Here is a 72,089-nt window from a genome sequence, read left to right as displayed (position 1 = left end):
AGTTTTTCCCAGTCTATCGTGCCAAGCACAGGTCTAGAGTTTCTCTCATTCTATCGTGCTACACGCAACTATATGGTTTCTCTCATGCTTTCGTGCCACGCACAACTGTAGGGCTTCTCTGATACATTCGTGCTAGGTACAACTATATAGTTTCTCTCATGCTTTCGTTCCACGCACAACTATAGAGTTTCTCTCATTCTTTTGTACGACGCACAACTATGGAGTTTACCCTCATTTTATTGTGCCACGCACAAGTATAGAGTTTCTCTCATTCTATCCTGGTACACGTAACTATGGAGTTTCTCTCACTCTTTCGTGCCAAACGCAACTATAGAGTTTCTCTCATTCTTCCGTGCCACGCACAACTGTAGATTTTCTCGCCTTAAATCGTGCTACACGCAACTCTACAGTTTCTCTAATTCTTTCGTTCCAAACACAACTATAGAGTTTCTCTCATTCTTTCGCGCCACGCACAACTATAGAGTTTCTCTTATTCTTTCGTGATATGCACAACTGTAGAGTTCCTCTCATTCTTTTGTGCCACGCGCAACAATAGAGTTTCTCTCATGCTTTCGTTCCACGCACAACTATAGAGTTTCTCTTATACTTTCGTTATATGCACAACTATAGAGTTTCTCTCATTCTTTCGTGCCACGCAGAACTATGGAGTTTCTCTCATTCTTTCGTGCCCCGCACAACTATAGAGTTTCTCTCATTCTTTTGTACGACGCACAACTATGGAGTTTACACCATTTATTGTGCCACGCAGAAGTATAGAGTTTCTCTCAGTCTATCGTGGTACACGTAACTATGGAGTTTCTCTCACTCTTTCGTACCAAAGCAACTATAGAGTTTCTCTCATTCTTCCGTGCCACGCACAACTATAGATATTCTCGCATTAAATCGTGCTACACGAAATATAAGGTTTCTCTCATTTTTTCGTGCCAAGCACAACTATAAAGTTTCCCTCATTCTTTCGCGCCACGCACAACTATAGAGTTTCTCTTATTCTTTCGTGATGTGCACAACTATAGAGTTTCTCTCATTCATTCGTGCCACGCGCAACAATAGAGTTTCTCTCATGCTTTCGTGCCTCGCACAACTATAGAGTTTCTCTCATACTTTCGTTCCACGCACAACTATAGAGTTTCTCTCATACTTTTGTACGACGCACAACTATGGAGTTTTTCCCATTCTATCGTGCCACGCACAAGTACAGAGTTCCTCTCATTCTATCGTGCTACACGCAACTATAGTTTCTCTCATGGTTTCGTGCCACGTACAACTGTAGGGTATCTCTCATTCGTTCGTGCCAGGCACAACTATAGAGTTTCTCTCATGCTCTCGTGCTATGCACAACTATAGAGCTTCGCTCATTCCTTCGTGCCACGTACAACTATAAAGTTTCTCTCATGTTTTCGTTCCAAGCACCACTATTGAGTTTCTCTCATTCTTTTGTACGATGCACAACTGTGGAGTTTACCCCATTTTATTGTGCCACGCACAAGTATAGAGTTTCTCTCATTCTATCGTGGTACACGTAGCTATGGAGTTTCTCTCACTCTTTCGTGCCAAACGCAACTATAGAGTTTCTCTCATTCTTCCGTGCCACGCACAACTATAGATATTCTAGCATTAAATCGTGCTACACGCAACTATAAAGTTTCTCTCATTCTTTCATGCCATACACAAATATAGAGTTTCTCTCATTCTTTCACGCCATGGACAACTATAAAGTTTCTCTTATTCTTTCGTGATATAAACAACTATAGAGTTTCTCTCATTCATTCGTGCCACGCACGACTATAGAGTTTTTCTCATTCTTTCGTGCCACGCGCAACAATAGAGTTTCTCTCATGCTTTCGTGCCTCGCACAACTATAGAGTTTCTCTCATACTTTTGTACGATGCACAACTATGGAGTTTTTCCCATTCTATCGTGCCACGCACAAGTATAGAGTTTCTCTCATTCTATCGTGCTACACGCAACTATAGAGTTTCTCTCATGCTTTCGCGCCACGCACAACTGTAGGGCATCTCTCATACATTCGTGCTTGGCACAACTATAGAGTTTCTATCATGCGCTCGCGCCACGCACAACTTTAGAACTTCGCTCATTCCTTCGTGCCGCGTACAACTATATAGTTTCACTGATGCTTTTGTTCCATGCACAACTATAGAGTTTCTCTCATTCTTTTGTACGACGCACTACTATGGAGTTTACCCCATTTTATTGTTCCACGCACAAGTATAGAGGTTATCTCATTCTATCGCGGTACACGTAACTATAGAGTTTCTCTCACTGTTTCATGCCAAACGCAACTATAGAGTTTCTCTCATTCTGCCATACCACGCACAACTAAAGAGTTTCTCATTAAATCGTGCAACAGGCAACATAGAGATTCTCTCATTCTTTCGTGCCAAGCACAGTTATTGAGTTTCTCTCATTCTTTCGTGCCACGCACAACTATTGAGTATTTCTTATTCTTTCGTGATATGCACAACTATAGAGTTTCTCTCATTCTTTCGTGCCACGAAGAACTATGGAGTTTCTCTCATTCTTTCGTGCCACGCGCAACTATAAAGTTTCTCTCAGGCTTTCGTGCCTCGCAGAGCTATAGAGTTTCGTTCCTTCATTCGTGCCACGCACAACTATAGAGTTTCTCTCATGCTTTCGTACCACGCACAACTATAGAGCTTCTCTCATGATTGCGTGCCCCGCACAACTATAGAGTTTCTCTCATTCATTCGTGCCACGCAGAACTATAGAGTTTCCCTCATTCTTTCGTGCCACACGCAATAATAGAGTTTCTCTCATGCTTTCGTGCCTCGCACAACTATAGAGTTTCTTTCATGCTTTCGTTCCATGCACAACTATACAGTTTCTCTCATTCTTTTGTACGACGCACAACTATGGAGTTTCTCTCATTCTATCGTGGTACACGTAGCTATGGAGTTTCTCTCAATCTTTCGTACCAAATGCAACTATAGAGTTTCTCTCATTCTTCCGTGCCACGCACTATAGATATTCTCGCATTAAATCGTGCTACACGCAACTATAAAGTTTCTCTCATTCTTTCATTCCGCGCACAACTATAGAGTTTCTCTTATTCTTTCGTGATATGCACAACTATAGTTTCTCTCATTCATTCGTGCCACGCACAACTATAGAGTTTCTCTCATTCTTTCGTCCCACGCGCAACAATAGAGTTTCTCTCATGCTTTCGTGCCTCGCACAACTATAGAGTTTCTCTCATATATTCGTTCCACGCACAACTATAGAGTTTCTCTCATTCTTTTGTACGATGCACAACTATGGAGTTTTTTCCATTCTATGGTACCACGCACAAGTATAGAGTTTCTCTCATTCTATCGTGCTACACGCCACTATAGAGTTTCTCTCAAGCTTATGTGCCACGCACAACTGTAGGGTGTCTCTCATTCCTTCGTTCCAGGCACAACTACAGAGTTTTTCTCATGCTCTCGTGCCACGCACAACTATAGAGCTTCGCTCATTCATTCGTGCCACGTACAACTATAGAGTTTTTTTTCATGCTTTCGTTCCACGCACAACTATAGAGTTTCCCTCATTCTTTGGTACGACGCACAACAATGGAGTTTACCCCATTTTATTGTGCCACGCACAAGTATAGAGTTTCTCTCATTCTATCGTGCTACACGTAACTATGGGGTTTCTCTCACTCTTTCGTGCCAAACGCAACTATAGAGTTTCTCTGATACTTTCGTTCCACGCATAACTGTAGAGTTTCTCTTATTCTTTCGTGATATGCACAACTATAGAGTTTTTCTCATTCTTTTGTACCACGCGCAACAATAGAGTTTCTCTCATGATTTCGTTCCACGCACAACTATAAAGTATCTCTCATTCTTTTGTACGACGCACAACTATAGAGTTTTTCCCATTCTATCGTGCCACGCACAAGCATAGAGTTTTTCTCATTCTATCGTTCTACACGCCACTATAGAATTTCTCTCATGCTTTCGTGCCACGCAAAACTGTAGGGTATCTCTCATTCTTTCATGCCATGCACAACTATAGAGCTTCGCTCATTCCTACGTGCCACGTACAACTATATAGTTTCTCTCATGCTTTTGTTCCAAGCACCACTATAGAGTTTCTCTCATTCTTTTGTACGATGCACAACTGTGGAGTTTACCCCATTTTATTGTGCCACGCACAAGTATAGACTTTCTCTCATTCTATCGTGGTACACGCAGCTATGGAGTTTCTCTCTATCTTTCGTACCAAACGCAACTATAGAGTTTCTCTCATTCCGTGCCACGCACAACTACAGATATTCTCGCATTAAATCGTGCTACACGCAACTATAAAGTTTCTCTCATTCTTTCATGCCAAGCACAACTATAGAGTTTCCCTCATTCTTTCGCGCCACGCACAACTATAGAGTTTCTCTAATTCTTTCGTGATAAGCACAACTATAGAGTTTCTCTCATGTTTCGTGCCTCGCACAACTATAGAGTTTGTCTCATGCTTTCGTTCCACGCACAACTATAGAGTGTCTCTCATTCTTTTGTACGACGCACAACTATAGATTTTTTCCCATTTTAACGTGCCACGCACAAGCATAGAGTTTCTCTCATTCTATCGTGCTACACGCCACTATAGAGTTTCTCTCATGCTTTCGTGCCACGCACAACTGTAGGGTATCTCTCATTCTTTCGTGCCAGGCGCATCTATAGCGTTTCTCTCATGCTCTTGTGCCACGCACAACTATAGAGCTTCGCTCATTCTTTAGTACAACGCACAACTATGGAGTTTACCCAATCTATTGGGCCATGCACAAGTATAGAGTTTCTCTCATTGTATCGTGCTACACGCCACTATAGAGTTTCTCTCATGCTTTTGTGCCACGCACAACTGTAGGGTATCTGTCATACTTTCGTGGCAGGCACAACTATTGTGTTTCTCTCATGCTCTCGTGCCACGCACAACTATAGAGCTTCGCTCATTCATTCGTGCCACGTACTATAGAGTTTCTCTCATGCTTTCGTTCCACGCACAACTATAGAGTTCCTCTCATTCTTTTGTACGACGCACAACTACGGAGTTTACCCTCAATTTATTGTGCCACGCACAAGTATAGAGTTTCTCTCATTCTATCGTGGTACACGAAACTATGGAGTTTCTCTCACTCTTTCGTGCCACGCACAACTATAGAGTTTCTCTTATTCTTTCGTGATATGCACAACTATAGAGTTTCTCTCATTCATTCGTGCCACGCTCAACTATCGAGTTTCTCTCATACTTTCGTGCCACGCACAACTATAGTTTCTCTCATACTTTCGTTCCACGCACAACTATAGAGTTTCTCCCATTCTTTTGTACGACGCACAACTATGGACTTTTTCCCATTCTATCGTGCCGCGCACAAGTATAGAGTTTCTCTCATTCTATCGTTCTACACGCCACTATAGAATTTCTCTCATGCTTTCGTGGCACGCACGACTGTAGGGTAACTCTCATTCTTTCGTGCCAGGCACAACTATAGAGTTTCTCTCGTGCTCTCGTGCCACGCACAACTATAGAGCTTCGCTCATTCATTCGTGCCACGTACAACTATAGAGTTTCTCTCATGCTTTAGTTCCACGTACAACTATATAGTTTCTATCATTCTTTAGTACGACGCACAACTATGGAGTTTACCCCATTTTATTGTAAGTATAGAGTTTCTCTCATTCTATCCTGGTACACGTAACTATGGAGTTTCTCTCACTCTTTCGTGCCAAACGCAACTATAGAGTTTCTCTCATTCTTTCGTGGCATGCACAATTATAGATATTCTCGCATTAAATCGTGCTACACGCAACTATAAAGTTTCTCTCATTCTTTCGCGCCACGCACAACTATAAAATTTCTCTCATTCTTCCGTGCCACGCAGAACTATAGATATTCTCGCACTAAATCGTGCTACACGCAACTATAAAGTTTCTCTCATTCTTTCATGCCAAGCACAACTATAGAGTTTCCCTCATTCTTTCACGCCACGCACAACTGTAGAGTTTCTCTTATTCTTTCGTGATATGCACAACTATAGAGTTTTTCTCATTCTTTTGTTCCACGCGCAACAATAGAGTTTCTCTCATGATTTCGTTCCACGCACAACTCTAAAGTATCTCTCATTCTTTTGTACGACGCACAACTATAGAGTTTTTCCCATTCTATCGTGCCACGCACAAGCATAGAGTTTCTCTCATTCTATCGTGCTACACGCCACTATAGATATTCTCTCATGCTTTCGTGCCACACACAACTGTAGGGGATCTCATTCTTTTGTGCCAGGCACAACTATAGAGTTTCTCTCATGCTCTCGTGCCACGCACAACTATAGAGCTTGACTCATTCTTTTGTACAACGCACAACTATGGTGTTTACCCAATTTATTGCGCCACACACAAGTATAGAGTTTCTCTCATTCTATCGTGCTACACGCCACTATAGAGTTTCTCTCATGCTTTCGTGCCACGCACAACTGTAGGGTATCTCTCATTCTTTCATGCCAGGCACAACTATAGAGTTTCTCTCATTCTTTTGTACGATGCACAACTATGGAGTTTACCCCATTTTATTGTGCCACGCACAAGTATAGAGTTTCTCTCATTCTATCCTGGTACACGTAACTATGGAGTTTCTCTCACTCTTTCGTGCCAAACGCAACTATAGAGTTTCTCTCATTCTTCCGTGCCACGCACAACTATCGATATTCTCACATTAAATCGTGCTACACGCAACTTTACAGTTTCTCTCATTCTTTCGTTCCAAGCGCAACTATAGAGTTTCTCTCATTCATTCGTGCCACGCAGAACTATAGAGTTTCTCTCATTCTTTCGTGCCAGGCGCAACAATAGAGTTTCTCTCACGCTTTCGTGCCTCGCACAACTATAGAGTTTCTCTGATACTTTCGTTCCACGCATAACTGTAGAGTTTCTCTTATTCTTTCGTGATATGCACAACTATAGAGTTTTTCTCATTCTTTTGTACCACGCGCAACAATAGAGTTTCTCTCATGATTTCGTTCCACGCACAACTATAAAGTATCTCTCATTCTTTTGTACGACGCACAACTATAGAGTTTTTCCCATTCTATCGTGCCACGCACAAGCATAGAGTTTCTCTCATTCTATCGTTCTACACGCCACTATAGAATTTCTCTCATGCTTTCGTGCCACGCAAAACTGTAGGGTATCTCTCATTCTTTCATGCCATGCACAACTATAGAGCTTCGCTCATTCCTACGTGCCACGTACAACTATATAGTTTCTCTCATGCTTTTGTTCCAAGCACCACTATAGAGTTTGTCTCATTCTTTTGTACGATGCACAACTGTGGAGTTTACCCCATTTTATTGTGCCACGCACAAGTATAGACTATCTCTCATTCTATCGTGGTACACGAAGCTATGGAGTTTCTCTCAATCTTTCGTACCAAACGCAACTATAGAGTTTCTCTCATTCCGTGCCACGCACAACTATAGATATTCTCGCATTAAATCGTGCTACACGCAACTATAAAGTTTCTCTCATTCTTTCATGCCAAGCACAACTATAGACTTTCCCTCATTCTTTCGCGCCACGCACAACTATAGAGTTTCTCTTATTCTTTCGTGATAAGCACAACTATAGAGTTTCTCTCATGCTTTCGTGCCTCGCACAACTATAGAGTTTGTCTCATGCTTTCGTTCCACGCACAACTATACAGTGTCTCTCATTCTTTTGTACGACGCACAACTATAGAGTTTTTCCCATTTTAACGTGCCACGCACAAGCATTGAGTTTCTCTCATTCTATCGTGCTACACGCCACTATAGAGTTTCTCTCATGCTTTCGTGCCACACACAACTGTAGGGGATCTCATTCTTTTGTGCCAGGCACAACTATAGAGTTTCTCTCATGCTCTCGTGCCACGCACAACTATAGAGCTTGACTCATTCTTTTGTACAACGCACAACTATGGTGTTTACCCAATTTATTGCGCCACACACAAGTATAGAGTTTCTCTCATTCTATCGTGCTACACGCCACTATAGAGTTTCTCTCATGCTTTCGTGCCACGCACAACTGTAGGGTATCTCTCATTCTTTCATGCCAGGCACAACTATAGAGTTTCTCTCATTCTTTTGTACGATGCACAACTATGGAGTTTACCCCATTTTATTGTGCCACGCACAAGTATAGAGTTTCTCTCATTCTATCCTGGCACACGTAACTATGGAGTTTCTCTCACTCTTTCGTGCCAAACGCAACTATAGAGTTTCTCTCATTCTTCCGTGCCACGAACAACTATCGATATTCTCGCATTAAATCGTGCTACACGCAACTTTACAGTTTCTCTCATTCTTTCGTTCCAAGCGCAACTATAGAGTTTCTCTCATTCATTCATGCCACGCAGAACTATAGAGTTTCTCTCATTCTTTCGTGCCAGGCGCAACAATAGAGTTTCTCTCACGCTTTCGTGCCTCGCACAACTATAGAGTTTCTCAGATACTTTCGTTCCACGCATAACTGTAGAGTTTCTCTTATTCTTTCGTGATATGCACAACTATAGAGTTTTTCTCATTCTTTTGTACCACGCGCAACAATAGAGTTTCTCTCATGATTTCGTTCCACGCACAACTATAAAGTATCTCTCATTCTTTTGTACGACGCACAACTATAGAGTTTTTCCCATTCTATCGTGCCACGCACAAGCATAGAGTTTCTCTCATTCTATCGTTCTACACGTCACTATAGAATTTCTCTCATGCTTTCGTGCCACGCAAAACTGTAGGGTATCTCTCATTCTTTCATGCCATGCACAACTATAGAGCTTCGCTCATTCCTACGTGCCACGTACAACTATATAGTTTCTCTCATGCTTTTGTTCCAAGCACCACTATAGAGTTTCTCTCATTCTTTTGTACGATGCACAACTGTGGAGTTTACCCCATTTTATTGTGCCACGCACAAGTATAGACTTTCTCTCATTCTATCGTGGTACACGTAGCTATGGAGTTTCTCTCAATCTTTCGTACCAAACGCAACTATAGAGTTTCTCTCATTCCGTGCCACGCACAACTATAGATATTCTCGCATTAAATCGTGCTACACGCAACTATAAAGTTTCTCTCATTCTTTCATGCCAAGCACAACTATAGAGTTTCCCTCATTCTTTCGCGCCACGCACAACTATAGAGTTTCTCTTATTCTTTCGTGATAAGCACAACTATAGAGTTTCTCTCATGCTTTCGTGCCTCGCACAACTATAGAGTTTGTCTCATGCTTTCGTTCCACGCACAACTATAGAGTGTCTCTCATTCTTTTGTACGACGCACAACTATAGAGTTTTTCCCATTTTAACGTGCCACGCACAAGCATTGAGTTTCTCTCATTCTATCGTGCTACACGCCACTATAGAGTTTCTCTCATGCTTTCGTGCGACGCACAACTGTAGGGTATCTCTCATTCTTTCGTGCCAGGCGCATCTATAGCGTTTCTCTCATGCTCTCGTGCCACGCACAACTATAGAGCTTCGCTCATTCATTCGTGCCACGTACTATAGAGTTTCTCTCATGCTTTCGTTCCACGCACAACTATAGAGTTCCTCTCATTCTTTTGTACGACGCACAACTATGGAGTTTACCCTCAATTTATTGTGCCACGCACAAGTATAGAGTTTCTCTCATTCTATCGTGGTACACGTAACTATGAAGTTTCTCTCACTCTTTCGTGCCACGCACAACTATAGAGTTTCTCTTATTCTTTCGTGATATGCACAACTATAGAGTTTCTCTCATTCATTCGTGCCACGCTCAACTATAGAGTTTCTCTCATACTTTCGTGCCACGTGCAACTATAGAGCTTCCCTCATGTTTGCGTGCCCCGCACAACTATAGAATTTCTCTCATGCTTTCGTTCCACGCACAACTATAGAGTTTCGCTAATTCTTTTGTACGACCCACAACTATGTAGTTTACCCCATTCTATCGTGCCACGCACAAGTATAGAGTTTCTCTCATTCTATCGTGCTACACGCAACTATAAAGTTTCTCTCATTCTTTCATGCCAAGCACAACTATACAGTTTCCCTCATTCTTTCGCGCCACGCACAACTGTAGAGTTTCTCTTATTCTTTCGTGATATGCACAACTATAGAGTTTTTCTCATTCTTTTGTACCACGCGCAACAATAGAGTTTCTCTCATGATTTCGTTCCACGCACAACTATAAAGTATCTCTCATTCTTTTGTACGACGCACAACTATAGAGTTTTTCCCATTCTATCGTGCCACGCACAAGCATAGAGTTTCTCTCATTCTATCGTGCTACACGCCACTATAGATATTCTCTCATGCTTTCGTGCCACGCACAACTGTAGGGGATCTCATTCTTTCGTGCCAGGCACAACTATAGAGTTTCTCTCATGCTCTCGTGCCACGCACAACTATAGAGCTTGACTCATTCTTTTGTACACCGCACAACTATGGTGTTTACCCAATTTATTGCGCCACACACAAGTATAGAGTTTCTCTCATGCTATCGTGCTACACGCCACTATAGAGTTTCTCTCATGCTTTCGTGTCACGCACAACTGTAGGGTATCTCTCATTCTTTCATGCCAGGCACAACTATAGAGTTTCTCTCAAGCTCTCGTGCCACGCGCAACTATAGAGCTTCGCTCATTCATTCGTGCCATGTACAACTATAGAGTTTCTCTCATGCTTTCGTTCCACGCACAACTATAGAGTTTCTCTAATTCTTTTGTACGATGCACAACTATGGAGTTTACCCCATTTTATTGTGCCACGCACAAGTATAGAGTTTCTCTCATTCTATGCTGGCACACGTAACTATGGAGTTTCTCTCACTCTTTCGTGCCAAACGCAACTATAGAGTTTCTCTCATTCTTCCGTGCCACGAACAACTATCGATATTCTCGCATTAAATCGTGCTACACGCAACTTTACAGTTTCTCTCATTCTTTCGTTCCAAGCGCAACTATAGAGTTTCTCTCATTCATTCGTGCCACGCAGAACTATAGAGTTTCTCTCATTCTTTCGTGCCAGGCGCAACAATAGAGTTTCTCTCACGCTTTCGTGCCTCGCACAACTATAGAGTTTCTCTGATACTTTCGTTCCACGCATAACTGTAGAGTTTCTCTTATTCTTTCGTGATATGCACAACTATAGAGTTTTTCTCATTCTTTTGTACCACGCGCAACAATAGAGTTTCTCTCATGATTTCGTTCCACGCACAACTATAAAGTATCTCTCATTCTTTTGTACGACGCACAACTATAGAGTTTTTCCCATTCTATCGTGCCACGCACAAGCATAGAGTTTCTCTCATTCTATCGTTCTACACGTCACTATAGAATTTCTCTCATGCTTTCGTGCCACGCAAAACTGTAGGGTATCTCTCATTCTTTCATGCCATGCACAACTATAGAGCTTCGCTCATTCCTACGTGCCACGTACAACTATATAGTTTCTCTCATGCTTTTGTTCCAAGCACCACTATAGAGTTTCTCTCATTCTTTTGTACGATGCACAACTGTGGAGTTTACCCCATTTTATTCTGCCACGCACAAGTATAGACTTTCTCTCATTCTATCGTGGTACACGTAGCTATGGAGTTTCTCTCAATCTTTCGTACCAAACGCAACTATAGAGTTTCTCTCATTCCGTGCCACGCACAACTATAGATATTCTCGCATTAAATCGTGCTACACGCAACTATAAAGTTTCTCTCATTCTTTCATGCCAAGCACAACTATAGAGTTTCCCTCATTCTTTCGCGCCACGCACAACTATAGAGTTTCTCTTATTCTTTTGTGATAAGCACAACTATAGAGTTTCTCTCATGCTTTCGTGCCTCGCACAACTATAGAGTTTGTCTCATGCTTTCGTTCCACGCAAAACTATAGAGTGTCTCTCATTCTTTTGTACGACGCACAACTATAGAGTTTTTCCCATTTTAACGTGCCACGCACAAGCGTAGAGTTTCTCTCATTCTATCGTGCCACACGCCACTATAGTTTCTCTCATGCTTTCGTGCCACGCACAACTGTAGGGTATCTCTCATTCTTTCGTGCCAGGCGCATCTATAGCGTTTCTCTCATGCTCTTGTGCCACGCACAACTATAGAGCTTCGCTCATTCTTTAGTACAACGCACAACTATGGAGTTTACCCAATTTATTGCGCCACGCACAAGTATAGAGTTTCTCTCATTGTATCGTGCTACACGCCACTATAGAGTTTCTCTCATGCTTTTGTGCCACGCACAACTGTAGGGTATCTGTCATACTTTCGTGGCAGGCACAACTATTGTGTTTCTCTCATGCTCTCGTGCCACGCACAACTATAGAGCTTCGCTCATTCATTCGTGCCACGTACTATAGAGTTTCTCTCATGCTTTCGTTCCACGCACAACTATAGAGTTCCTCTCATTCTTTTGTACGACGCACAACTATGGAGTTTACCCTCAATTTATTGTGCCACGCACAAGTATAGAGTTTCTCTCATTCTATCGTGGTACACGTAACTATGGAGTTTCTCTCACTCTTTCGTGCCACGCACAACTATAGAGTTTCTCTTATTCTTTCGTGATATGCACAACTATAGAGTTTCTCTCATTCATTCGTGCCACGCTCAACTATAGAGTTTCTCTCATACTTTCGTGCCACGTGCAACTATAGAGCTTCCCTCATGTTTGCGTGCCCCGCACAACTATAGAGTTTCTCTCATGCTTTCGTTCCACGCACAACTATAGAGTTTCGCTAATTCTTTTGTACGACCCACAACTATGTAGTTTACCCCATTCTATCGTGCCACGCACAAGTATAGAGTTTCTCTCATTCTATCGTGCTACACGCAACTATAAAGTTTCTCTCATTCTTTCATGCCAAGCACAACTATACAGTTTCCCTCATTCTTTCGCGCCACGCACAACTGTAGAGTTTCTCTTATTCTTTCGTGATATGCACAACTATAGAGTTTTTCTCATTCTTTTGTACCACGCGCAACAATAGAGTTTCTCTCATGATTTCGTTCCACGCACAACTATAAAGTATCTCTCATTCTTTTGTACGACGCACAACTATAGAGTTTTTCCCATTCTATCGTGCCACACACAAGCATAGAGTTTCTCTCATTCTATCGTGCTACACGCCACTATAGATATTCTCTCATGCTTTCGTGCCACGCACAACTGTAGGGGATCTCATTCTTTCGTGCCAGGCACAACTATAGAGTTTCTCTCATGCTCTCGTGCCACGCACAACTATAGAGCTTGACTCATTCTTTTGTACAACGCACAACTATAGTGTTTACCCAATTTATTGCGCCACACACAAGTATAGAGTTTCTCTCATGCTATCGTGCTACACGCCACTATAGAGTTTCTCTCATGCTTTCGTGCCACGCACAACTGTAGGGTATCTCTCATTCTTTCATGCCAGGAACTACTATAGAGTTTCTCTCAAGCTCTCGTGCCACGCGCAACTATAGAGCTTCGCTCATTCATTCGTGCCATGTACAACTATAGAGTTTCTCTCATGCTTTCGTTCCACGCACAACTATAGAGTTTCTCTAATTCTTTTGTACGATGCACAACTATGGAGTTTACCCCATTTTATTGTGCCACGCACAAGTATAGAGTTTCTCTCATTCTATCCTGGCACACGTAACTATGGAGTTTCTCTCACTCTTTCGTGCCAAACGCAACTATAGAGTTTCTCTCATTCTTCCGTGCCACGAACAACTATCGATATTCTCGCATTAAATCGTGCTACACGCAACTTTACAGTTTCTCTCATTCTTTCGTTCCAAGCGCAACTATAGAGTTTCTCTCATTCATTCGTGCCACGCAGAACTATAGAGTTTCTCTCATTCTTTCGTGCCAGGCGCAACAATAGAGTTTCTCTCACGCTTTCGTGCCTCGCACAACTATAGAGTTTCTCTGATACTTTCGTTCCCCGCATAACTGTAGAGTTTCTCTTATTCTTTCGTGATATGCACAACTATAGAGTTTTTCTCATTCTTTTGTACCACGCGCAACAATAGAGTTTCTCTCATGATTTCGTTCCACGCACAACTATAAAGTATCTCTCATTCTTTTGTACGACGCACAACTATAGAGTTTTTCCCATTCTATCGTGCCACGCACAAGCATAGAGTTTCTCTCATTCTATCGTTCTACACGTCACTATAGAATTTCTCTCATGCTTTCGTGCCACGCAAAACTGTAGGGTATCTCTCATTCTTTCATGCCATGCACAACTATAGAGCTTCGCTCATTCCTACGTGCCACGTACAACTATATAGTTTCTCTCATGCTTTTGTTCCAAGCACCACTATAGAGTTTCTCTCATTCTTTTGTACGATGCACAACTGTGGAGTTTACCCCATTTTATTGTGCCACGCACAAGTATAGACTTTCTCTCATTCTATCGTGGTACACGTAGCTATGGAGTTTCTCTCAATCTTTCGTACCAAACGCAACTATAGAGTTTCTCTCATTCCGTGCCACGCACAACTATAGATATTCTCGCATTAAATCGTGCTACACGCAACTATAAAGTTTCTCTCATTCTTTCATGCCAAGCACAACTATAGAGTTTCCCTCATTCTTTCGCGCCACGCACAACTATAGAGTTTCTCTTATTCTTTCGTGATAAGCACAACTATAGAGTTTCTCTCATGCTTTCGTGCCTCGCACAACTATAGAGTTTGTCTCATGCTTTCGTTCCACGCACAACTATAGAGTGTCTCTCATTCTTTTGTACGACGCACAACTATAGAGTTTTTCCCATTTTAACGTGCCACGCACAAGCATTGAGTTTCTCTCATTCTATCGTGCTACACGCCACTATAGAGTTTCTCTCATGCTTTCGTGCCACGCACAACTGTAGGGTATCTCTCATTCTTTCGTGCCAGGCGCATCTATAGCGTTTCTCTCATGCTCTTGTGCCACGCACAACTATAGAGCTTCGCTCATTCTTTAGTACAACGCACAACTATGGAGTTTACCCAATTTATTGCGCCACGCACAAGTATAGAGTTTCTCTCATTGTATCGTGCTACACGCCACTATAGAGTTTCCCTCATGCTTTTGTGCCACGCACAACTGTAGGGTATCTGTCATACTTTCGTGGCAGGCACAACTATTGTGTTTCTCTCATGCTCTCGTGCCACGCACAACTATAGAGCTTCGCTCATTCATTCGTGCCACGTACTATAGAGTTTCTCTCATGCTTTCGTTGCACGCACAACTATAGAGTTCCTCTCATTCTTTTGTACGACGCACAACTATGGAGTTTACCCTCAATTTATTGTGCCACGCACAAGTATAGAGTTTCTCTCATTCTATCGTGGTACACGTAACTATGGAGTTTCTCTCACTCTTTCGTGCCACGCACAACTATAGAGTTTCTCTTATTCTTTCGTGATATGCACAACTATAGAGTTTCTCTCATTCATTCGTGCCACGCTCAACTATAGAGTTTCTCTCATACTTTCGTGCCACGTGCAACTATAGAGCTTCCCTCATGTTTGCGTGCCCCGCACAACTATAGAATTTCTCTCATGCTTTCGTTCCACGCACAACTATAGAGTTTCGCTAATTCTTTTGTACGACCCACAACTATGTAGTTTACCCCATTCTATCGTGCCACGCACAAGTATAGAGTTTCTCTCATTCTATCGTGCTACACGCAACTATAAAGTTTCTCTCATTCTTTCATGCCAAGCACAACTATACAGTTTCCCTCATTCTTTCGCGCCACGCACAACTGTAGAGTTTCTCTTATTCTTTCGTGATATGCACAACTATAGAGTTTTTCTCATTCTTTTGTACCACGCGCAACAATAGAGTTTCTCTCATGATTTCGTTCCACGCACAACTATAAAGTATCTCTCATTCTTTTGTACGACGCACAACTATAGAGTTTTTCCCATTCTATCGTGCCACGCACAAGCATAGAGTTTCTCTCATTCTATCGTGCTACACGCCACTATAGATATTCTCTCATGCTTTCGTGCCACGCACAACTGTAGGGGATCTCATTCTTTCGTGCCAGGCACAACTATAGAGTTTCTCTCATGCTCTCGTGCCACGCACAACTATAGAGCTTGACTCATTCTTTTGTACAACGCACAACTATGGTGTTTACCCAATTTATTGCGCCACACACAAGTATAGAGTTTCTCTCATTCTATCGTGCTACACGCCACTATAGAGTTTCTCTCATGCTTTCGTGCCACGCACAACTGTAGGGTATCTCTCATTCTTTCGTGCCAGGCGCATCTATAGCGTTTCTCTTATGCTCTTGTGCCACGCACAACTATAGAGCTTCGCTCATTCTTTAGTACAACGCACAACTATGGAGTTTACCCAATTTATTGCGCCACGCACAAGTATAGAGTTTCTCTCATTGTATCGTGCTACACGCCACTATAGAGTTTCCCTCATGCTTTTGTGCCACGCACAACTGTAGGGTATCTGTCATACTTTCGTGGCAGGCACAACTATTGTGTTTCTCTCATGCTCTCGTGCCACGCACAACTATAGAGCTTCGCTCATTCATTCGTGCCACGTACTATAGAGTTTCTCTCATGCTTTCGTTCCACGCACAACTATAGAGTTCCTCTCATTCTTTTGTACGACGCACAACTATGGAGTTTACCCTCAATTTATTGTGCCACGCACAAGTATAGAGTTTCTCTCATTCTATCGTGGTACACGTAACTATGGAGTTTCTCTCACTCTTTCGTGCCACGCACAACTATAGAGTTTCTCTTATTCTTTCGTGATATGCACAACTATAGAGTTTCTCTCATTCATTCGTGCCACGCTCAACTATAGAGTTTCTCTCATACTTTCGTGCCACGTGCAACTATAGAGCTTCCCTCATGTTTGCGTGCCCCGCACAACTATAGAGTTTCTCTCATGCTTTCGTTCCACGCACAACTATAGAGTTTCGCTAATTCTTTTGTACGACCCACAACTATGTAGTTTACCCCATTCTATCGTGCCACGCACAAGTATAGAGTTTCTCTCATTCTATCGTGCTACACGCAACTATAAAGTTTCTCTCATTCTTTCATGCCAAGCACAACTATACAGTTTCCCTCATTCTTTCGCGCCACGCACAACTGTAGAGTTTCTCTTATTCTTTCGTGATATGCACAACTATAGAGTTTTTCTCATTCTTTTGTACCACGCGCAACAATAGAGTTTCTCTCATGATTTCGTTCCACGCACAACTATAAAGTATCTCTCATTCTTTTGTACGACGCACAACTATACAGTTTTTCCCATTCTATCGTGCCACGCACAAGCATAGAGTTTCTCTTATTCTATCGTGCTACACGCCACTATAGATATTCTCTCATGCTTTCGTGCCACGCACAACTGTAGGGGATCTCATTCTTTCGTGCCAGGCACAACTATAGAGTTTCTCTCATGCTTTCGTGCCACGCACAACTGTAGGGTATCTCTCATTCTTTCATGCCAGGAACTACTATAGAGTTTCTCTCAAGCTCTCGTGCCACGCGCAACTATAGAGCTTCGCTCATTCATTCGTGCCATGTACAACTATAGAGTTTCTCTCATGCTTTCGTTCCACGCACAACTATAGAGTTTCTCTAATTCTTTTGTACGATGCACAACTATGGAGTTTACCCCATTTTATTGTGCCACGCACAAGTATAGAGTTTCTCTCATTCTATCCTGGCACACGTAACTATGGAGTTTCTCTCACTCTTTCGTGCCAAACGCAACTATAGAGTTTCTCTCATTCTTCCGTGCCACGAACAACTATCGATATTCTCGCATTAAATCGTGCTACACGCAACTTTACAGTTTCTCTCATTCTTTCGTTCCAAGCGCAACTATAGAGTTTCCCTCATTCATTCGTGCCACGCAGAACTATAGAGTTTCTCTCATTCTTTCGTGCCAGGCGCAACAATAGAGTTTCTCTCACGCTTTCGTGCCTCGCACAACTATAGAGTTTCTCTGATACTTTCGTTCCACGCATAACTGTAGAGTTTCTCTTATTCTTTCGTGATATGCACAACTATAGAGTTTTTCTCATTCTTTTGTACCACGCGCAACAATAGAGTTTCTCTCATGATTTCGTTCCACGCACAACTATAAAGTATCTCTCATTCTTTTGTACGACGCACAACTATAGAGTTTTTCCCATTCTATCGTGCCACGCACAAGCATAGAGTTTCTCTCATTCTATCGTTCTACACGTCACTATAGAATTTCTCTCATGCTTTCGTGCCACGCAAAACTGTAGGGTATCTCTCATTCTTTCATGCCATGCACAACTATAGAGCTTCGCTCATTCCTACGTGCCACGTACAACTATATAGTTTCTCTCATGCTTTTGTTCCAAGCACCACTATAGAGTTTCTCTCATTCTTTTGTACGATGCACAACTGTGGAGTTTACCCCATTTTATTGTGCCACGCACAAGTATAGACTTTCTCTCATTCTATCGTGGTACACGTAGCTATGGAGTTTCTCTCAATCTTTCGTACCAAACGCAACTATAGAGTTTCTCTCATTCCGTGCCACGCACAACTATAGATATTCTCGCATTAAATCGTGCTACACGCAACTATAAAGTTTCTCTCATTCTTTCATGCCAAGCACAACTATAGAGTTTCCCTCATTCTTTCGCGCCACGCACAACTATAGAGTTTCTCTTATTCTTTCGTGATAAGCACAACTATAGAGTTTCTCTCATGCTTTCGTGCCTCGCACAACTATAGAGTTTGTCTCATGCTTTCGTTCCACGCACAACTATAGAGTGTCTCTCATTCTTTTGTACGACGCACAACTATAGAGTTTTTCCCATTTTAACGTGCCACGCACAAGCATTGAGTTTCTCTCATTCTATCGTGCTACACGCCACTATAGAGTTTCTCTCATGCTTTCGTGCCACGCACAACTGTAGGGTATCTCTCATTCTTTCGTGCCAGGCGCATCTATAGCGTTTCTCTCATGCTCTTGTGCCACGCACAACTATAGAGCTTCGCTCATTCTTTAGTACAACGCACAACTATGGAGTTTACCCAATTTATTGCGCCACGCACAAGTATAGAGTTTCTCTCATTGTATCGTGCTACACGCCACTATAGAGTTTCCCTCATGCTTTTGTGCCACGCACAACTGTAGGGTATCTGTCATACTTTCGTGGCAGGCACAACTATTGTGTTTCTCTCATGCTCTCGTGCCACGCACAACTATAGAGCTTCGCTCATTCATTCGTGCCACGTACTATAGAGTTTCTCTCATGCTTTCGTTCCACGCACAACTATAGAGTTCCTCTCATTCTTTTGTACGACGCACAACTATGGAGTTTACCCTCAATTTATTGTGCCACGCACAAGTATAGAGTTTCTCTCATTCTATCGTGGTACACGTAACTATGGAGTTTCTCTCACTCTTTCGTGCCACGCACAACTATAGAGTTTCTCTTATTCTTTCGTGATATGCACAACTATAGAGTTTCTCTCATTCATTCGTGCCACGCTCAACTATAGAGTTTCTCTCATACTTTCGTGCCACGTGCAACTATAGAGCTTCCCTCATGTTTGCGTGCCCCGCACAACTATAGAATTTCTCTCATGCTTTCGTTCCACGCACAACTATAGAGTTTCGCTAATTCTTTTGTACGACCCACAACTATGTAGTTTACCCCATTCTATCGTGCCACGCACAAGTATAGAGTTTCTCTCATTCTATCGTGCTACACGCAACTATAAAGTTTCTCTCATTCTTTCATGCCAAGCACAACTATACAGTTTCCCTCATTCTTTCGCGCCACGCACAACTGTAGAGTTTCTCTTATTCTTTCGTGATATGCACAACTATAGAGTTTTTCTCATTCTTTTGTACCACGCGCAACAATAGAGTTTCTCTCATGATTTCGTTCCACGCACAACTATAAAGTATCTCTCTTTCTTTTGTACGACGCACAACTATAGAGTTTTTCCCATTCTATCGTGCCACGCACAAGCATAGAGTTTCTCTCATTCTATCGTGCTACACGCCACTATAGATATTCTCTCATGCTTTCGTGCCACGCACAACTGTAGGGGATCTCATTCTTTCGTGCCAGGCACAACTATAGAGTTTCTCTCATGCTCTCGTGCCACGCACAACGATAGAGCTTGACTCATTCTTTTGTACAACGCACAACTATGGTGTTTACCCAATTTATTGCGCCACACACAAGTATAGAGTTTCTCTCATTCTATCGTGCTACACGCCACTATAGAGTTTCTCTCATGCTTTCGTGCCACGCACAACTGTAGGGTATCTCTCATTCTTTCGTGCCAGGCGCATCTATAGCGTTTCTCTTATGCTCTTGTGCCACGCACAACTATAGAGCTTCGCTCATTCTTTAGTACAACGCACAACTATGGAGTTTACCCAATTTATTGCGCCACGCACAAGTATAGAGTTTCTCTCATTGTATCGTGCTACACGCCACTATAGAGTTTCCCTCATGCTTTTGTGCCACGCACAACTGTAGGGTATCTGTCATACTTTCGTGGCAGGCACAACTATTGTGTTTCTCTCATGCTCTCGTGCCACGCACAACTATAGAGCTTCGCTCATTCATTCGTGCCACGTACTATAGAGTTTCTCTCATGCTTTCGTTCCACGCACAACTATAGAGTTCCTCTCATTCTTTTGTACGACGCACAACTATGGAGTTTACCCTCAATTTATTGTGCCACGCACAAGTATAGAGTTTCTCTCATTCTATCGTGGTACACGTAACTATGGAGTTTCTCTCACTCTTTCGTGCCACGCACAACTATGGAGTTTCTCTTATTCTTTCGTGATATGCACAACTATAGAGTTTCTCTCATTCATTCGTGCCACGCTCAACTATAGAGTTTCTCTCATACTTTCGTGCCACGTGCAACTATAGAGCTTCCCTCATGTTTGCGTGCCCCGCACAACTATAGAGTTTCTCTCATGCTTTCGTTCCACGCACAACTATAGAGTTTCGCTAATTCTTTTGTACGACCCACAACTATGTAGTTTACCCCATTCTATCGTGCCACGCACAAGTATAGAGTTTCTCTCATTCTATCGTGCTACACGCAACTATAAAGTTTCTCTCATTCTTTCATGCCAAGCACAACTATACAGTTTCCCTCATTCTTTCGCGCCACGCACAACTGTAGAGTTTCTCTTATTCTTTCGTGATATGCACAACTATAGAGTTTTTCTCATTCTTTTGTACCACGCGCAACAATAGAGTTTCTCTCATGATTTCGTTCCACGCACAACTATAAAGTATCTCTCATTCTTTTGTACGACGCACAACTATACAGTTTTTCCCATTCTATCGTGCCACGCACAAGCATAGAGTTTCTCTTATTCTATCGTGCTACACGCCACTATAGATATTCTCTCATGCTTTCGTGTCACGCACAACTGTAGGGTATCTCTCATTCTTTCATGCCAGGCACAACTATAGAGTTTCTCTCAAGCTCTCGTGCCACGCGCAACTATAGAGCTTCGCTCATTCATTCGTGCCATGTACAACTATAGAGTTTCTCTCATGCTTTCGTTCCACGCACAACTATAGAGTTTCTCTAATTCTTTTGTACGATGCACAACTATGGAGTTTACCCCATTTTATTGTGCCACGCACAAGTATAGAGTTTCTCTCATTCTATGCTGGCACACGTAACTATGGAGTTTCTCTCACTCTTTCGTGCCAAACGCAACTATAGAGTTTCTCTCATTCTTCCGTGCCACGAACAACTATCGATATTCTCGCATTAAATCGTGCTACACGCAACTTTACAGTTTCTCTCATTCTTTCGTTCCAAGCGCAACTATAGAGTTTCTCTCATTCATTCGTGCCACGCAGAACTATAGAGTTTCTCTCATTCTTTCGTGCCAGGCGCAACAATAGAGTTTCTCTCACGCTTTCGTGCCTCGCACAACTATAGAGTTTCTCTGATACTTTCGTTCCACGCATAACTGTAGAGTTTCTCTTATTCTTTCGTGATATGCACAACTATAGAGTTTTTCTCATTCTTTTGTACCACGCGCAACAATAGAGTTTCTCTCATGATTTCGTTCCACGCACAACTATAAAGTATCTCTCATTCTTTTGTACGACGCACACTATAGAGTTTTTCCCATTCTATCGTGCCACGCACAAGCATAGAGTTTCTCTCATTCTATCGTTCTACACGTCACTATAGAATTTCTCTCATGCTTTCGTGCCACGCAAAACTGTAGGGTATCTCTCATTCTTTCATGCCATGCACAACTATAGAGCTTCGCTCATTCCTACGTGCCACGTACAACTATATAGTTTCTCTCATGCTTTTGTTCCAAGCACCACTATAGAGTTTCTCTCATTCTTTTGTACGATGCACAACTGTGGAGTTTACCCCATTTTATTCTGCCACGCACAAGTATAGACTTTCTCTCATTCTATCGTGGTACACGTAGCTATGGAGTTTCTCTCAATCTTTCGTACCAAACGCAACTATAGAGTTTCTCTCATTCCGTGCCACGCACAACTATAGATATTCTCGCATTAAATCGTGCTACACGCAACTATAAAGTTTCTCTCATTCTTTCATGCCAAGCACAACTATAGAGTTTCCCTCATTCTTTCGCGCCACGCACAACTATAGAGTTTCTCTTATTCTTTTGTGATAAGCACAACTATAGAGTTTCTCTCATGCTTTCGTGCCTCGCACAACTATAGAGTTTGTCTCATGCTTTCGTTCCACGCAAAACTATAGAGTGTCTCTCATTCTTTTGTACGACGCACAACTATAGAGTTTTTCCCATTTTAACGTGCCACGCACAAGCGTAGAGTTTCTCTCATTCTATCGTGCCACACGCCACTATAGTTTCTCTCATGCTTTCGTGCCACGCACAACTGTAGGGTATCTCTCATTCTTTCGTGCCAGGCGCATCTATAGCGTTTCTCTCATGCTCTTGTGCCACGCACAACTATAGAGCTTCGCTCATTCTTTAGTACAACGCACAACTATGGAGTTTACCCAATTTATTGCGCCACGCACAAGTATAGAGTTTCTCTCACTGTATCGTGCTACACGCCACTATAGAGTTTCTCTCATGCTTTTGTGCCACGCACAACTGTAGGGTATCTGTCATACTTTCGTGGTAGGCACAACTATAGTGTTTCTCTCATGCTCTCGTGCCACGCACAACTATAGAGCTTCGCTCATTCATTCGTGCCACGTACTATAGAGTTTCTCTCATGCTTTCGTTCCACGCACAACTATAGAGTTCCTCTCATTCTTTTGTACGACGCACAACTATGGAGTTTACCCTCAATTTATTGTGCCACGCACAAGTATAGAGTTTCTCTCATTCTATCGTGGTACACGTAACTATGGAGTTTCTCTCACTCTTTCGTGCCACGCACAACTATAGAGTTTCTCTTATTCTTTCGTGATATGCACAACTATAGAGTTTCTCTCATTCATTCGTGCCACGCTCAACTATAGAGTTTCTCTCATACTTTCGTGCCATGTGCAACTATAGAGCTTCCCTCATGTTTGCGTGCCCCGCACAACTATAGAGTTTCTCTCATGCTTTCGTTCCACGCACAACTATAGAGTTTCGCTAATTCTTTTGTACGACCCACAACTATGTAGTTTACCCCATTCTATCGTGCCACGCACAAGTATAGAGTTTCTCTCATTCTATCGTGCTACACGCAACTATAAAGTTTCTCTCATTCTTTCATGCCAAGCACAACTATACAGTTTCCCTCATTCTTTCGCGCCACGCACAACTGTAGAGTTTCTCTTATTCTTTCGTGATATGCACAACTATAGAGTTTTTCTCATTCTTTTGTACCACGCGCAACAATAGAGTTTCTCTCATGATTTCGTTCCACGCACAACTATAAAGTATCTCTCATTCTTTTGTACGACGCACAACTATAGAGTTTTTCCCATTCTATCGTGCCATGCACAAGCATAGAGTTTCTCTCATTCTATCGTGCTACACGCCACTATAGATATTCTCTCATGCTTTCGTGCCACGCACAACTGTAGGGGATCTCATTCTTTCGTGCCAGGCACAACTATAGAGTTTCTCTCATGCTCTCGTGCCACGCACAACTATAGAGCTTGACTCATTCTTTTGTACAACGCACAACTATGGTGTTTACCCAATTTATTGCGCCACACACAAGTATAGAGTTTCTCTCATGCTATCGTGCTACACGCCACTATAGAGTTTCTCTCATGCTTTCGTGCCACGCACAACTGTAGGGTATCTCTCATTCTTTCATGCCAGGCACAACTATAGAGTTTCTCTCAAGCTCTCGTGCCACGCGCAACTATAGAGCATCGCTCATTCATTCGTGCCATGTACAACTATACAGTTTCTCTCATGCTTTCGTTCCACGCACAACTATAGAGTTTCTCTAATTCTTTTGTACGATGCACAACTATGGAGTTTACCCCATTTTATTGTGCCACGCACAAGTATAGAGTTTCTCTCATTCTATCCTGGCACACGTAACTATGGAGTTTCTCTCACTCTTTCGTGCCAAACGCAACTATAGAGTTTCTCTCATTCTTCCGTGCCACGAACAACTATCGATATTCTCGCATTAAATCGTGCTACACGCAACTTTACAGTTTCTCTCATTCTTTCGTTCCAAGCGCAACTATAGAGTTTCTCTCATTCATTCGTGCCACGCAGAACTATAGTGTTTCTCTCATTCTTTCGTGCCAGGCGCAACAATAGAGTTTCTCTCACGCTTTCGTGCCTCGCACAACTATAGAGTTTCTCTGATACTTTCGTTCCACGTATAACTGTAGAGTTTCTCTTATTCTTTCGTGATATGCACAACTATAGAGTTTTTCTCATTCTTTTGTACCACGCGCAACAATAGAGTTTCTCTCATGATTTCGTTCCACGCACAACTATAAAGTATCTCTCATCCTTTTGTACGACGCACAACTATAGAGTTTTTCCCATTCTATCGTGCCACGCACAAGCATAGAGTTTCTCTCATTCTATCGTTCTACACGCCACTATAGAATTTCTCTCATGCTTTCGTGCCACGCAAAACTGTAGGGTATCTCTCATTCTTTCATGCCATACACAACTATAGAGCTTCGCTCATTCCTACGTGCCACGTACAACTATATAGTTTCTCTCATGCTTTTGTTCCAAGCACCACTATAGAGTTTCTCTCATTCTTTTGTACGATGCACAACTGTGGAGTTTACCCCATTTTATTGTGCCACGCACAAGTATAGACTTTCTCTCATTCTATCGTGGTACACGTAGCTATGGAGTTTCTCTCAATCTTTCGTACCAAACGCAACTATAGAGTTTCTCTCATTCCGTGCCACGCACAACTATAGATATTCTCGCATTAAATCGTGCTACACGCAACTATAAAGTTTCTCTCATTCTTTCATGCCAAGCACAACTATAGAGTTTTTCCCATTTTAACGTGCCACGCACAAGCATAGAGTTTCTCTCATTCTATCGTGCTACACGCCACTATAGTTTCTCTCATGCTTTCGTGCCACGCACAACTGTAGGGTATCTCTCATTCTTTCGTGCCAGGCGCATCTATAGCGTTTCTCTCATGCTCTTGTGCCACGCACAACTATAGAGCTTCGCTCATTCTTTAGTACAACGCACAACTATGGAGTTTACCCAATTTATTGCGCCACGCACAAGTATAGAGTTTCTCTCATTGTATCGTGCTACACGCCACTATAGAGTTTCTCTCATGCTTTTGTGCCACGCACAATTGTAGGGTATCTGTCATACTTTCGTGGCAGGCACAACTATAGTGTTTCTCTCATGCTCTCGTGCCACGCACAACTATAGAGCTTCGCTCATTCATTCGTGCCACGTACTATAGAGTTTCTCTCATGCTTTCGTTCCACGCACAACTATAGAGTTCCTCTCATTCTTTTGTACGACGCACAACTATGGAGTTTACCCTCAATTTATTGTGCCACGCACAAGTATAGAGTTTCTCTCATTCTATCGTGGTACACGTAACTATGGAGTTTCTCTCACTCTTTCGTGCCACGCACAACTATAGAGTTTCTCTTATTCTTTCGTGATATGCACAACTATAGAGTTTCTCTCATTCATTCGTGCCACGCTCAACTATAGAGTTTCTCTCATACTTTCGTGCCACGTGCAACTATAGAGCTGCCCTCATGTTTGCGTGCCCCGCACAACTATAGAGTTTCTCTCATGCTTTCGTTCCACGCACAACTATAGAGTTTCGCTAATTCTTTTGTACGACCCACAACTATGTAGTTTACCCCATTCTATCGTGCCACGCACAAGTATAGAGTTTCTCTCATTCTATCGTGCTACACGCAACTATAAAGTTTCTCTCATTCTTTCATGCCAAGCACAACTATACAGTTTCCCTCATTCTTTCGCGCCACGCACAACTGTAGAGTTTCTCTTATTCTTTCGTGATATGCACAACTATAGAGTTTTTCTCATTCTTTTGTACCACGCGCAACAATAGAGTTTCTCTCATGATTTCGTTCCACGCACAACTATAAAGTATCTCTCATTCTTTTGTACGACGCACAACTATAGAGTTTTTCCCATTCTATCGTGCCACGCACAAGCATAGAGTTTCTCTCATTCTATCGTGCTACACGCCACTATAGATATTCTCTCATGCTTTCGTGCCACGCACAACTGTAGGGGATCTCATTCTTTCGTGCCAGGCACAACTATAGAGTTTCTCTCATGCTCTCGTGCCACGCACAACTATAGAGCTTGACTCATTCTTTTGTACAACGCACGACTATGGTGTTTGCCCAATTTATTGCGCCACACACAAGTATAGAGTTTCTCTCATGCTATCGTGCTACACGCCACTATAGAGTTTCTCTCATGCTTTCGTGCCACGCACAACTGTAGGGTATCTCTCATTCTTTCATGCCAGGCACAACTATAGAGTTTCTCTCAAGCTCTCGTGCCACGCGCAACTATAGAGCATCGCTCATTCATTCGTGCCATGTACAACTATAGAGTTTCTCTCATGCTTTCGTTCCATGCACAACTATAGAGTTTCTCTAATTCTTTTGTACGATGCACAACTATGGAGTTTACCCCATTTTATTGTGCCACGCACAAGTATAGAGTTTCTCTCATTCTATCCTGGCACACGTAACTATGGAGTTTCTCTCACTCTTTCGTGCCAAACGCAACTATAGAGTTTCTCTCATTCTTCCGTGCCACGAACAACTATCGATATTCTCGCATTAAATCGTGCTACACGCAACTTTACAGTTTCTCTCATTCTTTCGTTCCAAGCGCAACTATAGAGTTTCTCTCATTCATTCGTGCCACGCAGAACTATAGTGTTTCTCTCATTCTTTCGTGCCAGGCGCAACAATAGAGTTTCTCTCACGCTTTCGTGCCTCGCACAACTATAGAGTTTCTCTGATACTTTCGTTCCACGCATAACTGTAGAGTTTCTCTTATTCTTTCGTGATATGCACAACTATAGAGTTTTTCTCATTCTTTTGTACCACGCGCAACAATAGAGTTTCTCTCATGATTTCGTTCCACGCACAACTATAAAGTATCTCTCATTCTTTTGTACGACGCACAACTATAGAGTTTTTCCCATTCTATCGTGCCACGCACAAGCATAGAGTTTCTCTCATTCTATCGTTCTACACGCCACTATAGAATTTCTCTCATGCTTTCGTGCCACGCACAACTATAGAGTTTCTCTTATTCTTTCGTGATAAGCACAACTATAGAGTTTCTCTCATGCTTTCGTGCCTCGCACAACTATAGAGTTTGTCTCATGCTTTCGTTCCACGCAAAACTATAGAGTGTCTCTCATTCTTTTGTACGACGCACAACTATAGAGTTTTTCCCATTTTAACGTGCCACGCACAAGCATAGAGTTTCTCTCATTCTATCGTGCTACACGCCACTATAGTTTCTCTCATGCTTTCGTGCCACGCACAACTGTAGGGTATCTCTCATTCTTTCGTGCCAGGCGCATCTATAGCGTTTCTCTCATGCTCTTGTGCCACGCACAACTATAGAGCTTCGCTCATTCTTTAGTACAACGCACAACTATGGAGTTTACCCAATTTATTGCGCCACGCACAAGTATAGAGTTTCTCTCATTGTATCGTGCTACACGCCACTATAGAGTTTCTCTCATGTTTTTGTGCCACGCACAACTGTAGGGTATCTGTCATACTTTCGTGGCAGGTACAACTATAGTGTTTCTCTCATGCTCTCGTGCCACGCACAACTATAGAGCTTCGCTCATTCATTCGTGCCACGTACTATAGAGTTTCTCTCATGCTTTCGTTCCACGCACAACTATAGAGTTCCTCTCATTCTTTTGTACGACGCACAACTATGGAGTTTACCCTCAATTTATTGTGCCACGCACAAGTATAGAGTTTCTCTCATTCTATCGTGGTACACGTAACTATGGAGTTTCTCTCACTCTTTCGTGCCACGCACAACTATAGAGTTTCTCTTATTCTTTCGTGATATGCACAACTATAGAGTTTCTCTCATTCATTCGTGCCACGCTCAACTATAGAGTTTCTCTCATACTTTCGTGCCACGTGCAACTATAGAGCTTCCCTCATGTTTGTGTGCCCCGCACAACTATAGAGTTTCTCTCATGCTTTCGTTCCACGCACAACTATAGAGTTTCGCTAATTCTTTTGTACGACCCACAACTATGTAGTTTACCCCATTCTATCGTGCCACGCACAAGTATAGAGTTTCTCTCATTCTATCGTGCTACACGCAACTATAAAGTTTCTCTCATTCTTTCATGCCAAGCACAACTATACAGTTTCCCTCATTCTTTCGCGCCACGCACAACTGTAGAGTTTCTCTTATTCTTTCGTGATATGCACAACTATAGAGTTTTTCTCATTCTTTTGTACCACGCGCAACAATAGAGTTTCTCTCATGATTTCGTTCCACGCACAACTATAAAGTATCTCTCATTCTTTTGTACGACGCACAACTATAGAGTTTTTCCCATTCTATCGTGCCACGCACAGGCATAGAGTTTCTCTCATTCTATCGTGCTACACGCCACTATAGAGTTTCTCTCATGCTTTCGTGCCACGCACAACTGTAGGGTATCTCTCATTCTTTCATGCCAGGCACAACTATAGAGTTTCTCTCAAGCTCTCGTGCCACGCGCAACTATAGAGCATCGCTCATTCATTCGTGCCATGTACAACTATAGAGTTTCTCTCATGCTTTCGTTCCACGCACAACTATAGAGTTTCTCTAATTCTTTTGTACGATGCACAACTATGGAGTTTACCCCATTTTATTGTGCCACGCACAAGTATAGAGTTTCTCTCATTCTATCCTGGCACACGTAACTATGGAGTTTCTCTCACTCTTTCGTGCCAAACGCAACTATAGAGTTTCTCTCATTCTTCCGTGCCACGAACAACTATCGATATTCTCGCATTAAATCGTGCTACACGCAACTTTACAGTTTCTCTCATTGTTTCGTTCCAAGCGCAACTATAGAGTTTCTCTCATTCATTCGTGCCATGCAGAACTATAGTGTTTCTCTCATTCTTTCGTGCCAGGCGCAACAATAGAGTTTCTCTCACGCTTTCGTGCCTCGCACAACTATAGAGTTTCTCTGATACTTTCGTTCCACGCATAACTGTAGAGTTTCTCTTATTCTTTCGTGATATGCACAACTATAGAGTTTTTCTCATTCTTTTGTACCACGCGCAACAATAGAGTTTCTCTCATGATTTCGTTCCACGCACAACTATAAAGTATCTCTCATTCTTTTGTACGACGCACAACTATAGAGTTTTTCCCATTCTATCGTGCCACGCACAAGCATAGAGTTTCTCTCATTCTATCGTTCTACACGCCACTATAGAATTTCTCTCATGCTTTCGTGCCACGCAAAACTGTAGGGTATCTCTCATTCTTTCATGCCATGCACAACTATAGAGCTTCGCTCATTCCTACGTGCCACGTACAACTATATAGTTTCTCTCATGCTTTTGTTCCAAGCACCACTATAGAGTTTCTCTCATTCTTTTGTACGATGCACAACTGTGGAGTTTACCCCATTTTATTGTGCCACGCACAAGTATAGACTTTCTCTCATTCTATCGTGGTACACGTAGCTATGGAGTTTCTCTCAATCTTTCGTACCAAACGCAACTATAGAGTTTCTCTCATTCCGTGCCACGCACAACTATAGATATTCTCGCATTAAATCGTGCTACACGCAACTATAAAGTTTCTCTCATTCTTTCATGCCAAGCACAACTATAGAGTTTCCCTCATTCTTTCGCGCCACGCACAACTATAGAGTTTCTCTTATTCTTTCGTGATAAGCACAACTATAGAGTTTCTCTCATGCTTTCGTGCCTCGCACAACTATAGAGTTTGTCTCATGCTTTCGTTCCACGCACAACTATAGAGTGTCTCTCATTCTTTTGTACGACGCACAACTATAGAGTTTTTCCCATTTTAACGTGCCACGCACAAGCATAGAGTTTCTCTCATTCTATCGTGCTACACGCCACTATAGTGTTTCTCTCATGCTTTCGTGCCACGCACAACTGTAGGGTATCTCTCATTCTTTCGTGCCAGGCGCATCTATAGCGTTTCTCTCATGCTCTTGTGCCACGCACAACTATAGAGCTTCGCTCATTCTTTAGTACAACGCACAACTATGGAGTTTACTCAATTTATTGCGCCACGCACAAGTATAGAGTTTCTCTCATTGTATCGTGCTACACGCCACTATAGAGTTTCTCTCATGCTTTTGTGCCACGCACAACTGTAGGGTATCTGTCATACTTTCGTGGCAGGCACAACTATAGTGTTTCTCTCATGCTCTCGTGCCACGCACAACTATAGAGCTTCGCTCATTCATTCGTGCCACGTACTATAGAGTTTCTCTGATGCTTTCGTTCCACGCACAACTATAGGGTTCCTCTCATTCTTTTGTACGACGCACAACTATGGAGTTTACCCTCAATTTATTGTGCCACGCACAAGTATAGAGTTTCTCTCATTCTATCGTGGTACACGTAACTATGGAGTTTCTCTCACTCTTTCGTGCCACGCACAACTATAGAGTTTCTCTTATTCTTTCGTGATATGCACAACTATAGAGTTTCTCTCATTCATTCGTGCCACGCTCAACTATAGAGTTTCTCTCATACTTTCGTGCCACGTGTAACTATGGAGCTTCCCTCATGTTTGCGTGCCCCGCACAACTATAGAGTTTCTCTCATGCTTTCGTTCCACGCACAACTATAGAGTTTCGCTAATTCTTTTGTACGACCCACAACTATGTAGTTTACCCCATTCTATCGTGCCACGCACAAGTATAGAGTTTCTCTCATTCTATCGTGCTACACGCAACTATAAAGTTTCTCTCATTCTTTCATGCCAAGCACAACTATACAGTTTCCCTCATTCTTTCGCGCCACGCACAACTGTAGAGTTTCTCTTATTCTTTCGTGATATGCACAAATATAGAGTTTTTCTCATTCTTTTGTACCACGTGCAACAATAGAGTTTGTCTCATGCTTTCGTTCCACACACAACTATAGAGTGTCTCTCATTCTTTTGTACGACGCACAACTATAGAGTTTTTTCCATTTTAACGTGCCACGCACAAGCATAGAGTTTCTCTAATTCTATCGTGCTACACGCCACTATAGAGTTTCTCTCATGCTTTCGTGCCACGCACAACTGTAGGGTATCTCTCATTCTTTCGTGCCAGGCGAATCTATAGCGTTTCTCTCATGCTCTTGTGCCACGCACAACTATAGAGCTTCGCTCATTCTTTAGTACAACGCACAACTATGGAGTTTACCCAATTTATTGCGCCAAGCACAAGTATAGAGTTTCTCTCATTGTATCGTGCTACACGCCACTATAGAGTTTCTCTCATGCTTTTGTGCCACGCACAACTGTAGGGTATCTGTCATACTTTCGTGGCAGGCACAACTATAGTGTTTCTCTCATGCTCTCGTGCCACGCACAACTATAGAGCTTCGCTCATTCATTCGTGCCACGTACTATAGAGTTTCTCTCATGCTTTCGTTCCACGCACAACTATAGAGTTCCTCTCATTCTTTTGTACGACGCACAACTATGGAGTTTACCCTCAATTTATTGTGCCACGCACAAGTATAGAGTTTCTCTCATTCTATCGCGGTACACGTAACTATGGAGTTTCTCTCACTCTTTCGTGCCACGCACAACTATAGAGTTTCTCTTATTCTTTCGTGATATGCACAACTATAGAGTTTCTCTCATTCATTCGTGCCACGCTCAACTATAGAGTTTCTCTCATACTTTCGTGCCACGTGCAACTATAGAGCTTCTCTCATGTTTGCGTGCCCCGCACAACTATAGAGTTTCTCTCATGCTTTCGTTCCACGCACAACTATAGAGTTTCGCTAATTCTTTTGTACGACCCACAACTATGTAGTTTACCCCATTCTATCGTGCCACGCACAAGTATAGAGTTTCTCTCATTCTATCGTGCTAAACGCAACTATAGAGTTTCTCTCATGCTTTCGTACCATGCACAACTGTAGGGTATCTCTCATACTTTCGTGGCAGGCACAACTATTGTGTTTCTCTCATGCTCTCGTGCCACGCACAACTATAGAACTTCGCTGATTCATTCGTGCCATGTACTATAGAGTTTCTCTCATGCTTTCGTTCCACGCACAACTATAGAGTTCCTCTCATTCTTTTGTACGACGCACAACTATGGAGTTTTTCCCATTCTATCGTGCCACGCACAAGCATAGAGTTTCTCTCATTCTATCGTTCTACACGCCACTATAGAATTTCTCTCATGCTTTCGTGCCACGCACAACTATAGAGTTTCTCTTATTCTTTCGTGATAAGCACAACTATAGAGTTTCTCTCATGCTTTCGTGCCTCGCACAACTATAGAGTTTGTCTCATGCTTTCGTTCCACGCAAAACTATAGAGTGTCTCTCATTCTTTTGTACGACGCACAACTATAGAGTTTTTCCCATTTTAACGTGCCACGCACAAGCATAGAGTTTCTCTCATTCTATCGTGCTACACGCCACTATAGTTTCTCTCATGCTTTCGTGCCACGCACAACTGTAGGGTATCTCTCATTCTTTCGTGCCAGGCGCATCTATAGCGTTTCTCTCATGCTCTTGTGCCACGCACAACTATAGAGCTTCGCTCATTCTTTAGTACAACGCACAACTATGGAGTTTACCCAATTTATTGCGCCACGCACAAGTATAGAGTTTCTCTCATTGTATCGTGCTACACGCCACTATAGAGTTTCTCTCATGTTTTTGTGCCACGCACAACTGTAGGGTATCTGTCATACTTTCGTGGCAGGTACAACTATAGTGTTTCTCTCATGCTCTCGTGCCACGCACAACTATAGAGCTTCGCTCATTCATTCGTGCCACGTACTATAGAGTTTCTCTCATGCTTTCGTTCCACGCACAACTATAGAGTTCCTCTCATTCTTTTGTACGACGCACAACTATGGAGTTTACCCTCAATTTATTGTGCCACGCACAAGTATAGAGTTTCTCTCATTCTATCGTGGTACACGTAACTATGGAGTTTCTCTCACTCTTTCGTGCCACGCACAACTATAGAGTTTCTCTTATTCTTTCGTGATATGCACAACTATAGAGTTTCTCTCATTCATTCGTGCCACGCTCAACTATAGAGTTTCTCTCATACTTTCGTGCCACGTGCAACTATAGAGCTTCCCTCATGTTTGTGTGCCCCGCACAACTATAGAGTTTCTCTCATGCTTTCGTTCCACGCACAACTATAGAGTTTCGCTAATTCTTTTGTACGACCCACAACTATGTAGTTTACCCCATTCTATCGTGCCACGCACAAGTATAGAGTTTCTCTCATTCTATCGTGCTACACGCAACTATAAAGTTTCTCTCATTCTTTCATGCCAAGCACAACTATACAGTTTCCCTCATTCTTTCGCGCCACGCACAACTGTAGAGTTTCTCTTATTCTTTCGTGATATGCACAACTATAGAGTTTTTCTCATTCTTTTGTACCACGCGCAACAATAGAGTTTCTCTCATGATTTCGTTCCACGCACAACTATAAAGTATCTCTCATTCTTTTGTACGACGCACAACTATAGAGTTTTTCCCATTCTATCGTGCCACGCACAGGCATAGAGTTTCTCTCATTCTATCGTGCTACACGCCACTATAGAGTTTCTCTCATGCTTTCGTGCCACGCACAACTGTAGGGTATCTCTCATTCTTTCATGCCAGGCACAACTATAGAGTTTCTCTCAAGCTCTCGTGCCACGCGCAACTATAGAGCATCGCTCATTCATTCGTGCCATGTACAACTATAGAGTTTCTCTCATGCTTTCGTTCCACGCACAACTATAGAGTTTCTCTAATTCTTTTGTACGATGCACAACTATGGAGTTTACCCCATTTTATTGTGCCACGCACAAGTATAGAGTTTCTCTCATTCTATCCTGGCACACGTAACTATGGAGTTTCTCTCACTCTTTCGTGCCAAACGCAACTATAGAGTTTCTCTCATTCTTCCGTGCCACGAACAACTATCGATATTCTCGCATTAAATCGTGCTACACGCAACTTTACAGTTTCTCTCATTGTTTCGTTCCAAGCGCAACTATAGAGTTTCTCTCATTCATTCGTGCCATGCAGAACTATAGTGTTTCTCTCATTCTTTCGTGCCAGGCGCAACAATAGAGTTTCTCTCACGCTTTCGTGCCTCGCACAACTATAGAGTTTCTCTGATACTTTCGTTCCACGCATAACTGTAGAGTTTCTCTTATTCTTTCGTGATATGCACAACTATAGAGTTTTTCTCATTCTTTTGTACCACGCGCAACAATAGAGTTTCTCTCATGATTTCGTTCCACGCACAACTATAAAGTATCTCTCATTCTTTTGTACGACGCACAACTATAGAGTTTTTCCCATTCTATCGTGCCACGCACAAGCATAGAGTTTCTCTCATTCTATCGTTCTACACGCCACTATAGAATTTCTCTCATGCTTTCGTGCCACGCAAAACTGTAGGGTATCTCTCATTCTTTCATGCCATGCACAACTATAGAGCTTCGCTCATTCCTACGTGCCACGTACAACTATATAGTTTCTCTCATGCTTTTGTTCCAAGCACCACTATAGAGTTTCTCTCATTCTTTTGTACGATGCACAACTGTGGAGTTTACCCCATTTTATTGTGCCACGCACAAGTATAGACTTTCTCTCATTCTATCGTGGTACACGTAGCTATGGAGTTTCTCTCAATCTTTCGTACCAAACGCAACTATAGAGTTTCTCTCATTCCGTGCCACGCACAACTATAGATATTCTCGCATTAAATCGTGCTACACGCAACTATAAAGTTTCTCTCATTCTTTCATGCCAAGCACAACTATAGAGTTTCCCTCATTCTTTCGCGCCACGCACAACTATAGAGTTTCTCTTATTCTTTCGTGATAAGCACAACTATAGAGTTTCTCTCATGCTTTCGTGCCTCGCACAACTATAGAGTTTGTCTCATGCTTTCGTTCCACGCACAACTATAGAGTGTCTCTCATTCTTTTGTACGACGCACAACTATAGAGTTTTTCCCATTTTAACGTGCCACGCACAAGCATAGAGTTTCTCTCATTCTATCGTGCTACACGCCACTATAGTGTTTCTCTCATGCTTTCGTGCCACGCACAACTGTAGGGTATCTCTCATTCTTTCGTGCCAGGCGCATCTATAGCGTTTCTCTCATGCTCTTGTGCCACGCACAACTATAGAGCTTCGCTCATTCTTTAGTACAACGCACAACTATGGAGTTTACTCAATTTATTGCGCCACGCACAAGTATAGAGTTTCTCTCATTGTATCGTGCTACACGCCACTATAGAGTTTCTCTCATGCTTTTGTGCCACGCACAACTGTAGGGTATCTGTCATACTTTCGTGGCAGGCACAACTATAGTGTTTCTCTCATGCTCTCGTGCCACGCACAACTATAGAGCTTCGCTCATTCATTCGTGCCACGTACTATAGAGTTTCTCTGATGCTTTCGTTCCACGCACAACTATAGGGTTCCTCTCATTCTTTTGTACGACGCACAACTATGGAGTTTACCCTCAATTTATTGTGCCACGCACAAGTATAGAGTTTCTCTCATTCTATCGTGGTACACGTAACTATGGAGTTTCTCTCACTCTTTCGTGCCACGCACAACTATAGAGTTTCTCTTATTCTTTCGTGATATGCACAACTATAGAGTTTCTCTCATTCATTCGTGCCACGCTCAACTATAGAGTTTCTCTCATACTTTCGTGCCACGTGTAACTATGGAGCTTCCCTCATGTTTGCGTGCCCCGCACAACTATAGAGTTTCTCTCATGCTTTCGTTCCACGCACAACTATAGAGTTTCGCTAATTCTTTTGTACGACCCACAACTATGTAGTTTACCCCATTCTATCGTGCCACGCACAAGTATAGAGTTTCTCTCATTCTATCGTGCTACACGCAACTATAAAGTTTCTCTCATTCTTTCATGCCAAGCACAACTATACAGTTTCCCTCATTCTTTCGCGCCACGCACAACTGTAGAGTTTCTCTTATTCTTTCGTGATATGCACAAATATAGAGTTTTTCTCATTCTTTTGTACCACGTGCAACAATAGAGTTTGTCTCATGCTTTCGTTCCACACACAACTATAGAGTGTCTCTCATTCTTTTGTACGACGCACAACTATAGAGTTTTTTCCATTTTAACGTGCCACGCACAAGCATAGAGTTTCTCTAATTCTATCGTGCTACACGCCACTATAGAGTTTCTCTCATGCTTTCGTGCCACGCACAACTGTAGGGTATCTCTCATTCTTTCGTGCCAGGCGAATCTATAGCGTTTCTCTCATGCTCTTGTGCCACGCACAACTATAGAGCTTCGCTCATTCTTTAGTACAACGCACAACTATGGAGTTTACCCAATTTATTGCGCCAAGCACAAGTATAGAGTTTCTCTCATTGTATCGTGCTACACGCCACTATAGAGTTTCTCTCATGCTTTTGTGCCACGCACAACTGTAGGGTATCTGTCATACTTTCGTGGCAGGCACAACTATAGTGTTTCTCTCATGCTCTCGTGCCACGCACAACTATAGAGCTTCGCTCATTCATTCGTGCCACGTACTATAGAGTTTCTCTCATGCTTTCGTTCCACGCACAACTATAGAGTTCCTCTCATTCTTTTGTACGACGCACAACTATGGAGTTTACCCTCAATTTATTGTGCCACGCACAAGTATAGAGTTTCTCTCATTCTATCGCGGTACACGTAACTATGGAGTTTCTCTCACTCTTTCGTGCCACGCACAACTATAGAGTTTCTCTTATTCTTTCGTGATATGCACAACTATAGAGTTTCTCTCATTCATTCGTGCCACGCTCAACTATAGAGTTTCTCTCATACTTTCGTGCCACGTGCAACTATAGAGCTTCTCTCATGTTTGCGTGCCCCGCACAACTATAGAGTTTCTCTCATGCTTTCGTTCCACGCACAACTATAGAGTTTCGCTAATTCTTTTGTACGACCCACAACTATGTAGTTTACCCCATTCTATCGTGCCACGCACAAGTATAGAGTTTCTCTCATTCTATCGTGCTAAACGCAACTATAGAGTTTCTCTCATGCTTTCGTACCATGCACAACTGTAGGGTATCTCTCATACTTTCGTGGCAGGCACAACTATTGTGTTTCTCTCATGCTCTCGTGCCACGCACAACTATAGAACTTCGCTGATTCATTCGTGCCATGTACTATAGAGTTTCTCTCATGCTTTCGTTCCACGCACAACTATAGAGTTCCTCTCATTCTTTTGTACGACGCACAACTATGGAGTTTACCCTCAATTTATTGTGCCACGCACAAGTATAGAGTTTCTCTCATTCTATCGTGGTACACGTAACTATGGAGTTTCTCTCACTCTTTCATGCCACGCACAACTATAGAGTTTCTCTTATTCTTTCGTGATATGCACAACTATAGAGTTTCTCTCATTCATTCGTGACACGCTCAACTATAGAGTTTCTCTCATACTTTCGTGCCACGCGCAACAATATAGTTTCTCTCATGCTTGCGTGCCTCGCACAACTATAGTTTCTCTCATACTTTCGTTCCACGCACAACTATAGAGTTTCTCCCATTCTTTTGTAGACGCACAACTATGGACTTTTTCCCATTCTATCGTGCCGTGCACAAGTATAGAGTTTCTCTCATTCTATCGTGCTACACGCCACTATAGAATTTCTCTCATGCTTTCGTGGCACGCACAACTGTAGGGTAACTCTCATTCTTTCGTGCCACGTACAACTATAGAGTTTCTCTCATGCTTTAGTTCCACGTACAACTATAGAGTTTCTATCATTCTTTAGTACGACGCACAACTATGGAGTTTACCCCATTTTATTGTGCCATGCACAAGTATAGAGTTTCTCTCATTCTATCCTGGTACACGTAACTATGGAGTTTCTCTCACTCTTTCGTGCCAAACGCAACTATAGAGTTTCTCTCATTCTTCCGTGGCATGCACAATTATAGATATTCTCGCATTAAATCGTGCTACACGCAACTATAAATTTTCTCTCATTCTTTCGCGCCACGCACAACTATAAAGTTTCTCTCATTCTTCCGTGCCACGCAGAACTATTGATATTCTCGCATTAAATCGTGCTACACGCAACTATAAAGTTTCTCTCATTCTTTCATGCCAAGCACAACTATAGAGTTTCCCTCATTCTTTCGCGCCATGCACAACTGTAGAGTTTCTCTTATTCTTTCGTGATATGCACAACTATAGAGTTTTTCTCATTCTTTTGTACCACGCGCAACAATGGAGTTTCTCTCAAGATTTCGTTCCACGCACAACTATAAAGTATCTCTCATTCTTTTGTACGACGCACAACTATAGAGTTTTTCCCATTCTATCGTGCCACGCACAAGCATAGAGTTTCTCTCATTCTATCGTGCTACACGCCACTATAGATATTCTCTCATGCTTTCGTGCCACGCACAACTGTAGGGATCTCATTCTTTCGTGCCAGGCACAACTATAGAGTTTCTCTCATGCTCTCGTGCCACGCACAACTATAGAGTTTCTATCATTCTTTAGTACGACGCACAACTATGGAGTTTACCCCATTTTATTGTGCCATGCACAAGTATAGAGTTTCTCTCATTCTATCGTGGTACACGTAACTATGGAGTTTCTCTCACTCTTGCGTGCCATACGCAACTATAGAGTTTCTCTCATTCTTCCGTGACACGCACAACTATAGATATTGTCGCATTAAATCGTGCTACTCGCCACTATAAAGTTTCTCTCATTCTTTCGTGCCAAGCACAACTATAGATATTCTCGCATTAAATCGTGCTACACGCAACTATAAAGTTTCTCTCATTCTTTCACGCCACGCGCAACTATAGCGTTTCTCTTATTCTTTCGTGATATGCACAAATATAGGGTTTCTTTCTTTCATTCGTGCCGCGCGCAACAATAGAGTTTCTCTCATGCTTTCGTGCCTCGAACAACTATAGAGTTTCTCTCATACTTTCGTTCAACGCGCAACTATAGAGTTTATCTCATTCTTTAGTACGACGCACAACTATGGAGTTTTCCCATTCTATCGTGCCAGGCGCAAGCAAAGAGTTTCTCTCATTCTATCGTGCTACACACCGCTATAGAGTTTCTCTCATGCTGTTGTGCCACGCTCAACTGTAGGGTATCTCTCATTCTTTCGTGCCAGGCACAACTATAGAGTTTCTGTCATGCTCTCGTGCCAAGCACAACCATAGAGTTTCGCTCATTCATTCGTGCCACGTACAACTATAGAGATTCTTTCATGCCTTCGTTCCATGCACAACTATGGAGTTTCTCTCATTCTTTTGTACGATGCACAACTATGGAGTTTACCCCATAATAATATTATTTGGGGTTTTACGTGCCAAAACCACTTTCTGATTATGAGGCACGCCGTAGTTGAGGACTCCGGAAATTTTGACCACGTGGGGTTCTTTAACGTGCACCTAAATCTAAGCAGACGGGTGTTTTCACATTTTGCGCCCATCGAAATGCGGCCGCCGTGACCGGGATTCGATCCCGCGACCTCGTGCTCAGCAGCCCAACACCATAGCCACTGAGAAACCGCGGCGGGTGGAGTTTACCCCATTTATTGTGCCACGCACAAGTATAGAGTTTCTCTCATTCTATCGTGGTACACGTAACTATGGAGTTTATCTCACTCTTTCGTGCCAAACGCAGCAATAGAGTTTCTCTCATTCTTCCGTGCCACGCACAACTATAGATATTCTCGCATTAAATCTTGCTACACGAACTGTAATGTTTCTCTCATTCTTTCGTGCCAAGCACAACTATAAAGTTTCCCTCATTCTTTCGCGCCACGCACAACTATATAGATTCTCTTATTCTTTCGTGATATGCACAACTATAGAGTTTCTCTCATTCTTTCGTGCCACGCGCAATAATAGAGTTTCTCTCATGCTTTCGTGCCTCGCACAACTATAGAGTTTCTCTCACACTTTCGTTTCACGAACAACTAAAGAGTTTCTCTCATACTTTTGTACGACGCACAACTATGGAGTTTTTCCCATTCTATCGTGCCACGCACAAGCATAGAGTTTCTCTCATTCTATCGTTCTACATGCCACTATAGAGCTTCTCTCATGGTTTCGTGCCACGCAAAACTGTAGGGTATCGCTCATTCTTTCGTGCCAGGCACAACTATAGAGTTTGTCTCATGCTCTCGTGCCACGCACAACTATAGAGCTTCGCTCATTCATTCGTGCCATGTACAACTATAGAGTTTCTCTCATGCTTTCGTTCCACGCACAACTATAGAGTTCCTCTCATTCTTTAGTACGACACACAACTATGGAGTTTACCCCATTTTATTGTGCCACGCACAAGTGTAGAGTTTCTCTCATTCTATCCTGGTACACGTAACTATGGAGTTTCTCTCACTCTTTCGTGCCAAACGCGACTATAGAGTTTCTCTCATTCTTCCATGCCACGCACAACTATCGATATTCTCGCATTAAATCGTGCTACAGGCAACTTTACAGTTGCTCCCATTCTTTCGTGCCCAGCACAACTATAGAGTTTCTCTCATTCATTTGTGCCACGCACAACTATAGAGTTTCATTCTTTCGTGCCACGCGCAACAATATAGTTTCTCTCATGCTTTCGTGCCTCGCACAACTATAGAGTTTCTCTCATACTTTCGTTCCACGCACCACTAAAGAGTTTCTCTCATTCTTTTGTACGACGCACAACTATGGAGTTTTTCCCATTCTATCGTGCCACGCACAAGGACAGACTTTCTCTCATTCCATCGTTCTACACGCCACTATAGAGTTTCTCTCATGCTTTCGTGCCACGCAAAACTGTAGGGTATCTCTCATTCTTTCGTACCAGGCACAACTATAGAGTTTCTCTCATGCTCTCGTGCCACGCACAACTATAGAGTTTCTCTCATTCTTTTGTACGATGCACAACTGTGGAGTTTACCCCATTTTATTGTGCCACGCACAAGTATAGAGTTTCTCTCATTCTATCGTGGTACACGTAACTATGAAGTTTCTCTCACTCTTGCGTGCCATACGCAACTATGGAGTTTCTCTCATTCTTCCGTGACACGCACAACTATAGATATTGTCGCATTAAATCGTGCTACTCGCCACTATAAAGTTTCTCTCATTCTTTCGTGCCAAGCACAACTATAGATATTCTCGCATTAAATCGTGCTACACGCAACTATAAAGTTTCTCTCATTCTTTCACGCCACGCGCAACTATAGCGTTTCTCTTATTCTTTCGTGATATGCACAAATATAGGGTTTCTTTCTTTCATTCGTGCCGCGCGCAACAATAGAGTTTCTCTCATGCTTTCGTGCCTCGAACAACTATAGAGTTTCTCTCATACTTTCGTTCAACGCGCAACTATAGAGTTTATCTCATTCTTTAGTACGACGCACAACTATGGAGTTTTCCCATTCTATCGTGCCAGGCGCAAGCAAAGAGTTTCTCTCATTCTATCGTGCTACACACCACTATAGAGTTTCTCTCATGCTGTTGTGCCACGCTCAACTGTAGGGTATCTCTCATTCTTTCGTGCCAGGCACAACTATAGAGTTTCTGTCATGCTCTCGTGCCAAGCACAACCATAGAGTTTCGCTCATTCATTCGTGCCACGTACAACTATAGAGATTCTTTCATGCTTTCGTTCCATGCACAACTATGGAGTTTCTCTCATTCTTTTGTACGATGCACAACTATGGAGTTTACCCCATAATAATATTATTTGGGGTTTTACGTGCCAAAACCAATTTCTGATTATGAGGCACGCCGTAGTGGAGGACTCCGGAAATTTTGACCACGTGGGGTTCTTTAACGTGCACCTAAATCTAAGCAGACGGGTGTTTTCACATTTTGCGCCCATCGAAATGCGGCCGCCGTGACCGGGATTCGATCCCGCGACCTCGTGCTCAGCAGCCCAACACCATAGCCACTGAGAAACCGCGGCGGGTGGAGTTTACCCCATTTATTGTGCCACGCACAAGTATAGAGTTTCTCTCATTCTATCGTGGTACACGTAACTATGGAGTTTATCTCACTCTTTCGTGCCAAACGCAGCAATAGAGTTTCTCTCATTCTTCCGTGCCACGCACAACTATAGATATTCTCGCATTAAATCTTGCTACACGAACTATAATGTTTCTCTCATTCTTTCGTGCCAAGCACAACTATAAAGTTTCCCTCATTCTTTCGCGCCACGCACAACTATAGAGATTCTCTTATTCTTTCGTGATATGCACAACTATAGAGTTTCTCTCATTCTTTCGTGCCACGCGCAATAATAGAGTTTCTCTCATGCTTTCGTGCCTCGCACAACTATAGAGTTTCTCTCACACTTTCGTTTCACGAACAACTAAAGAGTTTCTCTCATACTTTTGTACGACGCACAACTATGGAGTTTTTCCCATTCTATCGTGCCACGCACAAGCATAGAGTTTCTCTCATTCTATCGTTCTACATGCCACTATAGAGTTTCTCTCATGGTTTCGTGCCACGCAAAACTGTAGGGTATCGCTCATTCTTTCGTGCCAGGCACAACTATAGAGTTTGTCTCATGCTCTCGTGCCACGCACAACTATAGAGCTTCGCTCATTCATTCGTGCCATGTACAACTATAGAGTTTCTCTCATGCTTTCGTTCCACGCACAACTATAGAGTTCCTCTCATTCTTTAGTACGACACACAACTATGGAGTTTACCCCATTTTATTGTGCCACGCACAAGTGTAGAGTTTCTCTCATTCTATCCTGGTACACGTAACTATGGAGTTTCTCTCACTCTTTCGTGCCAAACGCGACTATAGAGTTTCTCTCATTCTTCCATGCCACGCACAACTATCGATATTCTCGCATTAAATCGTGCTACAGGCAACTTTACAGTTGCTCCCATTCTTTCGTGCCCAGCACAACTATAGAGTTTCTCTCATTCATTTGTGCCACGCACAACTATAGAGTTTCATTCTTTCGTGCCACGCGCAACAATATAGTTTCTCTCATGCTTTCGTGCCTCGCACAACTATAGAGTTTCTCTCATACTTTCGTTCCACGCACCACTAAAGAGTTTCTCTCATTCTTTTGTACGACGCACAACTATGGAGTTTTTCCCATTCTATCGTGCCACGCACAAGGACAGACTTTCTCTCATTCCATCGTTCTACACGCCACTATAGAGTTTCTCTCATGCTTTCGTGCCACGCAAAACTGTAGGGTATCTCTCATTCTTTCGTACCAGGCACAACTATAGAGTTTCTCTCATGCTCTCGTGCCACGCACAACTATAGAGTTTCTCTCATTCTTTTGTACGATGCACAACTGTGGAGTTTACCCCATTTTATTGTGCCACGCACAAGTATAGAGTTTCTCTCATTCTATCGTGGTACACGTAACTATGAAGTTTCTCTCACTCTTGCGTGCCATACGCAACTATAGAGTTTCTCTCATTCTTCCGTGACACGCACAACTATAGATATTGTCGCATTAAATCGTGCTACTCGCCACTATAAAGTTTCTCTCATTCTTTCGTGCCAAGCACAACTATAGATATTCTCGCATTAAATCGTGCTACACGCAACTATAAAGTTTCTCTCATTCTTTCACGCCACGCGCAACTATAGCGTTTCTCTTATTCTTTCGTGATATGCACAAATATAGGGTTTCTTTCTTTCATTCGTGCCGCGCGCAACAATAGAGTTTCTCTCATGCTTTCGTGCCTCGAACAACTATAGAGTTTCTCTCATACTTTCGTTCAACGCGCAACTATAGAGTTTATCTCATTCTTTAGTACGACGCACAACTATGGAGTTTTCCCATTCTATCGTGCCAGGCGCAAGCAAAGAGTTTCTCTCATTCTATCGTGCTACACACCACTATAGAGTTTCTCTCATGCTGTTGTGCCACGCTCAACTGTAGGGTATCTCTCATTCTTTCGTGCCAGGCACGACTATAGAGTTTCTGTCATGCTCTCGTGCCAAGCACAACCATAGAGTTTCGCTCATTCATTCGTGCCACGTACAACTATAGAGATTCTTTCATGCTTTCGTTCCACGCACAACTATGGAGTTTCTCTCATTCTTTTGTACGATGCACAACTATGCAGTTTACCCCATAATAATATTATTTGGGGTTTTACGTGCCAAAACCACTTTCTGATTATGAGGCACGCCGTAGTGGAGGACTCCGGAAATTTTGACCACGTGGGGTTCTTTAACGTGCACCTAAATCTAAGCAGACGAGTGTTTTCACATTTTGCGCCCATCGAAATGCGGCCGCCGTGACCGGGATTCGATCCCGCGACCTCGTGCTCAGCAGCCCAACACCATAGCCACTGAGAAACCGCGGCGGGTGGAGTTTACCCCATTTATTGTGCCACGCACAAGTATAGAGTTTCTCTCATTCTATCGTGGTACACGTAACTATGGAGTTTATCTCACTCTTTCGTGCCAAACGCAACAATAGAGTTTCTCTCATTCTTCCGTGCCACGCACAACTATAGATATTCTCGCATTAAATCTTGCTACACGAACTATAATGTTTCTCTCATTCTTTCGTGCCAAGCACAACTATAAAGTTTCCCTCATTCTTTCGCGCCACGCACAACTATAGAGATTCTCTTATTCTTTCGTGATATGCACAACTATAGAGTTTCTCTCATTCTTTCGTGCCACGCGCAATAATAGAGTTTCTCTCATGCTTTCGTGCCTCGCACAACTATAGAGTTTCTCTCACACTTTCGTTTCACGAACAACTAAAGAGTTTCTCTCATACTTTTGTACGACGCACAACTATGGAGTTTTTCCCATGCTATCGTGCCACGCACAAGCATAGAGTTTCTCTCATTCTATCGTTCTACATGCCACTATAGAGTTTCTCTCATGCTTTCGTGCCACGCAAAACTGTAGGGTATCTCTCATTCTTTCGTGCCAGGCACAACTATAGAGTTTGTCTCATGCTCTCGTGCCACGCACAACTATAGAGCTTCGCTCATTCATTCGTGCCATGTACAACTATAGAGTTTCTCTCATGCTTTCGTTCCACGCACAACTATAGAGTTCCTCTCATTCTTTAGTACGACACACAACTATGGAGTTTACCCCATTTTATTGTGCCACGCACAAGTGTAGAGTTTCTCTCATTCTATCCTGGTACACGCAACTATGGAGTTTCTCTCACTCTTTCGTGCCAAACGCGACTATAGAGTTTCTCTCATTCTTCCATGCCACGCACAACTATCGATATTCTCGCATTAAATCGTGCTACAGGCAACTTTACAGTTGCTCCCATTCTTTCGTGCCCAGCACAACTATAGAGTTTCTCTCATTCATTTGTGCCACGCACAACTATAGAGTTTCATTCTTTCGTGCCACGCGCAACAATATAGTTTCTCTCATGCTTTCGTGCCTCGCACAACTATAGAGTTTCTCTCATACTTTCGTTCCACGCACCACTAAAGAGTTTCTCTCATTCTTTTGTACGACGCACAACTATGGAGTTTTTCCCATTCTATCGTGCCACGCACAAGGACAGACTTTCTCTCATTCCATCGTTCTACACGCCACTATAGAGTTTCTCTCATGCTTTCGTGCCACGCAAAACTGTAGGGTATCTCTCATTCTTTCGTACCAGGCACAACTATAGAGTTTCTCTCATGCTCTCGTGCCACGCACAACTATAGAGTTTCTCTCATTCTTTTGTACGATGCACAACTGTGGAGTTTACCCGATTTTATTGTGCCACGCACAAGTATAGAGTTTCTCTCATTCTATCGTGGTACACGTAACTATGGAGTTTCTCTCACTCTTGCGTGCCATACGCAACTATAGAGTTTCTCTCATTCTTCCGTGACACGCACAACTATAGATATTGTCGCATTAAATCGTGCTACTCGCCACTATAAAGTTTCTCTCATTCTTTCGTGCCAAGCACAACTATAGATATTCTCGCATTAAATCGTGCTACACGCAACTATAAAGTTTCTCTCATTCTTTCACGCCACGCGCAACTATAGCGTTTCTCTTATTCTTTCGTGATATGTACAAATATAGGGTTTCTTTCTTTCATTCGTGCCGCGCGCAACAATAGAGTTTCTCTCATGCTTTCGTGCCTCGAACAACTATAGAGTTTCTCTCATACTTTCGTTCAACGCGCAACTATAGAGTTTATCTCATTCTTTAGTACGACACACAACTATGGAGTTTTCCCATTCTATCGTGCCAGGCGCAAGCAAAGAGTTTCTCTCATTCTATCGTGCTACACACAACTATAGTGTTTCTGTCATGCTCTCGTGCCAAGCACAACCATAGAGTTTCGCTCATTCACTCGTGCCACGTACAACTATAGAGATTCTTTCATGCTTTCGTTCCACGCACAACTACGGAGTTTCTCTCATTCTTTTGTACGATGCACAACTATGGAGTTTACCCCATAATAATATTATTTGGGGTTTTACGTGCCAAAACCACTTTCTGATTATGAGGCACGCCGTAGTGGAGGACTCCGGAAATTTTGACCACGTGGGGTTCTTTAACGTGCACCTAAATCTAAGCAGACGGGTGTTTTCACATTTTGCCCCCATCGAAATGCGGCCGCCGTGACCGGGATTCGATCCCGCGACCTCGTGCTCAGCAGCCCAACACCATAGCCACTGAGAAACCGCGGCGGGTGGAGTTTACCCCATTTATTGTGCCACGCACAAGTATAGAGTTTCTCTCATTCTATCGTGGTACACGTAACTATGGAGTTTATCTCACTCTTTCGTGCCAAATGCAACAATAGAGTTTCTCTCATTCTTCCGTGCCACGCACAACTATAGATATTCTCGCATTAAATCTTGCTACACGAACTATAATGTTTCTCTCATTCTTTCGTGCCAAGCACAACTATAAAGTTTCCCTCATTCTTTCGCGCCACGCACAACTATAGAGATTCTCTTATTCTTTCGTGATATGCACAACTATAGAGTTTCTCTCATTCTTTCGTGCCACGCGCAACAATAGAGTTTCTCTCATGCTTTCGTGCCTCGCACAACTATAGAGTTTCTCTCACACTTTCGTTTCACGAACAACTAAAGAGTTTCTCTCATACTTTTGTACGACGCACAACTATGGAGTTTTTCCCATTCTATCGTGCCACGCACAAGCATAGAGTTTCTCTCATTCTATCGTTCTACATGCCACTATAGAGTTTCTCTCATGCTTTCGTGCCACGCAAAACTGTATGGTATCTCTCATTCTTTCGTGCCAGGCACAACTATAGAGTTTGTCTCATGCTCTCGTGCCACGCACAACTATAGAGCTTCGCTCATTCATTCGTGCCATGTACAACTATAGAGTTTCTCTCATGCTTTCGTTCCACGCACAACTATAGAGTTCCTCTCATTCTTTAGTACGACACACAACTATGGAGTTTACCCCATTTTATTGTGCCACGCACAAGTGTAGAGTTTCTCTCATTCTATCCTGGTACACGTAACTATGGAGTTTCTCTCACTCTTTCGTGCCAAACGCGACTATAGAGTTTCTCTCATTCTTCCATGCCACGCACAACTATCGATATTCTCGCATTAAATCGTGCTACACGCAACTTTACAGTTGCTCCCATTCTTTCGTGCCCAGCACAACTATAGAGTTTCTCTCATTCATATGTGCCACGCACAACTATAGAGTTTCATTCCTTCGTGCCACGCGCAACAATATAGTTTCTCTCATGCTTTCGTGCCTCGCACAACTATAGAGTTTCTCTCATACTTTCGTTCCACGCACCACTAAAGAGTTTCTCTCATTCTTTTGTACGACGCACAACTATGGAGTTTTTCCCATTCTATCGTGCCACGCACAAGGACAGACTTTCTCTCATTCCATCGTTCTACACGCCACTATAGAGTTTCTCTCATGCTTTCGTGCCACGCAAAACTGTAGGGTATCTCTCATTCTTTCGTACCAGGCACAACTATAGAGTTTCTCTCATGCTCTCGTGCCACGCACAACTATAGAGCTTCGCTAATTCATTCGTGCCATGTACAACTATAGAGTTTCTCTCATGCTTTCGTTCCGCGCACAACTATAGAGTTTCTCTCATTCTTTAGTACGACGGACAACTATGCAGTTTACCCCATTTTATTGTGCCACGCACACGTATAGAGTTTCTCTCATTCTATCGTGGTACACGTAGCTATGGAGTTTCTTTCACTCTTTCGTGCCAAACGCAACTATAGAGTTTCTCTCATTTTTCCGTGCCACGCGCAACTATAGAGTTTCTCTTATTCTTTCGTGATATGCACAACTATAGTGTTTCTTTCATTCATTCGTGCCACGCACGACTATAGAGTTTCTCTCATTCTTTCGTGCCACGCGCAACAATAGTTTCTCTCATGCTTTCGTGCCTCGCACAACTATAGTGTTTCTCTCATACTTTCGTTCCACACAGAACTACAAAGTTTCTCGTTTTTCCGTGCCACGCACAACTATAGATATTCTCGCATTAAATCTTGCTACACGAACTATAACGTTTCTCTCATTCTTTCGTGCCAAGCACAACTATAAAGTTTCCCTCATTCTTTCGCGCCACGCACAACTATAGAGATTCTCTTATTCTTTCGTGATATGCACAACTATAGAGTTTCTCTCATTCTTTCGTGCCACGCGCAACAATAGAGTTTCTCTCATGCTTTCGTGCCTCGCACAACTATAGAGTTTCTCTCACACTTTCGTTTCACGAACAACTAAAGAGTTTCTCTCATACTTTTGTACGACGCACAACTATGGAGTTTTTCCCATTCTATCGTGCCACGCACAAGCATAGAGTTTCTCTCATTCTATCGTTCTACATGCCACTATAGAGTTTCTCTCATGCTTTCGTGCCACGCAAAACTGTAGGGTATCTCTCATTCTTTCGTGCCAGGCACAACTATAGAGTTTGTCTCATGCTCTAGTGCCACGCACAACTATAGAGCTTCGCTCATTCATTCGTGCCATGTACAACTATAGAGTTTCTCTCATGCTTTCGTTCCACGCACAACTATAGAGTTCCTCTCATTCTTTAGTACGACACACAACTATGGAGTTTACCCCATTTTATTGTGCCACGCACAAGTGTAGAGTTTCTCTCATTCTATCCTGGTACACGTAACTATGGAGTTTCTCTCACTCTTTCGTGCCAAACGCGACTATAGAGTTTCTCTCATTCTTCCATGCCACGCACAACTATCGATATTCTCGCATTAAATCGTGCTACACGCAACTTTACAGTTGCTCCCATTCTTTCGTGCCCAGCACAACTATAGAGTTTCTCTCATTCATTTGTGCCACGCACAACTATAGAGTTTCATTCTTTCGTGCCACGCGCAACAATATAGTTTCTCTCATGCTTTCGTGCCTCGCACAACTACAGAGTTTCTCTCATACTTTCGTTCCACGCACCACTAAAGAGTTTCTCTCATTCTTTTGTACGACGCACAACTATGGAGTTTTTCCCATTCTATCGTGCCACGCACAAGGACAGACTTTCTCTCATTCCATCGTTCTACACGCCACTATAGAGTTTCTCTCATGCTTTCGTGCCACGCAAAACTGTAGGGTATCTCTCATTCTTTCGTACCAGGCACAACTATAGAGTTTCTCTCATGCTCTCGTGCCACGCACAACTATAGAGCTTCGCTAATTCATTCGTGCCATGTACAACTATAGAGTTTCTCTCATGCTTTCGTTCCGCGCACAACTATAGAGTTTCTCTCATTCTTTAGTACGACGGACAACTATGCAGTTTACCCCATTTTATTGTGCCACGCACACGTATAGAGTTTCTCTCATTCTATCGTGGTACACGTAGCTATGGAGTTTCTTTCACTCTTTCGTGCCAAACGCAACTATAGAGTTTCTCTCATTTTTCCGTGCCACGCACAACTATAGATATTCTCGCATTAAATCGTGCTACGCGCAACTATAAAGTTTCTCTCATTCTTTCGTGCCAAGCACAACAATAGAGTTTCTCTCATTCTTTCGCACCACGCGCAACTATAGAGTTTCTCTTATTCTTTCGTGATATGCACAACTATAGTGTTTCTTTCATTCATTCGTGCCACGCACGACTATAGAGTTTCTCTCATTCTTTCGTGCCACGCGCAACAATAGTTTCTCTCATGCTTTCGTGCCTCGCACAACTATAGTGTTTCTCTCATACTTTCGTTCCACACAGAACTATAAAGTTTCTCGTTTTTCCGTGCCACGCACAACTATAGCTATTCTCGCATTCAATCGTGCTACACGCAACTATAAAGTTTCTCTCATTCTTTCGTGCCAAGCACAACTATAGAGTTTCTCTCATTCTTTCGCACCACGCGCAACTATAGAGTTTCTCTTATTCTTTCGTGATATGCACAACTATAGAGTTTCCCTCATTCATTTGTGCCACGCACAACTATAGAGTTTGTCTCATTCTTTCGTGCCACGCGCCACAATAGAGTTTCTCTCATGCTTTCGTGCCTCGCACAACTATAGAGTTTCTCTCATACTTACGTTCCACGCACAACTATAGAGTTTCTCTCATTCTTTTGTACGACGCACAACTATGGAGTTTTTCCCATTCTATCGTTCCACGCACAAGGATAGAGTTTCTCTCATTCTATTGTTCTACACGCCACTATAGAGTTTCTCTCATGCTTTCGTGCCACGCAAAACTATAGAGCTTCGCTCATTCCTTCGTGCCACGTACAACTATATAGTTTCTCTCATGCTTTCGTTCCAAGCACCACTATAGAGTTTCTCTCATTCTGTTGTACGATGCACAACTGTGGAGTTTACCCCATTTTATTGTGCCACGCACAAATATAGAGTTTCTCTCATTCTATCGTTCTACACGTAGCTATGGAGTTTCTTTCACTCTTTCGTGCCAAACGCAACTATAGAGTTTCTCTTATTTTTCCGTGCCACGCACAACTATAGACATTCTCGCATTAAATCGTGCTACACGCCACTATAAAGTTTCTCTCATTCTTTCGTGCCAAGCACAACAATAGAGTTTCTCTCATTCTTTTGCACCACGCGCAACTATAGAGCTTATCTTATTCTTTCGTGATATGCACAACTATAGTGTTTCTTTCATTCATTCGTGCCACGCACGACTATAGAGTTTCTCTCATTCTTTCGTGCCACGCGCAACAATAGAGTTTCTCTCATGCTTTCGTGCCTCGCACAACTATAGAGTTTCTCTCATACTGTCGTTCCACACACAACTATAGAGTTTCTCATTTTTCCGTGCCACGCACAACTATAAATATTCTCGCATTAAATCGTGCTACACGCAACTATAGTGTTTCTTTCATTGATTTGTGCCACGCACGACTATAGAGTTTCTCTCATTCTTTCGTGCCACGCGCAACAATAGAGTTTCTCTCACGCTTTCGTGCCACGCACAACTGTAGGGCATCTCTCATACGTTCGTGCTAGGCACAACTACAGAGTTTCTCTCATGCGCTCGTGCCACGCTCAACTTTAGAGCTTCGCTCATTCCTTCGTGCCACGTACAACTATATAGTTTCTCTCATGCTTTCGTTCCATGCACAACTATAAAGTTTCTCTCATTCTTTTGTACGACGCACAACTATGGAGTTTACCCCATTTTATTGTGCCACGCACAAGTATAGATTTTATCTCATTCTATCGCGGTACACGTAACTATACAGTTTCTCTCACTGTTTCGTGCCAAATGCAACTATAGAGTTTCTCTCATTCTGCCGTGCCACGCACAATTAAACAGTTTCTCTCATTAAATCGTGCAACAGGCAACATAGAGATTCTCTCATTCTTTCGTGCCAAGCACAGTTATTGAGTTTCTCTCATTTTTTCGTGCCACGCAAAACTATAGAGTTTCTCTCATTCTTTCGTGCCACGCAGAACTATGGAGTTTCTCTCATTGTTTCGTGCCACGTGCAACTATAAAGTTTCTCTCAGGCTTTCGTGCCTCGCACAACTATAGAGTTTCCTTCCTTCATTCGTGCCACGCACAACTATAGAGTTTCTCTCATGCTTTCGTTCCACGCACAATTATGGAGTTTCTCTTAATAAATCGTGCTACACGCAACTTTACAGTTTCTCTCATTCTTTCGTGCCAAGCACAACTATAGAGTTTCTCTCATTCATTCGTGCCATGCAGAACTATAGAGTTTCTCTCATTCTTTTGTACGACGCACAACTATGGAGTTTACACCATTTATTGTGCCACGCACAAATATAGAGTTTCTCTCATTCTATCGGGGTACACGTAACTATGGAGTTTCTCTCACTCTTTCGTGCCAAACGCAACTATAGAGTTTCTCTCATTCTTCAGTGCCACGCACAACTATAGATATTCTCGCATTAAATCGTGCTACACGCCAGTATAATGTTTCTCTCATTCTTTCGTGCCAAGCACTATAGACTTTCTCTCATTCTTTCGCGCCATGCACAACTATAGAGTTTCTCTTATTCTTTCGTGATATGAACAACTATAGAGTTTCTCTCATTCATTCGTGTCACGCACAACTATAGAGTTTCTCTCATTCTTTCGTGCCACGCGCAGCAATAGAGTTTCTCTCATGCTTTCATGCCTCGAAGAACTATAGAGTTTCTCTCATACTTTCGTTCCACGCACAAATATAGAGTTTCTCTCATTCTCTTGTACAACGTACAACTTTGGAGTTTTTCCCATTCTATCGTGCCACGCACAATGTATAGAGTTTCTCTCATTCTATCGTGCTACACGCAACTATAGAGTTTCTCTCATGCTTTCGTGCCACGCACACCTGTAGGGCATCTCTCATACGTTCGTGCTAGGCACAACTACAGAGTTTCTCTCATGCGCTCGTGCCACGCACAACTTTAGAGCTTCGCTCATTCCTTCGTGCCACGTACAACTATATAGTTTCTCTCATGCTTTCGTTCCACGCACAACTATAGAGTTTCTCTCATTCTTTAGTACGACGGACAATTATGGAGTTTACCCCATTTTATTGTGCCACGCACAAGTATAGAGTTTCTCACATTCTATCCTGGTACACGCAACTATGGAGTTTCTCTCACTCTTTCGTGCCAAACGCAACTATAGAGTTTCTCTTATTATTCCGTGCCACGTAAAACTATCGATATTCTCGCATTAAATCGTGCTACACGCAACTTTACAGTTTCTCTCATTCTTTCGTGCCACGCACAACTATAGAGTTTGTCTCATTCTTTCGTGCCACGCGCCACAATAGAGTTTCTCTCATACTTTCGTGCCTCGCACAACTATAGAGTTTCTCTCATACTTTCGTTCCACGCACAATTATAGAGTTTCTCTCATTCTTTTGTGCGACGCACAACTATGGAGTTTTTTCCATTCTATCGTGCCACGCACAAGGATAGAGTTTCTCTCATTCTATCGTTCTACACGCCACTATAGAGTTTCTCTCATGCTTTCGTGCCACGCAAAACTGTAGGCTATCTCTCATTCTTTCGTGCCAGGCACAACTATACAGTTTCTCTCATGCTCTCGTGCCACGCACAACTATAGAGCTTCGCTCATTCCTTCGTGCCACGTACAACTATATGGTTTCTCTCATGCTTTCGTTCCAAGCACCACTATAGAGTTTCTCTCATTCTGTTGTACGATGCACAACTGTGGAGTTTACCCCATTTTATTGTGCCACGCACAAATATAGAGTTTCTCTCATTCTATCGTGGTACACGTAGCTATGGAGTTTCTTTCACTCTTTCGTGCCAAACGCAACTATAGAGTTTCTCTCATTTTTCCGTGCCACGCACAACTATAGATATTCTCGCATTAAATCGTGCTACACGCAACTATAAAGTTTCTCTCATTCTTTCGTGCCAAGCACAACAATAGATTTTCTCTCATTCTTTCGCACCACGCGCAACTATAGAGTTTCTCTTATTCTTTCGTGATATGCACAACTATATTGTTTCTTTCATTCATTCGTGCCACGCACGACTATAGAGTTTCTCTCATTCTTTCGTGCCACGCGCAACAATAGAGTTTCTCTCATGCTTTCGTGCCTCGCACAACTATAGAGTTTCTCTCATACTTTCGTTCCACACACAACTATGAAGTTTCTCATTTTTCCGTGCCACGCAGAACTATAGATATTCTCGCATTCAATCGTGCTACACGCAACTATAAAGTTTCTCTCATTCTTTCGTGCCAAGCACAACTATAGAGTTTCTCACATTCTTTCGCACCACGCGCAACTATAGAGTTTCTCTTATTCTTTCGTGATATGCACAACTATAGAGTTTCTCTCATTCATTTGTGCCACGCACAACTATAGAGTTTGTCTCATTCTTTCGTGCCAGGCGCCACAATAGAGTTTCTCTCATGCTTTCGTGCCTCGCACAACTATAGAGTTTCTCTCATACCTTCGTTCCACGCACAACTATAGAATTTCTCTCATTCTTTTGTACGACGCACAACTATGGAGTTTTTCCCATTCTATCGTGCCACGCACAAGGATAGAGTTTCTCTCATTCTATCGTTCTACACGCCACTATAGAGTTTCTCTCATGCTTTCGTGCCACGCAAAACTGTAGGCTATCTCTCATTCTTTCGTGCCAGGCACAGCTATAGAGTTTCTCTCATGCTCTCGTGCCACGCACAACTATAGAGCTTCGCTCATTCTTTCGTGCCAAGCACAACAATAGAGTTTCTCTCATTCTTTCGCACCACGCGCAACTATATAGTTTCTCCTATTCTTTCGTGATATGCACAACTATAGTGTTTCTTTCATTCATTCGTGCCACGCACGACTATAGAGTTTCTCTCATTCTTTCGTGCCACGCGCAACAATAGAGTTTCTCTCACGCTTTCGTGCCACGCACAAGGGTAGGGCATCTCTCATACGTTCGTGCTAGGCACAACTACAGAGTTTCTCTCATGTGCTCGTGCCACGCACAACTTTAGTGCTTCGCTCATTCCTTCGTGCCACGTACAACTATATAGTCTCTCGCATGCTTTCGTTCCATGCACAACTATAGAGTTTCTCTCATTCTTTTGTACGACGCACTACTATGGAGTTTACCCCATTTTATTGTGCCACGTACAAGTATAGATTTTATCTCCTTCTATCGCGGTACACGTAACTATACAGTTTCTCTCACTGTTTCGTGCCAAATGCAACTATAGAGTTTCTCTCATTCTGCCGTGCCACGCACAACTAAAGAGTTTCTCTCATTAAATCGTGCAACAGGCAACATAGAGATTCTCTCATTCTTTCGTGCCAAGCACAGTTATTGAGTTTCTCTCATTCTTTCGTGCCACGCACAACTATAGAGTTTCTCTTATTCTTTCGTGATATGCACAACTATAGAGTTTCTCTCATTCTTTCGTGCCACGCAGAACTATGCAGTTTCTCTCATTGTTTCGTGCCACGCGCAACTATAAAGTTTCTCTCAGGCTTTCGTGCCTCGCACAACTATAGAGTTTCTCTCATGCTTTCGTTCCACGCACAATTATACAGTTTCTCTCAAGAAATCGTGCTACACGCAACTTTACAGTTTCTCTCATTCTTTCGTGCCAAGCACAACTATAGAGTTTCTCTCATTCATTCGTGCCATGCAGAACTATAGAGTTTCTCTCATTCTTTTCTACGACGCACAACTATGGAGTTTACACCATTTATTGTGCCACGCACAAATATAGAGTTTCTCTCATTCTTCCGTGCCACGCACAACTATAGATATTCTCGCATTAAATCGTGCTACACGCCACTATAAATTTTCTCATTCTTTCGTGCCAAGCACTATAGAGTTTCTCTCATTCTTTCGCGCCATGCACAACTATAGAGTTTCTCTTATTCTTTCGTGATATGAACAACTATAGAGTTTCTCTCATTCATTCGTGTCACGCACGACTATAGAGTTTCTCTCATGCTTTCCTGCCTCGAAGAACTATAGAGTTTCTCTCATACTTTCGTTCCACGCACAACTATAGAGTTTCTCTCATTTTCTTGTACGACGTACAACTATGGAGTTTTTCCCATTCTATCGTGCCACGCACAATGTATAGAGTTTCTCTCATTCAATCGTGCTACATGCAACTATAGAGTTTCTCTCATGCTTTCGTGCCACGCACACCTGTAGGGCATCTCTCATACGTTCGTGCCACGCACAACTATAGAGTTTCTCTCATTCTTTCGTGCCACGCACAACAATAGAGTTTCTCTCATGCTTTCGTGCCTCGCACAACTATATAGTTTCTCTCATGCTTTCGTTCCATCCACAACTATAGAGTTTCTCTCATTCTTTTGTGCGACGCACTACTATGGAGTTTACCCCATTTTATTGTGCCACGCACAAGTATACAGTTTATCTCATTCTATCGCGGTACACGTAACTATAGAGTTTCTCTCATTCTGCCGTGACACGCACAACTAAACAGTTTCTCTCATTAAATCGTGCAACAGGCAACATAGAGATTCTCTCATTCTTTCGTGCCACGCACAACTATAGAGTTTCTCTTATTCTTTCGTGATATGCACAACTATAGAGTTTCTCTCATTCTTTCGTGCCACGCAGAACTATGGAGTTTCTCTCATTCTTACGTGCCGCGCGCAACTATAAAGTTTCTCTCAGGCTTTCGTGCCTCGCACAACCATAGAGTTTCCTTCCTCCTGTCGTGCCACGCACAACTATAGAGTTTCTCTCATGCTTTCGTTCCACGCACAATTATGGAGTTTCTCTCAATAAATCGTGCTACACGCAACTTTACAGTTTCTCTCATTCTTTCGTGCCAAGCACAACTATAGAGTTTCTCTCATTCATTCGTGCCACGCAGAACTACAGAGTTTCTCTCATTCTTTCGTGCCAGGCGCAACAATAGAGTTTCTCTCACGCTTTCGTGCCTCGCACAACTATAGAGTTTCTCTGATACTTTCGTTCCACGCACAACTATAGAGTTTCTCTCATTCTTTTGTACGACGCACAACTATGGAGTTTTTCCCATTCTATCTTGCCACGCACAAGTATAGAGTTTCTCTCATTCTATCGTGCTACACGCAACTATAGAGTTTCTCTCATGCTTTCGTGCCACGCACAACTGTAGGGCATCTCTCGTACATTCGTGCTAGGCACAACTATAGAGTTTCTCTCATGCGCTCGTGCCACGCACAACTATAGAGCTTCGCTCATTCCTTCGTGCCACGTACAACTATATAGTTTCTCTCATGCTGTCATTCCACGCACAACTATAGAGTTTCTCACATTCTTTTGTATAACGCACTACTATGGAGTTTACCCCATTTTATTGTTCCACGCACAAGTATAAAGGTTATCTCATTCTATCGCGGTACACGTAACTATAGAGTTTCTCTCACTGTTTCATGCCAAATGCAACTATAGAGTTTCTCTCATTCTGCCATGCCACGCACAACTAAAGAGTTTCTCATTAAATCGTGCAACAGGCAACATAGAGATTCTCTCATTCTTTCGTACCAAGCACAGTTATTGAGTTTCTCTCATTCTTTCGTGCCACGCACAACTATAGAGTATCTCTTATTCTTTCGTGATATGCACAAATATAGAGTTTCTCTCATTCTTTCGTGCCACGCAGAACTATGGAGTTTCTCTCATTCTTTCATGCCACGCGCAACTATAAAGTTTCTCTCAGGCTTTCGTGCCTCGCACAACTATAGAGTTTCGTTCCTGCATTCGTGCCACGCACAACTACAGAGTTTCTCTCATGCTTTCGTGCCACGCACAACTATAGAGCTTCTCTCATGCTTGCGTGCCCCGCACAACTATAGAGTTTCTCTCATGCTTTCGTTCCACGCACAACTATAGAGTTTCTATATTTCTTTTGTATGACCCACAGCTATGTAGTTTACCCCATTCTATCGTGCCACGCACAAGTATAGAGTTTCTCTCATTATATCGTGCTACACGCAACTATAGAGTTTCTCTCATGCTTTCATGCCATGCACAACTGTAGGGTATCTCTCATACTTTCGTGCCAGGCACAACTATTGTGTTTCTGTCATTCTCTCGTGCCACGCACAACTATAGAGCTTCGCTCATTCATTCGTGCCACGTACTATAGAGTTTCTCTCATTCTGCCGTGCCACGTACAACTAAACAGTTTCTCTCATTAAATCGTGCAACAGGCAACATAGAGATTCTCTCATTCTTTCGTGCCAAGCACAGTTATTGAGTTTCTCTCATTCTTTCGTGCCACGCACAACTATAGAGTTTCTCTTATTCTTTCGTGATATGCACAACTATAGAGTTTCTCTCATTCTTTCGTGCCACGCAGAACTATGGAGTTTCTCTCATTCTTACGTGCCGCGCGCAACTATAAAGTTTCTCTCAGGCTTTCGTGCCTCGCACAACCATAGAGTTTCCTTCCTTCTGTCGTGCCACGCACAACTATAGAGTTTCTCTCATGCTTTCGTTCCACGCATAATTATGGAGTTTCTCTCAATAAATCGTGCTACACGCAACTTTACAGTTTCTCTCATTCTTTCGTGCCAAGCACAACTATAGAGTTTCTCTCATTCATTCGTGCCACGCAGAACTATAGAGTTTCTCTCTTTCGTGCCAGGCGCAACAATAGAGTTTCTCTCACGCTTTCGTGCCTCGCACAACTATACAGTTTCTCTGATACTTTCGTTCCACGCAAAACGATAGAGTTTCTCTCATTCTTTTGTACGACGCACAACTATGGAGTTTTTCCCATTCAATCTTGCCACGCACAAGTATAGAGTTTCTCTCATTCTATCGTGCTACACGCAACTATAGAGTTTCTCTCATGCTTTCGTGCCACGCACAACTGTAGGGCATTTCTCGTACATTCGTGCTAGGCACAACTATAGAGTTTCTCTCATGGGCTCGTGCCACGCACAACTATAGAGCTTCGCTCATTCCTTCGTGCCACGTACAACTATATAGTTTCTCTCATGCTGTCGTTCCACGCACAACTATAGAGTTTCTCTCATTCTTTTGTATGACGCACTACTATGGAGTTTACCCCATTTTATTGTTCCACGCACAAGTATAAAGGTTATCTCATTCTATCGCGGTACACGTAACTATAGAGTTTCTCTCACTGTTTCATGCCAAATGCAACTATAGAGTTTCTCTCATTCTGCCATGCCACGCACAACTAAAGAGTTTCTCATTAAATCGTGCAACAGGCAACATAGAGATTCTCTCATTCTTTCGTGCCAAGCACAGTTATTGAGTTTCTCTCATTCTTTCGTGCCACGCACAACTATAGAGTATCTCTTATTCTTTCGTGATATGCACAAATATAGAGTTTCTCTCATTCTTTCGTGCCACGCAGAACTATGGAGTTTCTCTCATTCTTTCGTGCCACGCGCAACTATAAAGTTTCTCTCAGGCTTTCGTGCCTCGCACAACTATAGAGTTTCGTTCCTGCATTCGTGCCACGCACAACTACAGAGTTTCTCTCATGCTTTCGTGCCACGCACAACTATAGAGCTTCTCTCATGCTTGCGTGCCCCGCACAACTATAGAGTTTCTCTCATGCTTTCGTTCCACGCACAACTATAGAGTTTCTATAATTCTTTTGTATGACCCACAACTATGTAGTTTACCCCATTCTATCGTGCCACGCACAAGTATAGAGTTTCTCTCATTATATCGTGCTACACGCAACTATAGAGTTTCTCTCATGCTTTCATGCCATGCACAACTGTAGGGTATCTCTCATACTTTCGTGCCAGGCACAACTATTGTGTTTCTGTCATTCTCTCGTGCCACGCACAACTATAGAGCTTCGCTCATTCATTCGTGCCACGTACTATAGAGTTTCTCTCATTCTGCCGTGCCACGCACAACTAAACAGTTTCTCTCATTAAATCGTGCAACAGGCAACACAGAGATTCTCTCATTCTTTCGTGCCAAGCACAGTTATTGAGTTTCTCTCATTCTTTCGTGCCACGCACAACTATAGAGTTTCTCTCATTCTTTCGTGATATGCACAACTATAGAGTTTCTCTCATTCTTTCGTGCCACGCAGAACTATGGAGTTTCTCTCATTCTTACGTGCCGCGCGCAACTATAAAGTTTCTCTCAGGCTTTCGTGCCTCGCACAACCATAGAGTTTCCTTCCTTCTGTCGTGCCACGCACAACTATAGAGTTTCTCTCATGCTTTCGTTCCACGCACAGTTATGGAGTTTCTCTCAATAAATCGTGCTACACGCAACTTTACAGTTTCTCTCATTCTTTCGTGCCAAGCACAACTATAGAGTTTCTCTCATTCATTCGTGCCACGCAGAACTATAGAGTTTCTCTCATTCTTTCGTGCCAGGCGCAACAATAGAGTTTCTCTCACGCTTTCGTGCCTCGCACAACTATAGAGTTTCTCTGATACTTTCGTTCCACGCACAACTATAGAGTTTCTCTCATTCTTTTGTACGACGCACAACTATGGAGTTTTTCCCATTCTATCTTGCCACGCACAAGTATAGAGTTTCTCTCATTCTATCGTGCTACACGCAACTATAGAGTTTCTCTCATGCTTTCGTGCCACGCACAACTGTAGGGCATCTCTCGTACATTCGTGCTAGGCACAACTATAGGGTTTCTCTCATGCGCTCGTGCCACGCACAACTATAGAGCTTCGCTCATTCCTTCGTGCCACGTACAACAATATAGTTTCTCTCATGCTGTCGTTCCACGCACAACTATAGAGTTTCTCTCATTCTTTTGTATGACGCACTACTATGGAGTTTACCCCATTTTATTGTTCCACGCACAAGTATAAAGGTTATCTCATTCTATCGCGGTACACGTAACTATAGAGTTTCTCTCACTGTTTCATGCCAAACGCAACTATAGAGTTTCTCTCATTCTGCCATGCCACGCACAACTAAAGAGTTTCTCATTAAATCGTGCAACAGGCAACATAGAGATTCTCTGATTCTTGCGTACCAAGCACAGTTATTGAGTTTCTCTCATTCTTTCGTGCCACGCACAACTATAGAGTATCTCTTATTCTTTCGTGATATGCACAAATATAGAGTTTCTCTCATTCTTTCGTGCCACGCAGAACTATGGAGTTTCTCTCATTCTTTCGTGCCACGCGCAACTATAAGGTTTCTCTCAGGCTTTCGTGCCTCGCACAACTATAGAGTTTCGTTCCTGCATTCGTGCCACGCACAACTACAGAGTTTCTCTCATGCTTTCGTGCCACGCACAACTATAGAGCTTCTCTCATGCTTGCGTGCCCCGTACAACTATAGAGTTTCTCTCATGCTTTCGTTCCACGCACAACTATAGAGTTTCTATAATTCTTTTGTATGACCCACAACTATGTAGTTTACCCCATTCTATCGTGCCACGGACAAGTATAGAGTTTCTCTCATTATATCGTGCTACACGCAACTATAGAGTTTCTCTCATGCTTTCATGCCATGCACAACTGTAGGGTATCTCTCATACTTTCGTGCCAGGCACAACTATTGTGTTTCTGTCATTCTCTCGTGCCACGCACAACTATAGAGCTTCGCTCATTCATTCGTGCCACGTACTATAGAGTTTCTCTCATTCTGCCGTGCCACGCACAACTAAACAGTTTCTCTCATTAAATCGTGCAACAGGAAACATAGAGATTCTCTCATTCTTTCGTGCCAAGCACAGTTATTGAGTTTCTCTCATTCTTTCGTGCCACGCACAACTATAGAGTTTCTCTTATTCTTTCGTGATATGCACAACTATAGAGTTTCTCTCATTCTTTCGTGCCACGCAGAACTATGGAGTTTCTCTCATTCTTACGTGCCGCGCGCAACTATAAAGTTTCTCTCAGGCTTTCGTGCCTCGCACAACCATAGAGTTTCCTTCCTTCTGTCGTGCCACGCACAACTATAGAGTTTCTCTCATGCTTTCGTTCCACGCACAATTATGGAGTTTCTCTCAATAAATCGTGCTACACGCAACTTTACAGTTTCTCTCATTCTTTCGTGCCAAGCACAACTATAGAGTTTCTCTCATTCATTCGTGCCACGCAGAACTATAGAGTTTCTCTCATTCTTTCGTGCCAGGCGCAACAATAGAGTTTCTCTCACGCTTTCGTGCCTCGCACAACTATAGAGTTTCTCTGATACTTTCGTTCCACGCACAACTATAGAGTTTCTCTCATTCTTTTGTACGACGCACAACTATGGAGTTTTTCCCATTCTATCTTGCCACGCACAAGTATAGAGTTTCTCTCATTCTATCGTGCTACACGCAACTATAGAGTTTCTCTCATGCTTTGGTGCCACGCACAACTGTAGGGCATCTCTCGTACATTCGTGCTAGGCACAACTATAGAGTTTCTCTCATGGGCTCGTGCCACGCACAACTATAGAGCTTCGCTCATTCCTTCGTGCCACGTACAACTATATAGTTTCTCTCATGCTGTCGTTCCACGCGCAACTATAGAGTTTCTCTCATTCTTTTGTATGACGCACTACTATGGAGTTTACCCCATTTTATTGTTCCACGCACTAGTATAAAGGTTATCTCATTCTATCGCGGTACACGTAACTATAGAGTTTCTCTCACTGTTTCATGCCAAACGCAACTATAGAGTTTCTCTCATTCTGCCATGCCACGCACAACTAAAGAGTTTCTCATTAAATCGTGCAACAGGCAACATAGAGATTCTCTCATTCTTTCGTGCCAAGCACAGTTATTGAGTTTCTCTCATTCTTTCGTGCCACGCACAACTATAGAGTATCTCTTATTCTTTCGTGATATGCACAAATATAGAGTTTCTCTCATTCTTTCGTGCCACGCAGAACTATGGAGTTTCTCTCATTCTTTCGTGCCACGCGCAACTATAAAGTTTCTCTCAGGCTTTCGTGCCTCGCACAAATATAGAGTTTCGTTCCTGCATTCGTGCCACGCACAACTACAGAGTTTCTCTCATGCTTTCGTGCCACGCACAACTATAGAGCTTCTCTCATGCTTGCGTGCCCCGCACAACTAGAGTTTCTCTCATGCTTTCGTTCCACGCACAACTATAGAGTTTCTATAATTCTTTTGTATGACCCACAACTATGTAGTTTACCCCATTCTATCGTGCCACGCACAAGTATAGAGTTTCTCTCATTATATCGTGCTACACGCAACTATAGAGTTTCTCTCATGCTTTCATGCCATGCACAACTGTAGGGTATCTCTCATACTATCGTGCCAGGCACAACTATTGTGTTTCTGTCATTCTCTCGTGCCACGCACAACTATAGAGCTTCGCTCATTCATTCGTGCCACGTACTATAGAGTTTCTCTCATGCTTTCGTTCAACGTACAACTATAGAGTTTCTCTCATTCTTTTGTACGACGCACAACTATGGAGTTTACACCATTTATTGTGCCATGCAGAAGTATAGAGTTTCTCTCATTCTATCGTGGTACACGTAACTATGGAGTTTCTCTCACTCTTTCGTACCAAAGCAACTATAGAGTTTCTCTCATTCTTCCGTGCCACGCACAACTATAGATTTTCTCACATTAAATCGTGCTACACGCAACTCTAAAGTTTCTCTCATTCTTTCGTGCCAAGCACAACTATAGAGTTTCTCTTTATTTCGCGCCACGCAAAACTATAGCGTTTCTCTTATTCTTTCGTGATATGCACAACTATAGTTTCTCTCATTCATTCGTGCCACGCACAACTATAGAGTTTCTCTCATTCTTTCGTGCCACGTGCAACAATAGAGTTTCTCTCATGCTTTCGTGCCTCGCACAACTATAGAGTTTCTCTCATACTTTCGTTCCACGCACAACAATAGAGTTTCTCTCATTCTTTTGTACGACGCACAACTATGGACTTTTTTCCATTCTATCGTGCCACGCGCAAGCATAGAGTTTCTCTCATTCTATCGTGCTAGACGCCACTATAGAGTTTCTCTCATTCTTTCGTGCCACGCTCAACTGTAGGGTATCTCTCATTCTTTCGTGCCAGGCACAACTATACAGTTTCTCTCATGCTCTCGTACCAAGCACAACCATAGAGCTTCGCTCGTTCATTCGTGCCACGTACAACTATAGAGTTTCTTTCATGCTTTCGTTCCACGCACAACTATAGAGTTTCTCTCATTCTTTTGTACGACGCACAACTATGGAGTTTACACCATTTATTGTGCCACGCAGAAGTATAGAGTTTCTCTCATTCTATCGTGGTACACGTAACTATGGAGTTTCTCTCACTCTTTCGTACCATAGCAACTATAGAGTTTCTCTCATTCTGCCGTGCCACGCACAACTATAGATATTCTCGCATTAAATCGTGCTACACGAACTATAAGGTTTCTCTCATTTTTTCGTGCCAAGCACAACTATAAAGTTTCTCTCATTCATTCGTGCCACGCACAACTATAGAGTTTCTCTCATTATTTCGTACCACGCGCAACAATAGAGTTGCTCTCATTCATTCGTGCCACGCACAACTATAGAGTTTCTCTCATTCTTTCGTGCCACGCACAACAATAGAGTTTCTCTCATGCTTTCGTGCCTCGCACAACTATAGAGTTTCTCTCATACTTTCGTTCCACGCACAACTATAGAGTTTCTCTCATACTTTTGTACGACGCACAACTATGGAGTTTTTCCCATTCTATCGTGCCACGACCAAGTATAGAGTTCCTCTCTTCTATCGTGCTACACGCAACTATAGAGTTTCTCTCATGGTTTCGGGCCACGCACAACTATAGGGTATCTCTCATTCGTTCGTGCCAGGCACAACTATAGAGTTTCTCTCATGCTCTCGTGCTATGCACAAATATAGAGCTTCGCTCATTCCTTCGTGCCATGTACAACTATATAGTTTCTCTCATGCTTTCGTTCCAAGCACCACTAGAGAGTTTCTCTCATTCTTTTGTACGACGCACAACTGTGGAGTTTACCCCATTTTATTGTGCCACGCACAAGTATAGAGGTTATCTCATTCTATCGCGGTACACCTAACTATAGAGTTTCTCTCACTGTTTCATGCCAAACGCAACTATAGAGTTTCTCTCATTCTGCCATGCCACGCACAACTAAAGAGTTTCTCATTAAATCGTGCAACAGGCAACATAGAGATTCTCTCATTCTTTCGTGCCAAGCACAGGTATTGAGTTTCTCTCATTCTTTCGTGCCACGCACTACTATAGAGTATCTCTTATTATTTCGTGATATGCACAACTATAGAGTTTCTCTCATTCTTTCGTGCCACGCAGAACTATAAAGTTTCTCTCAGGCTTTCGTGCCTCGCACAACTATAAAGTTTCGTTCCTGCATTCGTGCCACGCACAACTTTAGAGTTTCTCTCATGCTTTCGTGCCACGCACAACTATAGAGCTTCTCTCATGCTTGCGTGCCCCGCACAACTATAGAGTTTCTCTCATGCTTTCGTTCCACGCACAACTATAGAGTTTCTCTAATTCTTTTGTACGACCCACAACTATGTAGTTCACCCATTCTATCGTGCCACGCACAAGTATAGAGTTTCTCTCATTATATCGTGCTACACGCAACTATAGAGTTTCTCTCATGCTTTCATGCCATGCACAACTGTAGAGTATCTCTCATACTTTCGTGCCAGGCACAGCTGTTGTGTTTCTCTCATGCTCTCGTGCCACGCACAACTATAGAGCTTCGCTCATTCATTCGTGCCACGTACAACTATAGAGTTTCTTTCGTGCTTTCATTCCACGCACAACTATAGAGTTTCTCTCATTCTTTTGTATGACGCACAACTATGGTGTTTACACCATTTATTGTGCCACGCAGAAGTATAGAGTTTCTCTCATTCTATCGTGGTACACGTAACTATGGAGTTTCTCTCACTCTTTCGTACCAAAGCAACTATAGAGTTTCTCTCATTCTTCCGCGCCACGCACAACTATAGATATTCTCGCATTAAATCGTGCTACACGAACTATAAGGTTGCTCTCATTTTTTTGTGCCAAGCACAACTATAAAGTTTCCCTCATTCTTTCGCGCCACGCACAACTATAGAGTTTCTCTTATTCTTCGTGATATGCACAACTATAGAGTTTCTCTCATTCATTCGTGCAACGCACAACTATAGAGTTTCTCTCATTCTTTCGTGCCACGCGCAACAATAGAGTTTCTCTCATGCTTTCGTGCCTCGCACAACTATAGAGTTTCTCTCATACTTTCGTTCCACGCACAACTATAGAGTTTCTCTCATGCTCTCGTGCTGTGCACAACTATAGAGCTTCGCTCATTCCTTCGTGCCACGTACAACTATATAGTTTCTCTCATGCTTTCGTGCCAGGCACAACTATTGTGTTTCTCTCATGCTCTCGTGCCACGCACAACTATAGAGCTTCGCTCATTCATTCGTGCCACTTACTATAGAGTTTCTCTCATGCTTTCGTTCCACGCACAACTATAGAGTTCCTCTCATTCTTTTGTACGACGCACAACTATGGAGTTTACCCTCAATTTATTGTGCCACGCACAAGTATAGAGTTTCTCTCATTCTATCGTGGTACACGTAACTATGGAGTTTCTCTCACTCTTTCGTGCCACGCAAAACTATAGAGTTTCTCTTATTCTTTCGTGATATGCACAACTATAGAGTTTCTCTCATTCATTCGTGCCACGCTCAACTATAGAGTTTCTCTCATACTTTCGTGCCACGTGCAACTATAGAGCTTCTCTCATGTTTGCGTGCCCCGCACAACTATAGAGTTTCTCTCATGCTTTCGTTCCACGCACAACTATAGAGTTTCGCTAATTCTTTTGTACGACCCACAACTATGTAGTTTACCCCATTCTATCGTGCCACGCACAAGTATAGAGTTTCTCTCATTCTATCGTGCTAAACGCAACTATAGAGTTTCTCTCATGCTAACGTACCATGCACAACTGTAGGGTATCTCTCATACTTTCGTGGCAGGCACAACTATTGTGTTTCTCTCATGCTCTCGTGCCACGCACAACTATAGAGCTTCACTCATTCATTCGTGCCATGTACTATAGAGTTTCTCTCATGCTTTTGTTCCACGCACAACTATAGAGTTCCTCTCATTCTTTTGTACGACGCAGAACTATGGAGTTTACCCTCAATTTATTGTGCCACGCACAAGTATAGAGTTTCTCTCATTCTATCGTGGTACACTTAACTATGGAGTTTCTCTCATGGTTTCGTGCCATGCACAACTGTAGGGTATCTCTCATTCGTTCGTGCCAAGCACAACTATAAAGTTTCTCTCATGCTCTCGTGCTATGCACAACTATAGAGCTTCGCTCATTCCTTCGGGCCCGTACAACTATATAGTTTCTCTCATGCTTTCGTTCCAAGCACCACTATAGAGTTTCTCTCATTCTTTTGCACGATGCACAACTGTGGAGTTTACCCCATTTTATTGTGCCACGCACAAGTATAGAGTTTCTCTCATTCTATCGTGGTACACGTAGCTATGGAGTTTCTCTCACTCTTTCGTGCCAAACGCAACTATAGACTTTCTCTCACACTTCCGTGCCACGCACAACTATAGATATTCTCGCATTAAATCGTTCTACACGCAACTATAAAGTTTCTCTCTTTCTTTCATGCCAAACACAACTATAGAGTTCCTCTTATTCTTTCGTGATATAAACAACTATAGAGTTTCTCTCATTCATTCGTGTCATGCACAACTATAGAGTTTCTCTCATTCTTTCGTGCCTCGCACAGCAATAGAGTTTCTCTCATGCTTCCATGCCTCGAACAACTATAGAGTTTCTCTCATTCTCTTGTACGACGTACAACTATGGAGTTTTTCCCATTCTATTGTGCCACGCACAAGTATAGAGTTTCTCTCATTCTATCGTGCTACACGCAACTATAGAGTTTCTCTCATGCTTTGTTGCCACGCACAACTGTAGGGCATCTCTCATACGTTCCTGCTTGGCACAACTATAGAGTTTCTCTCATGCGCTCGTGCCACGCACAACTATAGAGCTTCTCTCATGCTTGCGTGCCCCGCACAACTATAGAGTTTCTCTCATGCTTTCGTTCCACGCGCAACTATAGAGTTTCTCTAATTCTTTTGTACGACCACAACTATGTAGTTTACCCCATTCTATCGTGCCACGCACAAGTATAGAGTTTCTCTCATTATATCGTGCTACACGCAACTATAGAGTTTCTCTCATGCTTTCATGCCATGCACAACTGTAGGGTATCTCTCATACTTTCGTGCCAGGCACAACTATTGTGTTTCTCTCATGCTCTCGTGCCACGCACAACTATAGAGATTCGCTCATTCATTCGTGCCACGTACAACTATATAGTTTCTCTCATGCTTTCTTTCCAAGCACCACTATAGAGTTTCTCTCATTCTTTTGTACGATGCACAACTGTGGAGTTTACCCCATTTTATTGTGCCACGCACAAGTATAGAATTTCTCTCATTCTATCGTGGTACACGTAGCTAAGGAGTTTCTCTCACTCTATCGTGCCAAACACAACTATAGAGTTTCTCTCATTCTTCCGTGCCACGCACAACTATAGAGTTTCTCTTAGTCTTTCCTGATATAAACAACTATAGTTTTTCTCTCATTCATTCGTGTCATGCACAACTATAGAGTTTCTCTCATTCTTTCGTGCCTCGCACAGCAATAGAGTTTCTCTCATGCTTCCATGCTTCGAACAACTATAGAGTTTCTCTCATTCTCTTGTACGACGTACAACTATGGAGTTTTTCCCATTCTATTGTGCCACGCACAAGTATAGAGTTTCTCTCATTCTATCGTGCTACACGCAACTATAGAGTTTCTCTCATGCTTTCGTGCCACGCACAACTGAAGGGCATCTCTCATACGTTCCTGCTTGGCACAACTATAGAGTTTCTCTCATGCGCTCGTGCCACGCACAACTTTAGAGCTTCGCTCATTCCTTCGTGCCACGTACAACTATATAGTTTCTCTCATGCTTTCGTTCTATGCACAACTATAGAGTATCTCTCATGCTTTTGTACGATGCAATACTATGGAGTTTTCCCCATTTTATTGTGCCACGCACAAGTATTGAGGTTATCTCATTCTATCGCGGTACACGTAACTATAGAGTTTCTCTCACTGTTTCATGCCAAACGCAACTATAGAGTTTCTCTCATTCTGCCATGCCACGCACAACTAAAGAGTTTCTCATTAAATCGTGCAACAGGCAACATAGAGATTCTCTCATTCTTTCGTGCCAAGCACAGTTATTGAGTTTCTCTCATTCTTTCGTGCCACGCACAACTATAGAGTATCTCTTATTCTTTCGTGATATGCACAACTATAGAGTTTCTCTCATTCTTTCGTGCCACGCAGAACTATGGAGTTTCTCTCATTCTTTCGTGCCACGCGCAACTATAAAGTTTCTCTCAGGCTTTCGTGCCTCGCACAACTATAGAGTTTCGTTCCTGCATTCGTGCCACGCACAACTATAGAGTTTCTCTCATGCTTTCGTGCCACGCACAACTATAGAGCTTCTCTCATGCTTGCGTGCCCCGCACAACTATAGAGTTTCTCTCATGCTTTCGTTCCACGCGCAACTATAGAGTTTCTCTAATTCTTTTGTACGACCCACAACTATGTAGTTTACCCCATTCTATCGTGCCACGCACAAAAATAGAGTTTCTCTCATTATATCGTGCTACACGCAACTATAGAGTTTCTCTCATGCTTTCATGCCATGCACAACTGTAGGGTATCTCTCATATTTTCGTGCCAGGCACAACTATTGTGTTTCTCTCATGCTCTCGTGCCACGCACAACTATAGAGCTTCGCTCATTCATTCGTGTCACGTACAACTATAGAGTTTCTTTCATGCTTTCGTTCCACGCACAACTATAGAGTTTCTCTCATTCTTTTGTACGACGCACAACTATGGAGTTTACATCATTTATTGTGCCACGCAGAAGTATAGAGTTTCTCTCATTCTATCGTGGTACACGTAACTATGGAGTTTCTCTCATTCTTCCGTGCCACGCACAACTATAAATATTCTCGCATTAAATCGTGCTACACGCAACTACAAGGTTTCTCTCATTTTTTCGTGCCAAGCACAACTATAAAGTTTCCCTCATTCTTTCGCGCCACGCACAACTATAGAGTTTCTCTTATTCTTTCGTGATATGCACAACTATAGAGTTTCTCTCATTCATTCGTGCCACGCACAACTATAGAGTTTCTCTCATTCTTTCGTGCCACGCGCAACAATAGAGTTTCTCTCATGCTTTCGTGCCTCGCACAACTATAGAGTTTCTCTCCTACTTTCGTTCCAGGCACAACTATAGAGTTTCTCTCATACTTTTGTACGACGCACAACTATGGAGTTTTTCTCATTCTATCGTGCCACGCACAAGTATAGAGTTCCTCTCATTCTATCGTGCTACGCGCAACTATAGAGTTTCTCTCATGGTTTCGTGCCACGCACAACTGTAGGGTATCTCTCTTTCGTTCGTGCCAGGCACAACTATAAGTTTCTCTCATGCTCTCGTGCTATGCTCAACTATAGAGCTTCGTTCAGTCCTTCGTGCCACCTACAACTATATAGTTTCTCTCATGCTTTCGTTCCAAGCACCACTATAGAGTTTCTCTCATTCTTTTGTACGATGCACAACTGTGGAGTTCACCCCATTTTATTGTGCCACGCAAAAGTATAGAGTTTCTCTCATTCTATCGTGGTACACGTTGCTATGGAGTTTCTTTCACTCTTTCGTGCCAAACGCAACTATAGAGTTTCTCTAATTCTTCCGTGACATGCACAATTATAGATATTCTCGCATTAAATCGTGCTACACGCAACTATAAAGTTTCTCTCATTCTTTCGCGCCTCGCACAACTATAGAGTTTCTCTCGTTCTTTCGCGCCACGCACAACTATAGAGTTTCTCTTATTCTTTCGTGATATGCACAACTATAGAGTTTCTCTCATTCATTCGTGCCACGCAGAACTATAGAGTTTCTCTCATTCTTTTGTAAGACGCACATCTATGGAGTTTTTCCCATTCTATTGTGCCACGCGCAAGCATAGAGTTTCTCTCATTCTATCGTGCTAGACGCCAGTATAGTGTTTCTCTCATGCTTTCGTGCCACGCTCAACTGTAGGGTATCTCTCATTCTTTCGTGCCAGGCACAACTATACAGTTTCTCTCATGCTCTCGTACCAAGCACAACCATAGAGCTTCACTCATTCATTCGTGCCACGTACAACTATAGAGTTTCTTTCGTGCTTTCGTTCCACGCACAACTATAGAGTTTCTCTCATTCTTTTGTACGACGCACAACTATGGAGTTTACACCATTTATTGTGCCACGCAAAAGTATAGAGTTTCTCTCATTCTATCGTGGTACACGTAACTATGGAGTTTCTCTCACT

Source organism: Dermacentor variabilis, chromosome 5 (genome assembly GCF_050947875.1).
Source record: "Dermacentor variabilis isolate Ectoservices chromosome 5, ASM5094787v1, whole genome shotgun sequence".
Classification (NCBI taxonomy): Eukaryota; Metazoa; Arthropoda; class Arachnida; order Ixodida; family Ixodidae; genus Dermacentor; species Dermacentor variabilis.
Note: the sequence above shows the minus strand (reverse complement) of the source record.